We start from the raw sequence: 63,415 nt of genomic DNA, 5'->3' as shown, positions 1-63,415 counted from the left end.
TTTTTTCTATTTTTTACTAGAGCTCTTGTGACCCAATGTTTACATTTATCAATATATTTTAATGACAAACTTCAACACATGCAAAATCTGTGAATAGGCCCCTCTTAACAAGATGGACGCTGTACATTTTGTATATAGTAAGGTGACCGCTTCTGTACATTTTGTACACAGTAAGGTGACTGCTTCTGGGTTTTTAACGTGACTCGAGTTAGACAATCGTAGTGTTAATGTAAAGGTACATTTCGGGCTTTGATTTTCATTAAGTGCTTGTAAATTCAAATTGGCGTAATAGATTTAATACGTATATCTACAACTTCGGAAAAGCCTCCTCCAGTCCGTATGTACATGTACGTGTTACGCTGACCCAATTTTTGAACAAATAGCAGTTTCATTCAAATATTAACGCTTAATGTGGAATGTGAAAATATTTTTTCAACATCTAGCGCTTCCGGATGAAGCTTATTATTTGATAATCTACATGGCTTACGTACATACGGTTGAAGTATGTCACTGGTTGAGATTGCAGACGCAGCCGGAGAGACAGTTCATCTCGCTCAGACTAATGACAGTCGAACCTGCACCTTTGAAAGAGAACCTTCGGAGCAAGGGCGGCTCATGAGGAACATACCTAATTTTGAGTACAGACCGGGCGATATCTTCATACTAGCACCCGTTCCATCACTGTCGGTTTCATTTAGTTCATATCAGCGCATATGTCAAGTAAAAATATTGTAACTTATAACTAACAAATCTTCGAAACTCCTCAATTTCCTTCTGGACACATGCTGTACACATACAGATTTATACCTAGATATTAAAAGTACAGTAGATATATGTGCATGTCATTGAAAAATTGTAAACGCTTTTTATGAACAAGACTGAACTAAAATATGAGTTATAAAGCTTTAACAGGGTTTCATTATAAATATAACAAACACTGCCCAGCGCCCTGGCAGCAAAATTTTATAGACAAGAACCAGCCGAGACCTTATGAGATTAAATTGTCTTTCATACAGATTTAACTAATACTGTGACTTCTAGAATGTTAATAAAGTTAAATTAATGTTAATCTACCCTGCTTTTTATGGCAATCTTTTGGACCCAAACATTTTCAAAATTGGAAAAGGTATCTTTAGAACAAAATTGTCTCGGAGATTGAACTAAAATACGGCTAAAATCAACAATAGTAAGACCGGTGTGACACAATGAGGCCATGATGGAACTGCACGATAAAACCCGTCGCGAGTTGTAGTCGTACGTAACATACGGACGAATATAGCTTGGGAGCGGTGTCTACATATTGACAATCATAATTGAACACGAAAGACCTAAACGATCAGATAGGTAGGGCAGTGTACCTTATAATTACATGTATATCCATTTAATTAATCAAAGGATACATGTTTCCGTATGATGCCAGATGTCCAGTACATGCATCTCGGCCTATGTTATAATGCTTACCCCAAGACATGACAGATCACTAGTGTTATGAGGTAGGATAGGTTTTTGTTATGTTATTTTATAAGTCTTTTGAAATTATTAATAACTTGAGATTGTAAATTATAAAAATTCCTGTACGTCAGTTATCAGATAGGGTAAGCGCATGTTGTTAGGATAACTGTTATTATAAACACTAGTAGATCACTAAACATGTTTATTTCATTATGATCTTTTAATGTTTTGGGGTTTAAAGATTTTTTTAAAATGTTTTTTGTTTTAGTTAGTTCTTCTCATGATCGTTCAGGCCATGCAGTATAAAATTTTCCTATAAAACTAATGTGATTTTTCACATCATCAAATGTAAAAAATCTAATTATTGCGGGTGAGGTATGTCGCATAGCAAGATTGATTATAAAGTTATCAAAGTAAATATAATAATATATAAATATATATCAATTTCTTTGTAAAACAAAGCATATCCGAAGTTATCAGTTAACAGATCTGTACCATCGCATCAAAACATACGTTAATAATGCCAAAGATTCGTTTAAAGTCTAGTTATATTTAATTGTAACGCTTAACAAAAGATATTAGCAACGTCCAGTGCATATGTTCGTACACTATATAATGATTTTAATTGGGGCATCGTATGCAAAAGCTATTGAAACATATCTCAACAAAAGGAATCATAATCGCTTTAATTTTGTGGCAGAAGAAAAACACGATGTGAAATGGCCTTTAGACACCAATAAATGGATGCGCAATGGACAGATTCGCTATAAAAACCTCCGGTGACGTTTTGAAGTCCTACATGTTTAGCAATGGTGGCGGCTATAATGCTTTTACTTGCGCATATGACTATTGATAAAAAAAAAATGAATATCGACTGTAACTTTTGAAAAACCGGCAGTCCCTGAGCTTTGCGATCATCATGGTATTGAATACCGAGGCCGTTAGGATCCGGGAGGTTGTATTTCCCATTTGTGGCATTGCTTTAATCAAAGTGCATACTTGTTTTTTTCATGAGGTGTATCTTAGGTAAAACAAATAAATACGAATAAATTAATACATCTGTAAACACAAATAACCTTTATTTTCTAAAAGTATTGAATAACTTATTACACGAATATACCCAATACGTTTTACTGTCATTGAGTTTCATACGGGAATTTATATTACGTGTTCTTGCACTTCTCCGCATAAGAGTAAAAATATCTGAAACCAAAAACACTTGATCCTTTCGCAAAATTATCTACATACTGCAGTTCAGTCACTAAGTTTCTTAACATAATATGTTTGTATTCATCGTGTTACCGTATCGTATCTTGTCTAAATAGTTGCTCGTCGTGTATGTTCAAATAGTGGCTCATCCAGTATGTCCATTACATGCAGAGTTTCTTAGTTGTAAACACGCCTACGCATTCACTCGCATTTCTTTAATTGAAATGTCAGCAAGGCAAGTGAACGGACAATACTAGCCAGAAGTGTTATGTATATGTTAACGAAAGATATTCGCTTTTTCCACGGCATAATTGTAAGTCTACCAATATTAATTATAGTTAACAAAAACAAATATGTTTAATTTACCTAATTATAGGCCTAGTTATATTTGGTAATGCTATAATAAACATACCGATTTCTTTATTACGTAGTTGCAAGCCGTCAGCAATAATAAAGCATTATTGTTATTAGAAACCTGACATTTATGTTGAAACACAATCAAATTAATGTAATCTTTGAATCTTCCTCTTCTCTTTTCGATTTTCTCGAACCAAAATAAAAGTACAACAAATGTCTGGGTCCAATAGAAACCATACGTAGCTCAGCATCGTTATGAAACGAATACAATTGTCATTGGCATATATTTATGAAAATCATGCGTCGATCTTCGTCATACGCATTTAGTTTAAACCTCCTTATTCGAGCTCGATTGCATAGAAAACCTCAAGCTTATTTCAAACACTCACATATTTTTTTTATATTTCAACCATATCATGTTGAAATAATTGAATCAAATGTATCCTGGTAAAAATTGTGTAATAAAATGAAATTAACAATTATGCTCGTTACTTTAACAACATCCATAACAAGACAAACATTTTACTAATTCCTTCTTGTTTTGTCGAGTCTACAACAAACAAATAATCATCGATAAAGTTAAGTTTCTAACAAATCAATAATAACGTTAAATATCATATAAATTTACATAAAACAACGTCAATAAGGTGTTAACAACTTGCTCCAGAAAGTTATGGCACAGTCCTTCATTTCTTCATTTCGGTTTTGGAAGAGTAAGGTCAAGTGAAGCTTGAGTCTTTTTTCTTTCTAAGTACTTCTTCAGCAAAGGCGCTATTTGCTTGGGCTTAATAGCCATTTCATGCGAAGCACTTTCAGAATATTTTCGCGGATTACTAATATAACTTTGCGTCTCTTCACCAGATAAGCTTATGGGCGTATGTCGCGTCTTCTTTTCATCGGGCATTTCAACACTAGCCGTCGACGTGTTTGAAAACGACTGATTAGGCCTTTTGCTTATAGCGGAATCAATAGGCGGCAACACTGACATCTTCCTCCCCGGGAAGCTTGCGAAACTAGATGTTAGCGAACCAATCAGACTGTTCGTGGACTTGGTAGTGTAAATCGTCAACAAGTCATCATCGTAGGTTCGTTTGAAGATGTCAGGAAGTTCAGTTTGCAGAATACGACGCCGCTCCTCCAGGCGGTTTCGAGTTCGAATCTTTTCTCGCGTCATCTCCTTGCGCTCTGTTCTGATGTGATTTTTAACGCCGCTCATGAGGATTCTGATTCAGATATGAGACCATTTACTTACTATATTTACAGAAATATATTTTAACCTTTAACATGTGAGGACGAACAGTATAAAAACGACAGTAAAATAACTTCAAAAGATGACAGTGCTGATTTTAAAGAAAATTCTGTTGGAGAGCATGATGACGAACATGATAATGATGATGATCATGGTGAAGATGATGATCATCATGATGATGATCATCATCATGATGATGAGATTAATATTATAGCAGTAATTGCAGTAGCGGTATTAGTTGATGTGATAGCAGCTAGTGCTGGTAGTAGTATTGGTAGTGGTATTGGTTATGATATTGATAACTAAGAAGTATTGGAAGTAGTAGTAGTAGTAGTAGTAGTAGTAGTAGTAGTAGTAGTAGTAGTAGAAGTAGTAGAAGTAGTAGAAGAAGTAGTAGTAGTAGTAGAAGTAGTAGAAGTAGTAGAAGAAGTAGTAGAAGTAGTAGAAGGAGTAGAAGTAGTAGAAGTAGTAGAAGTAGTAGTAGTAGTAGTAGTAGTAGTAGTAGTAGTAGTAGTAGTAGTAGTAGTAGTAGTAGTAGAAGTAGTAGTAGTAGTAGTAGTAGTAGTAGTAGTAGTAGTAGTAGTAGTAGTAGTAGTAGTAGTAGTAGTAGCAGTAGTAGTAGTAGTAGTAGTAGTAGAAGTAGTAGTAGAAGTAGTAGTAAGAAGTAGTAGTAGTAATAGTAGTAGTAGTAGAAGTAGTAGAAGTACTCGTAGACGTTTTCGTTGTGTGTTTTTTTTATTTTAATGGTAGAAGTGGTAATGGTAGTAGTGGTAGAAATGGAAGTAGTTTTGGGGTAATTAATGGTGTACGTTGTAGTGTTTACGGTAGTGATACTAGTAACAGTAGCAGTTTTAGAAATTAAAATGCAACTGAGCATAAGCTGTATGCTGCTGGAAGGTTACCCGTAGTTGATGTATCCTTTCTTGTATTTATCGAGCCGGCTGGCCACATTGATCAGCACTTTCTCTGGAAGAGGGACCCCTAACTTCTACAAAGAGATTGGGATTTTGAATTATTATCAATTGTGTCATGTGATCATTATCAATGACAACTGCTCACTCTCTGAGTAAACTGCTCGCTCTCTGTATGTCGATCTTATAAAAATGTAATTAATTAAAAGAGTCTTCACGTTAAGATTGGATTACAACCAATAGCAGTAGGCCTTGTGAAAACCTTCCAGCACGCCAATCAGATCCTTTCATTTATTGTCTTGAAAGTTAAGGTGAAAGTAGCTGGGACAGATAAAAAAAAACATGCTATTACCGAGTAGATTACCGAGTAGATTTACTATTTTAGCCACGACGTTCGATTGTTTATATAAACAAAATACAGTCAATAGATTTTATTGTGCTTTCATGTGCTATTGATGACAAAAATAAACCCTGGTCAACTCAGAAATTGATCGACATTGTTAAATCGTGAAAATAAAATGTTAAGTTTTGGAGCAAAGTTACACATCAAACTGTTTGTAAATTGTTGGATTTTTTAAAAATTAGTTATCTTAGATAAAGCATGTTCATGTGTAATCATACAATATATGCAATGAATCATTTCGCTCTGTAGTCATTTTTACTGAGGGTATACGGGAACTTATAATGCAGATTTTTGCTGTTTAAGGAACCGGATTACTCGGTAATCGCAATGGTATGCATGTCATGGTACACTTAAAAAAAAGCAATGTACCAATATATTTTTAAAATATCAGGGAAGTCAAGCGAAAGCAAAGCATTTGTTTGCAAATCATGTACATTTTTTATTTTCAAAATCGCAATCCGCTGTTACGGCGAGGCACGCAGAGACAAGTCATGTTGTTAATAGTGGTCCATAATACATTTGGTGTCTATGTCGTAGATGTTCATGCTAATTACAGAATAAAAAAAAACTGCATTGCCCTAGCTGTTATGTGCTTCAAATCAAGCTGTTTCAAAAAAAAAGGTTCATCAATAAGTGACGCTTGCGGTTATAAACTGTAATATCGTTGTTCATGTGCACCTAGCTATTAACTCTGCGTTCTCGTGGTATCCTTTCCTTCAGACTCAATGTGAAGCTGCGATCGAGAAGAAGAAGAACAAGGTCAGGAAACACTTCTAGGATCTCTTTAGGATCCAATAATCACATTTATCAATATAAAGCATTTAATGACAAACTTCAAAATATGCCAAAATCTGTGAAAAGGCCCCTTTAAGAAACGTTTCTCTTTAAACGAAAAATAAAAACTGCACAGGCTAAACTAGGGTGATGCTCTAGGCTTATGCATTAAAGCGGGACCGCACGATTTTGTCAAATATTTATGAATTTATATAAAATGTGTAAAAAGTTTATTATTCATATATTTCAATATAAATTAAAATAAAACTTAAGAAGAACATGTGTCGAAAAATGCGAAAAAAAGCCAGACAATTAATTATGATATCGAAATTAACTGTACAGTCGAATTCGCCAGCATGTATATCATGCATGTACGATGTGAATCTAAATTGAGTGTTACGGATCAGTTTAATTTCCTACACCGATTTCTCATACGACACACGAGCACTTACTCCGATCCTAATAAAAAGACGAATGCTTCGGTTATTGTAGGAAAATATGTACGAAACATTTTCGTAACAATCGGCTCGAGGCGCTTATTTGTCTTTGTTGCATTTATTAAAATGTATAATTTTAATTTTTCTTGTCCCGCTTTAAGCCCAGTTTTCCAAGAGCGCGTCTCATATCAATTTTGAAATTTGCATTTGCGTTTGCGTTGCAGAATGCAAATCAGAAGCAAGTTCGCTTTCTATATTTCCTTCTCAAACGACATATTGATGAAACCCGGATAAGTGTCTTTCCAGTCTGTTCAATGAGGGAAACGGTTAATTAAAAGGTTTAGATTAAAAATTATTTCAGGAAAAGATATCTGTTGCAGATTTCATTAATTACATGAAGAATCGTATAAGGCGATTAAACAGGATCATAAGGCCAATAGTTTAATTGTATACGGCCATCAGATCATGTTTGCGAATGATTGGTTGTTTTTAGCCGACTATATGAAAACAACGCAAATAATAAAGCGTCTGTTACCGATATATATTGAAAATGACATGTCGATTATTTAACACAATATTATTTATCTATTACACTAAAATCGATTTCGTTCTTCAGAAAAATACACCGATCACCACATTGGTCCAGATAGTTGAGATTTTCAAAGAAAACTTGCAGACATTTTTTAAACTGCCATGAATGCTTTCTTGTATACAAGTTATAGTAATTAGTAAGTAAAAACACTTGGGTTTATAAGGTTAAGATTTAAATAAATGTCTTTCAATGTTTTCTTGAAGCAGAGGTAGGGAGAGAACGGTCGTGGAAAGGATTTCACGGATAATACCAACACAAGTTATGTGGTCGGGTAGGGGATTAAAAATTGTAGAACTGTGTTGAAGTATATGGCTTTACTATTAAATCCACATAAATACTATAAAAACGAATATTTCGTTAAATATTTCGCTAAAATAAAGATAAACCGAAAACAAATGGGTTCATTACAGCAAATGCCAGTGTTCTTTGTGTGACAATATATTCAATGTAAATTTCTCGCGATGTTATCCGAACATTTACGAGCGAACGCGAGATTGGCTTCGGGCAGCTCATGACAGCTAAGTCGTGCACCCGACGCTCCCCGAAGCCAATCTCACATTGGATCGTAAATGTTCGGAGGGTGATGTAAATGATGGAAAATTCACATGAATTATATTGTGACACAAAAAATAAAAACGAGCATTTTCGATAGAAGAACAAAAAGAACGTGTATCGAGTTAAAAATGGAAAAAACTAACTCTTTTTTTGTAAATTGTATACAAACAGTTAACATTGACTAATTAATGCGTTGACCTAAACGTTTCGTAGACATTGAACGATTACAATAAATCGTGATATGCCAGTTTCACAAACCATGTTAACGTAATGGATTTGTATTTGAAACTATCAGAAAGGTTAAGGGTACATGAGCTTCGTTTTAGATTCGATGTATATTGAACAAATAGTTTTATACAATATGTCCATTTAACAAATGCTGTATGCCATAGCAGTATTTCAGGGACCTATACAAACAGGTCCCTGAGTATTTGCAACGTTTATAAGTATAAAATGACATGATTTATTGTTACAAATCACACGTATTCCTAAAAGTTTGATACACTTTTCGAAATCATTTTGACTTTTATTTAGACTTCAAGTTGAAAAAGCAGTTAATACATATACCAATAATTTTGTCGAGTCAATAATCCGTTACTTACTTTCAAACCTCGAATGAACTCCCTCCTAGTCACGTGACCGTCGTTGTCAAGGTCGAACATCCGAAACAGATCGATTATCCGGATACCAACAGCTGCTAGGTAACGGACTACCAAGGTGATCGGGTCTTCCGGTTTTTCTGAAGAAAGAATAACACAATCAGAAGCGCATTGATGTTTACATTTTAATTTTCAAAATCATTAAAACGATATATGTCGTGTTGTGCATTACTTGTTTGTTTTTATTAAGTAGAACGTCACTCTTGAACAAGGAACAAAACATGATATATATTGTTAATGACAACGTGCATACGTGTAATGTTCTGTGATTTTAAAAGTTTTTAAAATATCCTAAATATGTTTATCCGAATGAAAAACTACAAATGTTCACCCAAGAACCAAACATTCACGCATACATGTCACAAAAGTGATTATTTTCAGCAACACTATTCCAGTAATATTCAAGCACCACGATTAGCATTTTACACACATTAATATCTTTCAGTATTTGGTAAATTTTCTTAAATTTAACCGATTGCATTTAGCCTCTTTATAAACGATGATATAATATACTAATAATAAGGTCGTATTGTCTATTTGAACAGTGTTTTTGAAAGTGCTATAAACGTTTAGATGATTTGCATGCATATAAAGCTCAAATTCGGGCAACATATTTCTGTATGGTTCAAAGTTCGATGTAAACACGTGTTCACATCTTTTCACAACAAGGCTTACATCAGAAGAAATTTTAAAAAACACAAGCACACGTGTTGAAAAAACAGTTTTTTGTCAAGGAGGTAGTGGATATAACATTATAGTACCCTATAAACTAATGCACTCATAAGTTTGTTGTTAAAGCATGTTTCACAGAACTATTTTGAAACCGATAATCGTTGTGTTTGGCGTGGCTGATTGACTAACGCTTCACGAATACTAACAAAGCAGACCACAACATATACGTTAATATATGTATATAGTTGACACCTCTTCGTATTCCGACCACATCGCGCGTGTCCAAGATACCCCCGTGGATCATCGAGAACTGGCGGCATTTCCGTATCTCCGTGGCTACCGTTAGAACAGCGCCGTTAACAGGAATATTCTGAAACGAACGGCAATCAAAGCACATTACCTAGCACAGAGTTATATTCTAAACCGAACGGCAACAGGCACTTGCGCAACGCTTTTGCGCAGATGGGGATGTTGGGCATAAGCCAATAATGCATATGAGCCGTGCTCGGTGAAAAGGGAGTTTAGTTAATGTGCGTAAAGTGTCGTCCCAGTCAAGCCTATGCAGGCCGCACATGCTAATCAGGGACAACACTTTCCGCCTTAACTGGATTTTCTGCTAAGAAGATACTTTCTACTTTAAACAGAAAATATCATAAATGCGAAAAGTGTCGTCCCTGATTAGCACGTGCGGACCGCACAGGCTAATCTGGGATGACACTTTACGCACATGCATTTAACCCCCTTTTCACAGAGCCAGATTCATATATATGATGTAGGAGGTACGAGCTTAAACACAAATTGCCACCGCTGGTATCTGCCACACTGAGATGGATATGCTCACTTATTTATCTGTACACATTCGTGCATCATAATTATTAGATGAAATTATTCAGCTAAGAACCGGTGCTAGCTTAACAGATTTTCAGATAATATTTATAGTATAAATGATTCAATATTTTAATAGCAACTTCTTCTGGTTAAAAATTACCATGCAATGGTGCAATATTCTTTTTTGATCACGGTAATATTTTACCATTCTTTTATTAGTTTTTCGTTTAAAAAGAGCCAAATAAAATGTATTTTTAATGGTGTTTCTGTGTTATTCCAATGCAAGTATGGCCGACAAACAAACTACATCCATTTATTTCAAAGAACGATTCTTTTGTAAGTTGAGGTCAATGGTTTCGATAATTTGTAGAACGTCTGATACATAATTGTGATACATGATTATACGTCAGCGAAGATCTGACGAGGGTCTTGTTTATATCAGAACTGTATACTACAATTAAAAGTAAACATCTGAAGTAGATCTTAAGCAAAGCTTTACATGTTGTTCTTATGAAACATTAAATACACAGCGGTACATTGGTCTCCGATGATCCCATTTAAAGCTTGTATACAGCTATATGTTTTGCATTTGAACATCGTGTGAATTCCTTACGCATAGCTATATATTGAGTCTTTGAACATGTGTAGAACACCTGAAGCATGGCTTTACCTTACTTCCAGTCTGAAGATTTGCCAAAAAACATGACGTAGCTATACTTAAGTCTGAGCCAGTATCGGAATATCTTACAAATACCTACAGATATATAGTGTACAGTTTGAACATTGTCGAACAACTCCTAAATCGATAAAATTTAATATTTGAATATTTTCAGAAAACTTGGTGCATACATATCAATCTTTATATTAACATCTTTAAAGATCTTACGGATAGCTGTATATTTTATTTAATTGAACATCTTTTGAACATCGCACAATTAATATCTATACTTTTTGTCTTTAACCAATTTTTGTAGGCATACTGCATACGTGTTGTCTTTAAACATTTGTGGAACACTGATGCATAGCTTTACTGTTTTCTGTGAAAATCTGAGGAAACCATGGTGAATTACTAGAGATTTTCAAGTGAACACCTGATGAGATAAAACATTTAATAGCATTGAATAACTTTCCATACCTCGACGGGGTGCGATGCCTGGTTTTTAATGTGATGAAGTAAAACGTTATTCACAAATTGGTGACGTTTTATTTTTTATTTTTAATGTTAGAAAATATTGGTAGATTTAAGAGTTTACTGGATTAAGTTCGGAAATATGCAATATTATAATTCACTCCCGCTGAACTACGTTACAATGGGAGGTGCGTCTGTACGACAACGCGATACGGCCTCATAACTACAACGGTTACGGTTTCTTTACACAGTTTGTTGACGATACGGGATTTTGTTAAAATAAATGGTAAATTACGGTAAGTTTGAATAGTTTTTGTATGTGTAAGCCAATGTTTATTTAAATACGGATACTGTGCATCTCTTTCATAGCTTGCCATGTAATTTATTGCTATATTATCGATAAAATGGAAGTTTTAAAGACCTGTATAGACAACTCATAAAATAATTGGAATATAATTCAAAGTCTGACATTAAACAGAAGAAAATGCAAACACACGTATAAGCAAGAAAGAATATTGAATCAATCTTATCAAGATCTGTCTCAAAATTAACTGCATGTAAGTGTAACGAGAGAAATTTTGATGAATTAAAATGTTACGGCGTCTTACAGAGAGTGTTACAGTGCATTTACTACAACATTTTTAAGGTTACGGTATAGTATCGACATTCAATTTAGTTTAATGCTATTAACAAATGTTCAAAGTCTTGTAAAATATTGTAGTACTGATTTATTTTAAAACAAAACATAAACAAATATGAATGAATTTGCGATTCTAAGATTAATTCAGTCTTTATTTAAATATTTTTACTATTATTTTATCTAAAAATAATTGAACCAAATCTTAAAAAAAATGTATTACTGATTGACTATAAAAATGCCATAAAGATATACAAATAAATATTACCCAAATGAAGTCTTGGTTTTAAATGACCTTAATATGTTATTGAATTCCTCACTTAAGATGTGTGAAATATTTTCTACATTCCTGTTAAATTATTTACAGTAATTGAGGTAATTAATAACTGAATAATTATGTTAATGATTTACTCAATTTACTCAATTGAAGGAATGCACTTTTTACAAATTGTGCATGAAAGAAAATAAACCCATGATATTTTTTATTCTTTTATTTTATTTATATTTATACATATATACATTTACATATTTTACAACATGCACCATATAACAGTGAAGAAACATTTCAATAATATAAGTCAGTCACATAACAATATTATAAATTTAATATAATATTTGCATGTCATAAACATTTACATAATTTGTAATACATACATTTAGCACAATACAAGCACATTTTAAACATAAAAGTACATGCAGAAAATTATCACATTATTCACTGTCACACATATATAATTAAGTTCAATATCATTTAACAGTTCATTCGTCGTCGTCAAACATATGGCGCATCGCAGTTGAGGGTCCCAGGGCGTTGATGTGACTGATGATGAGCATGGCCTTGAAGGATCTTTGCTGTGCATACTGCAGGAAGATTGCCGAAACGCACAGCCAGGCTATACACCATTGTTTATCAGAACATCCGACCCGAAAAGTGGCATTTATCGTCGATGTAAGCACTTCGTTGCTGTTGAAGTCAATCACGACCTCAATGCTCTCGTCCAAAATGCTTGAATCGAGGAAGGAAATCTCCATGCTTGTAATTTTGCCTTCCTGCAGGCGCTGTAACGCTGTAAAGAAGACACCGTAACATGCCTTAGTCGTAAGAGAAGATACCGTAACATGTACACAGGAGTTGACATGCTACAACTATTTTGCAAAATCTGATTGAAATCACCAATAATAGTATACACATGGGCATCACATGTTTGTAAAAGAGTGAACTTGATACAAATCATTGACAATAATCATCGTGACAGATACTGCAAGCCTGAAACAACGAATTAATTGGAGTTTCTATGTTTTGAACTTTAACTTCTTTCTTTTATTATGATTTCACGCTAGAAAATGCCTCGATAGCTTAGGCAGCGAGTTAAGAAACATTACTAAATGGAAATAAATGCCATATCCCTTTTTACGTGTAAGTTTAAACAAAGACTTTACCTTGTCAACGCGTGTGTATGCCTATAAATGTCAATATAAAGAAGTGACACGTCAAGACGCCGTAACCGTTGTAGTTATGACGCCGTATCGTGTTGTCGTTCAGGCGCACCTCTCATTGTAACGTAGTTCAGCGGGAGTGTAATTATTCAGTCTGTAACTTTGTATTACAATGGGTCAATTAAAAGTTAATTACATTTTTTTTATTACAATACGTTTTGTGGATTGTTCTAAGGCGTTTTTTATCATTATTTTACTTCCTACTTGCAAACAATAGCCATGCAAAGTAAGGATACAATAATTTGACTGACACGTGATTATGTTATCATGAGTCTTCATCAGGGTATTAACCCTTTGCATGCTGGGAAATTTGTCGTCTGCTAAAATGTCTTCTGCTGAATTGCTAAAATTAGCATTTTCTTCGATTTTTTTTTTCAAAGAATACTATCAGAATAGCAAACAGTTTGGATCCTGATGAGACGCCACGTCTGGATCCAAACTGTTTGCAAAGGCCTTCAAAATTCGGTTCCAGCACTGAAAGAGTTAATTATCAAATTAGCCACACAAATTGCACCGATGCTCAAGAAAACATGTTATGGAAATGACTTTTTATTTATTTTGTAACATTTTTAGATTCAATGATAACAAAAAATTATTATTAACTGGTCCATTCTGCTGCGTGGCTGTCTCTAAAAGCGATGCCTAGTCATTCTCGATAGTTTTTCCTAACTAGTGTACAAGTTAAAAAATCATTCGAGTGAGACTAGCCATATAGGATAAGCAATGGTGTGTGTTTTAAACTTGCACGCATTTATTTTGATAAAAAAATTCATAAGCGGCGAATATTTGCCCTATATATATTTCCAATTGGTGTATCGTTGCCCACCTCCAAGCCAACGTGCAGCACGCAACTCCTTCTGGATGACACTGCCTTCAGCAACTCGTAGCATCCCTCCATGTTGATGGGATTGCTGCCAATCTAGGGCGGAGAAACAAATTCATACAATGTTCCAAAGTCATGATCTTAGGTAGGATTTCAATGCGTGAACGAGGTGTATACTATTATAGTGACTCGTTCACAGTTTCGCACAATTACAGTTAAACAAATTGTTAAAGGTAAAAGACAGAATGTATGTGATATCAAATAAGAAAAAAATATTTAAAAAAATAGTTTAGCTTATTGATCACCACTAATTTAAACTGAACCAATAATAAAGCGGATGTATTGCTTTTCATCGATTATTCAGCAAAAACATGTATTACATATATAGATAGCGTTTAAAATACCATGCAAATTCGAAGGCATGTATTTTGTAGCGGTAGCTTGTTACCTTGTGCTTCTATGGGTCCCGAATTAGAACCCCATGGAGGGTACATTTTTACTTTATTTTAGCTTTTATATTGTTATTATAACTTTTTAAATCATTTCAAATATATCAAAGAAAGGAAATGTATTGAACAACTTTAAATGAAAACATCTGTGAACAATTCGCTTAAAAATGTGATTTAATGTCTAATTAAGTTGCACAATAAATTGAAGCACTTCTTAAAGCGCAGTCAATCAAATTTCATTTTGTAGTCGTTGAATAAAGAAAGCGGAATCGATAAATTGAAACGGACATAATCGGTTAAATTTTCAGCGATTTTCGAATTTTTAACCAGACGATGAGTATACAAAAATAGGCAACTGATTTCATAAAATAAGAAAAATACACAACTTTAAACCCCTCTAATTCGAACAAAGTTTTTTCTAACCACAAGTATTGGCAAAACGCCTAGCATTCACATACATCATCTGTATCATCGGCTAGCATTCACATACATCATCTGTATCATCGGCTAGCATTCACATACATCATATGTATCATCGGCCAAAATAGACTCATAGTAATGAATTATCATAAAATGACAAATAGAGCACATTTTATCTTGTTACGCATGATATGTTAACTTCAAAATTGTTGACCAGAAGCTTGACCACTATGAAAATCTGAAGATGAACACGCTCTCTCAACACTAAACACGCTCTCTCAACACTGTCCCGCTCTGAAGCAAAGTGAAATTGACTATACGAATTCAGAATAAAACCAGAACAGGTTGTATGCTGTTTGCTGTTCGTCAGTTTTTAAGGGTTTGATATGAACCCTTAAAGCTTGAATCTAGTAAAAGAATTGCTACATTATATGTGGGACTGCAAACGTGTTAAAATGCCTTTCTTAGAGGTTTTATTCTAAAAAAAATACCACCTTAATCATGTGCAGAGCGGTGTTCTTCTTGAGTCCCTTAGCTACGAAGGTGACGCCCTCCCAATTGATGCGGTTGTTGGAGACATCCAGGAAACGCAGGTGACCGTTTTCCTGGAGTGTTTCCTCCAGCTGAAGGCTGCCCTCGAACCCCAGACCGTTCATGGCGAGGTTTAAGTACACCAAGGAGCTGTTGATCTGTCAAGTTCAGAAAAGTAGTGCGAAGCAATAGTCGCAAAAAGGTCAGTTTTTGTTGCAAGTTTATTTACATTTTTAGCTGATTTGTCTTTTGAAAACGTTTTTTAGAGCGAAAAATGATAGTTTTCGACTGTTGACGCATGCCTTTGGATTAAGTATGTTAAGTCAGAAATTGGCTTGAGGGGACTACTTTTTTAGTTTTCAGGCAACGAGCCAGTTAAATCGACGAGTCAATGCGCTTTGATCCTGGCGAAATGAGGTTTTCTCTTATCTATTATAAGAAAGTACAACACGAACAAACCTTTATTTATGATCTTAAGATAAACAAGTACCTCCCTATTAGTTTTAGTGTTGGTGTTAACGTTAGTGTTGTTTGTTTGTGTAGTTGTTGTTTTTTACAAAGGTATTTCTTTTGCTCAAGAAAGGAGCTAAAAAGGCATTCTCGACGTTTTAATTAAAAAGCATAAAAGGCAGTAAGATGTACAATACACGTACTGATGTAATCTACAGTAAGCTCCAAATTGTTCGAAGTCGCGGGGACCGATAGGAGACTACGAGTCATCAGAATTTTGAATCAAACGATTTCTACTATAATGCGTGTACTTAATTACCAAAACTTTGATATTTTAATTGGACGGTGATTCGAGCATTGGATTGGACAAAGGACTGACCATTTAATTGAGAACACTTTACTTATTCAAAATGAAAGGGAAAATTAGAGTGATAACGGTGGCTTACCTTTAGCCCTTTCAGAAGTCCCACGGCGCCAGCTAAGCGGATGTGGTTCCAGCTGGCATCCAGCGACTCCAGCGTCGTTGTGGATCCTGCGTGAAAGTTTAAGTGAGATAACAAAGTTAAAACTGAATGCGCTTACGTTCCCGGAGTGTTTCGGGAAAGCAGTATAGAGTAAGATTAAGTTTTATCGGAGCTAAATAAAATAATATTCTATGCAAACTAATTAAAAACAAGAGCTGTGTTCGTGAAACACAATGCCCTCTACTGCGCCGCTTTGAAGCCATATATTTTACCTTTGACCTTGAAGGATGACCTTGAACTTTCACCACTCAAAATGTGCAGCTTCATGAGATACGCATGCATGCCAAATATCGAGTTGCTATCTTTAATATTGCAAAATTTGACCCTTGACCTTGAAGGATGACCTTGACCTTTCACCACTCAAAATGTGCAGCTCCATAAGATAATTGATCATATAAAATATATTTTTTTCTATGATCACTCGTGAATTTAAATCGATAATACACCGAATCCAACAAATATCCTTTCTGTATTAAATAGAGAATAATAGGTAAGTGTTGATTATAGATCAGGTTTATCATGCGAGGCTTAGAAAACAAAAAGCACGAGCCTTGGCGAGTGCTTTTTCGTTTTCGTGCCGAGCATGATAAACCTGATCTATAATCAACACTAACCTATTATTCTATTTATCCCATTATTTATCCCATGAATATTTTTATTCCGTAAACTTTTTATTTAAACAAAATTAGTTTTCATGAGTGTTTGTCGTACTTTGATAATGGCTGTAGTGTAACCAACGTCAGTGTATTACTCCGCGTTCCAAACATAACCGCTGATCAAATAATCATTTTTTAAACCAGAATATCGTTCTGTAACAAAGAGTCGAGCGTTATTAATTACAATTTTAATCATATTGAATTGCAAGTCTTAAAGTTGTATAATATCAATATGACATTAAGTTGTTATATACAAGGAACTACATTCTTTTACAACGTAGCCTAACACCACACACAATTCACTTTCGATATCAAACTATCAAGTCGATCACAAGGTGCACAAAATTTGCTTATTTGTATATGTGGTTATTTCGTGACGAAATAACAAAGATTACTTGGATTTAAGCTAATTATATACATTAACATTTTGAATGTGGAAAGTGGTACCAAAGAATTGTGAGGCAAAGTTGTTCGAACTAGAGAAAGACATTTGCTGGTGAAGTGACTGGGTGGGGCGAACATCAAGATCAACTTGTTGAAGTTGTTCGACGGTAGACAGTGGTTGTCAAGGCTGCATTTCGGCCATAGTTTCAGTGCATGAAGGTGAACAAGAGGAATCTGTTGGATTGTTACATTTACTGGACTGATCAAGAACACTTTTGCTGCTGTTCAACAGATATGTTGCAATAATTGGTTATGGACTGGACATTTGTGTGCCATATTATGGCCATGGTTTCAGTGGGTTGAATGTTTGCATTTCGATGTTTTTGGACCAGGAATTTGCGAACTGAGTGGTTCGTTATTCTCTTGTGCTTTGGAAAGCCGGCGTCTTTTGCCCTGGCCTTCAGCATCTGACCTAGCTTGTTGACACCCAATTGTTGACGCAAGAACCACTGGGATGCTGTGTCATTTGTGCGTATTGCCAGGTAGAAATAGTGCTAACTTGAAGAAAAATCAGATGGACGCATATCCGAGTACAGCTTGTAAATTAACGCAGGATTTCTTGGTCCAGACGATTGTTTTCTACGGTCAAAGGGGAGCAACTCGAACTGACTTCTTCAAAGGGGAGCAACAACAACAGAACCTATTTGCAACATAGTGTTAAATTTACCTAATACTAGAGGTTTTAATGACAATAAATGACAACAAACACGTTTTTTACTACTTTTCTTTGTTTTAAGGTCATTAAGATTGATAAACATTTGAGATTGTTTTTATTATTGATGCACTTGGCAAATACAGGTGACGAGGTGCGTGGGAAAAAGTAGTCCCGGTTCGGCAGTTGATGACGTCATTTCGTGCCGTTGATTATAGCCTTGCCGTTGATTATAGATGAAATTTAATAAACACGGCTTTAATCAACCGAATTCGCTGTATAAGTGGGATAAACAAAATTGAGCATTACGTTATTTCACTCCTGGAGCGTAAGTCATGTTTTAAATCACCTATCACAGTGTGCTGTTTTATGGCTGTACTCGCCAATACTAGTGCCAATCTAGTTATCTTAACTCGTCAATAACAGAATCCACCTTTATATTTTAACACACCTATAGCAGCCCCTAACTCCATACCCAACTCATCTACCGAATGGACCAGCTATTGACTGAACTCATCTATAACTGACCCTAGCTTTATAGATGAACTCGTCAATAGCAGTGTATAGCTTTACAGTTGATCTGAACTAGCTCTATACCTGACGTGACCTTTAGCATAGCCTCGTTTTGAAGATAAGCTCACATATAGACAATCACAGCTTTATAGCTGAACTCACCAATAGCTGTGTCTAGCTATTCAGTTAAATTTACCAATTGCTATACGAAGCTCTGTAGCTGAAATTTTCAAAAGCAGTTTCCAGCTTAACTCGTCAAAAGCAGCGCATTAATACAAAGCTTAACTTACCAATAGCAGTGCCCAGCTTTTTGCCGCCCTCCACCGAGATTTCATTGTGACTGATGTTCAGCCAGCGAACTGTGTTATTCAGCTTCGAAAAAAATCATTAACAAGTTACGTTTGTGAAAATAGTTTTAATGACAATCCCTAATTAAAAAGTCTAGTCCTAACTTAAGATCGGTATTTACTATTGTTGATTTAAATTAGTCTAAGTGCAAAACAGTCATTACATAACATTGCTTCGCTATACTACAATATCTCGCTTTTGCATCGGGGGAATTTTACTTGATACTTGGACACAAGAAAACCGCGTCTAATTGTAGTCTCTCAAGTTGCGAATTCTAAGAGTATGTTTGGATTACAAATTAAAACGATGTAAAGCATATAATGTAAGATGATTGCGCCTGTAAACAGATATATTAATTGTTCTAGAATGGGGACCAGTCTGCCTGATTAATATACCATTATTAACCGATTTATGCCTAGCGTCTAGAAAAAATACCTTGGCAAACAGCGTAGACCCAGATGAGACGCCGCATGATGCGGCGTCTCATCTGGGTCTTCGCTGTTTGCTTAAAGGATTTTATGTAAGAAATATTCTAAATATAGAAATAAATATACTAGACATCCCTCATTTTTGAAATAAATTGATCCAATTGAGATGGATGGGAGAGTCCACGAGGCATAAATGGGTTATGTTCAGACCTAATTAGTAACGACCCTACCAATCAAAGGTGTATATATGATAGAAACACCATCCTCGACAAACGTTATTACCTTACAGAAAATTCAGATATATTTTATGGATGCAAATACATTGTTCCCAATACAATTGATTTGTCTTGGGAGCCAATGTTTCTACTGATTGGTGTACACTCTCAAAGACTACGCAGCATATATTAGGTTTCTTCATGTTAATTTACTTCGTACGTTTTGAACAGTTCTGATATTCAACGTTAAAAATATTGTTATCTTTAAGGAATATTATCATCAGTTTAATCATTGGTTACTAATGATGTTATACGCAATCGTATAGGCTCAATTTAAACGCTAAAATATCATGAAGACAACACGCTTTTTACACTTTTAATAAGGATCGTTTGGCATTATGTTTAGCTTTTTTACCTCGATTAATAAATGAAAATTTCATTTTATAAAGTATTCGCTATATCCTGAAAACATACAATATGAGTTGATTACACCTTTTTATTGTAATCGACTTTATTGACAAAAAATATCATGCCTTGTTTTCGGTTTATCCGTAATTAATCAGTACACTACACTGTTTGTTTTAATAAATAAGTCTATTAATTTAAATAATGGTATTCCAAAAACTACAATATAAGTCTAAATTATGCGGTTTTTAAAAGCTTTTTGTTCCATAGCTTATGCGTACAAACTATATCTTGTATATCGGTGTGTATGGCAAAATTTTCGAAAATTCTAATTTGGCAATCGTCAGGCAGACTTAAAAGAACAATTTTACATCCCAATTCCTACCTGTAGGCCGGTAGCCACGTGTTCGATCTCTCTTTCACCGAGCCGGGTACCTGAAAACGGTTACAGAAGAGTTTAACTCTATTACAACGTCTAGACATGGCACTATATGTAAAAAATGTTTTAAGCGTTGTTGAAAATACGTTTGAATTCATTCAAGAAAAAAATACATGAAAGAAATGCATGAGTACAACAAGAGGGCCATGATGGCCCTGCATCGCTCCACTGTTTTTTCTTTGCGAAAAAAACGTGTAATGCGCATGGGTTGAAATGTACTCAAGCAAATTGTGACTTTCTCTTTCTATCCCTCGTCCCACTGGGCGCTTAAAGTTGGAAGGATGAGCATTTTTATATATGGAAAAAGTTACTACCGTGTTAACTAAACAGACAAAAAAGCCTGGGAACTGTTGCACAGGTCCTTTGCTTATAACGTAGGTACATTTATCTCTCCAAAATATATTGTCGTTCTTTCTATTTCACATATTTTAGATGCTGAAGATCAAATCTACGCATTTGATTTGAAACAGGTTCACAAGACCCATAGGAATCAAAATTCTTTAACCCTTTACCAAACAACACAATTTGGACTTTCCCAATTTGAAAGAGGTTGCAGACGTCAATTGAATTAAATGGAATATGAAGGAAATGATCAGGTAGGGTAGAAATAATTGTGATAAAAGGAGAAATTGCTCATCAACCCACACATCCCTAAGACCAACAAGCCTGAGAATAGTATGATAATCTAAAGATTATTTCTTTATATTTATAAATGTATTTAATTAAGTAATACATTTGACTTCTAAGATCAATTCATAACTAATATTAAGAAAATTATAAAATGGTCAGAAATATATATGCATTGTTGAGCAATTGACAATCATTTCAACAATTCATGATCAGTCACGATTCACAAATGGAACAATGAATCATTAGTTATTAAAAAGCAGCATATACGATAGTTAAGACATTGCACTTCATTAATTTCAACACCTTCTTTTCGATACAAAGTTTGAGTTTACCGTGCAGTATCATATATTGACTTTCCTTGAAATAATTATGTTCATGGAAGCTGTGTTTTTAAAATCAATAATATATTATTTAACTGGTTTTAACACTATACAAAAGACATGAAATTAACATGTCATCCAAAATATTATCATCCGGATATATGGTCACTTTCGACATATTTAAATAAAACCCGACTTTTTTCAGTTTATAAGAAAAACATTCATAACACATGTTCTTACTTCAATGCCTTTGTAAGCAGTCACCATCTAACCTAAAATGGCACTAAATGACAGGGTTTTATCTCATGTTTACAAGATGTTGATGTTGTTGTTGGTCACAGCCAAACAGCCGCAGTAATCTCCACTGGTAAACGTCATATGTTCAGTTTTGTGACCCCCGGGGCCGGGTCAAATTTGAGCCAAAGGGGGAATAATTTGAACAAATTTGGTAGAGGACTATAAGATATCACTACATACCAAATTTAGTAGCCCTAAGCTCCATAATAAAGAACAAGAAGATTTTTAAAGTTTGCACAAAAAAGGCCTTATTTAAGCATATGTTCATTTTTGTGACCCCTGGGACAAGGTCAAATTTGCTCCTAGGGGCATAATTTGAACAAACTAAGTAGAGAACTATTAGATGTCACTACCTACCGAATTTGGTAGAAATAGGCCCAATGGTTATGGAAAAGAAGATTTTTATAGTTTGCACAAAATGGGCCCGATATAAGCATATGTTCAATTTTGTGACCCCTGGGGAACGGTCAAATTTGATCCCAGGGGCTTAATTTGAACAAACTTGGTAGAGGACTATAAGATGTCAGTACATACAAAATTTGGTAGCCCTATGCCATACGGTTATGGACAAGAAGATTTTTAAAGTTTGCACAAAATAGGCCTTATATAAGCAAATTTTTGATTTTTTGACCCCCCCCCCCCCCCCCAGGGCAGAGTCAAATTTGACCCCAGGGGCATAATTTGAACAAACTTGGTAGAGGACTATTAGATGCCACTACATACCAAAGTTGGTAGCCCTAGGCCCAATGGTAATGGACGAGAAGATTTTTAAAGTTTTCACAAAATAGGCCTTATATAAGCAAATTTTCAATTTTTTGACCCCCCGGGGCAGGGTCAAATTTGACCCCAGGGGCATAATTTGAACAAACTTGGTAGAGGACTATAGGATGTCACTACATACCAAATTTGGTAGCCCTTGGCCCAATGGTTATGGACAAGAAGATTTTTTAAGTTTTCACAAAATAGGCCTTATATAAGCAAATTTTTGATTTTTTGACCCCCGGGGCAGGGTCAAATTTGACCCCAGGGGCATAATTTGAACAAACTTGATATAGGACTATAAGATGTCACTACATACAAAATTTGGTAGCCCTAGGCCCAATGGTTATGGACAAGAAGATTTTTAAAGTTTGCACAAAATAGGCCTTATATAAGCAAATTTTCAATTTTTTAAACCCCCGGGGCAGGGTCAAATTTGATCCCAGGGGCATAATTTGAACAAACTTGGTAGAGGACTATAAGATGTCACTATATAGCAAATTTGGTAGCCCTAGACCAATTGGTTATTGACAAGAAGATTTTTAAAGTTTACACAAAATAGGCCTTATATAAGCAAATTTTCAATTTTTTAACCCCCCGGGGCAGGGTCAAATGTAACCCCAGGGGCATAATTTGAAAAAACTTGGTAGAGGACTATAAGATGTCACTACATGGCAAATTTGGTAGCCCTAGACCCAATGGTAATGGACAAGAAGATTTTTAAAGTTTGCAGAAAATAGGCCTTACATAAGCAAATTTTCAATTTTTTAACCCCCCGGGGCAGGGTCAAATTTGACACCAGGGGCATAATTTGAACAAACTTGGTAGAGGACAATAAGATGTCACTACATACCAAATTTGGTAGCCCTATGCCATACGGTTATGGACAAGAAGATTTTTAAAGTTTGCACAAAATAGGCCTTATATAAGCAAATTTTCAATGTTTTGACCCCCCGGGGCAGGGTCAAATTTAACCCCAGGGGCATAATTTGAACAAACTTGGTACAGGACTATAAGATGTCACTACATAGCAAATTTTAAATATTACAAATACATGTTCGGAATGATTTAGGAATTTAGTGTCGATATGTGTCTTGTTCTGAGAAAACTGGGCTTAATGTATGTGCGTAAATTGTCGTCCCAGTCCGCACAGGCTAATCAGGGACGACACTTTCCGCTGTTATGGTATTTTTAGTTTCAAAGAAGTCCCTCCTTACCGAAAATCCAGTAAAGGCGGAAAGTGTCGTCCTTGATTAGCATGTGCGTACTGCACAGGCTAATCTGTGATGACACTTTACGCACTTGCATTAAGCTCAGTTTTCTCAGAACAAGGCTCATATCATTTTCAACGCTGGCGCCCCCTACCGGCGAGATTGAGATGAGTGAGGCACGTGGTGTCCCGGAGAAGATCTTGCAGGGCCAGGCAAGACACAGAATCCAGAGAGTTCTCACTCAGGCTCTGAAATAGCATATCATCTCAGTAGTTGTAGTAGTTGTAGAAGTATGTTTAGTATCGTAGTATTCAAGTTTATTTTTTGATACATCGACAGAGAGAGAAAATCAGTTGAAGTACTCAGTATGTTTTGGATTTTTTAGATATCGCGCCTTACTGAAATTTACTTGAAAGTTACTGCCCATGTATAAGTAATGAAACAGCATGAACATACATGCGAAAAGTCAGAGAGTCATTAATTAATATTTAAGTAGACTATTTATTCTTATCTAAAAAAATATACAAAGGACATATATATTATCACAGATGCCAACAAAATATGTTTTTCTTCAAATTGACTTATCGCCTCTTTATTCATATAGATATGAGCCTCGCTCTGGGAAAACGGGGCTTAATGCATGTGCATAAAGTGTCGTCTCAGACCGCACAGGCTAACCTGGAACGACACTTTACACACATGCATTAACCCTTTGTATGCTGGGAAATTTGTCGTCTGCTAAAATGTCGTCTGCAGAATTTCTAAAATTAGCATTTTCTTCGATTTTTTTTCAAAGAATACTATCAGAAAAACAAACAGTTTGGATCCTGATGAGACGCCACGTTATGTGGCGTCTCATCTGGATCCAAACTGTTTGCAAAGGCCTTCAAAATTCGGTTCCAGCACTGAAAGAATTAAGCCAATTTTCCCAAAGCGCGACTCATATTTATCTGTAGCGTCCAATATATTACCCTGATCCCACTTCTGAACTAGTTAAGCGTATTACCCCTTTTTTTCATAGAGCTTCGATTCGACAACAAGAAAATAACTCGGTTAAGTGGTTGCCGTGAATCGTGTACCATATAGGGGAAGTAACTACTGCGGTGGTATGGAATTTTCGCAGAACTTTCGCAGCGGTTATTTACTCCTTGTGTTTTTTTGAATAATACTGTTAATCGTTGCAAGGAGGAATCGTTTTTAACCTATGTTTGCCTAGTGGACTCTCCCATCCTTCTAAATTGGATCAATTTATTTCCAAAATTATGGATGTCTAGTATATTTATGTCTATATTTAGAATATGTTTTACTGAAATTCCTTTAAGCAAACAGCGCAGACCCAGATGAGACGCCGCATAATGCGGCGAGTCATCTGGGTCTACGCTATTTGCCAAGGCCTTTTTCTGGACGCTAGGCATAAATGGGTTTAAATCTAGAATTTTAACAAGATTTAATATTTTCACGAGAGATGCAGTAAATTGCAAAATTTAAGTAACTGCTAGTTTCCTATAAACAACAGGACAGCACAAAATGCAATCTTTACATAAATATATATGTTCAATATCTATTTATAAACCGTATGTGATATACATTCATTTTCTCAGTTTTACAGCAGAAAACAAAAACGTGCCTTTTAACTCAAAAGCACTTCTAATGCAACACATACATGTTTCACAATATCTCGATTTTCGAGAAACGGATTGCTTCAACATTTGGAAAACCAATAAATTATAGAAAAATATTACCTATAATTTTATTTTGAATTTATATACAATTTGATGAATTATATCTGAACGAGCAATGAAAATTCATAAATTCTAAGTCTCAAGAAGAGTACATCTAAACATATTTATTTCCATTAAAATCCAAAACATTCATTTCAATCGAACATGCATTCAAACAGGTATGTATTAGTACAAATACCTGATTAAAATAAGCATCCAATCCTGGTTGCTCAGTATCATATATGTAAAAGCGTTGCCAACTCATTTCGCTGTAGACAGATTTACACATTTATTTCATCAAGAACCCAAAATATCAGGTTAATACCAATGACTGCTCCTACATTCTCGAATACGGGTCAATTCCAGTAGTTTCCGTACGGTCCGAAGTTTAAATGGTCGTGTCTTGACACACGTGCTCGAGTCGTTATAAACATGTTTAACTTTTGTCATATTTGGATGGGTTGATTTTGGTAGCAGAGAAAACGCTCGTTATCTGAGATGAGATACTTGTGAGATATATGAGTTTCAACTACAATATTCATCATCATCACTCGTGTTTCATATTCGACCCTTGATATATACTGTGTAAATGTGCTATCTGTACAAATATCTCTTACCAAACTGGTGATGTTCTCGCTATTTCTCGTCACGTGGATGACACTGACGAGACCATCACGTGACATCCCGGCGTCCTCCAGGTCTAAGCACGTGATGCACGTGTTGTGCTTCAAGCAGAGAAATAGAGGTTAAAGGCATACTTATACAGTAGAATTGCAATAACTCGAGCTGGCGATTTCTCGAAAACCGGCGATTACTCGAGCATTAAAGAAAGTCCCTAGCATTTTCCTTTAATTTCTATATAAAAATACCCGCGATAACTCAAACATGTGCTTTTCGATAACTCGAGGTCGTGTGCCGATCCCTGAAAGGCATTTCACACCTAATTAACTGGCAATTATTCGAGGACGCTTTCTCGTCTGGTCGGTGCTAAAAATATTCGAGTTGTGAAAACAGCGCAATCAAGCAGACAAAAGACGCTCGTTTAGGTGTGAAGTTGGTTGCAGTTTAAAACACTGCACATTGTCATCCTTTGAGAAGCAGATCAAAGCTACACAGTTTTAATGATAATTAAATAATTACCAGCAATCGATAATTATCGCGAAACGTCTTCCGCCATCAGTTCCGGGAAGCTAATGGGTTGCGACAATCTTTAATCCTTGACTTTGCGCAACACAAGTCTGACTAATGTTCATAAAATGCAAAGTGTGTAGTGATTATGTTGTTTTTAGTGTTTTTTTTTCATGCGCATGTACGTACATGGTGTGCTTTTTAAAAATAATTATGCTACATGTACAGTGAATATTGATGAGTTATTTTTGATTTTATATATGTATTGTGTGTATGTTGAAATAATCAAATGAATTTACGATCATCTTAATTGTTTTGTTTATTATACTGTAACCTTAAGCGATTTTTACAAAGCCTTTTCTTTCTCTAGCACCGTCTTAAATGTAAATAAAGCTTTTGCGGTCAGAATTTAGCATTATCAACCGAGACAGTTAAAACAAATAATACCATGGATTACTCGAAACCTGCGATTACTCGAGAATCGATGTCGGTCCCGTGCTTCCTCGAGTTATCGCAGTTTTACTGTACTACATGTTTGGCGTGATTCGGCTTTTAAGTATTCGGATGGCTAAACAAACACGCGGAAACAATCGTGTAAAAAATGTAAATCAATGTTTTATTTAGTGTGTTATGGTGTGTTAACTAACATATGGTGTTCTATACCAAGGATGTGTTAAGGTAATACTGTACTGATTTTTAGCAACGCTATTCAGTGTGTGTTTATATAGATGTCGTTTACCTTACGCGTCGCATCCAATTCATACACGTTAAATAATCATTCACATTATTATTTATTTTATTTTATTAATTTTAAGAATTTAAAAAAAAAATATATATTGTTATAACTGTTCTTGATATTGATATCATTCAACACACCTCTTTATGTTCAATATTATTTACTACATTAAATGACTCTTAAAATACGGAACTCTTTGAAAACTTCCCTTATAATAGATTATACATTAAATTACCCATAATGCACACGCGAGTGCCTTGCAATGCTCGTCGTTGAGACCCACGTGTTGCAGACACAGACACCTCCCCTGAAGTTGCTCCATGAGTTTGCGCACTGGCACCAGACCGGATATCCGGCACATGTCCTCGTAAGTGATGAGGCCGATTCCGGCATCCGCTTCCTTTCGCGATTTCTGCCGCTCTGTATCCTGTTGAGCAATGGCCTCTTCTGTAAAAAAAAATAACGTTCGAGTCCGCTTGTTTTCAAAACATTGCGATGGATAGGAAAGGCACTTGGAAAAGTTTAAGGTCAAATACAGTTTTACTCGTCTGATAGCTTAACGACTTCTTTCACACACACGCATAGAAAAGATAGACGCGATCTCGTACAATGATCGGAATAACTATTCCGATATTGTCTTAATTGCATAAGAACAAAGTGTAAGGTACAATAGTCTGAGGAAATATGTGTCTTGTTCTGATAAAACTGGGCTTAATTCATGTGCGTAAAGTGCCGTCCCAGATTAGCCTGTGCAGTCCGCACAGGCTAATCAGGGACGACACTTTCCGCCTAAACTTGATTTTCGGTAAGGAGGGACTTCCTTGAAACTAAAAATACCATTAAAACGGAAAGTGTCGTCCCTGATTAGCCTGTGCGGACTGCACAGGCTAATCTGGGACGACACTTTACGCACATGAATTAAGCCCAGTTTTATCAGAACAAGACACATATATGAAAAAACAACCGAAGTCACATAATGGACGGCAACACGTTGAAAATAAGTCTGACGTACACAGTTAGGTACATCGAATTAAAATATCTGTCTCATCATTTGATGATAAGTGGTGATGAAAATGATTTCATTGCCCTATAGTTTTTAACAAAATAATCTTGGATCACAATTTGCTTACAGATAGTTAAAAGCAATTATTGATTCAGGTTTTTTTGTGTTCTATGGAATAGAAAAGTACATCTTTAAAGGGTGCAATTTAAAGTAACGTTAAGAAATCACATATTACATTATTCTAGAAACTCAAACCTTAATGGTAGCCGTGTAAGTAATTATTATTAAATATGTGCAGTTTACCGTCTTGTTCCAGGTCCGTGTCATAATCTGAGCTCCCGTCTGAATCCGAAACCGGAAGTTCATTTACTTCCGTTAAGGCATGCCCCTTCACGTCGCCGTTACTCAGACTGTTAACGCATGACCTTATACGCATTTTTTTAACTACGCGACATATCTTATAAATACCAGAAGAACGATCATTTTGTGTAATGTCTTAATTTTTATAAACACTCACAAGTAATAACTTTATTCCATGAAAGTGTACATAATTGATTTTTTTATGCCTACAACCTACAACAATTTCCGGAGATTGACTTATTTTGATCTTACAATTTTGCCTATCCCTACTGTTAACTTACATTTCTATGTTAAAATCCATTTTCATAAACCTTTACAAAACACAACATTTTGCATTTGTTTAAATAAGTACGTTTATCATTAAATTTATTTGTTATGTACACGTTGTTTAAGTAGAACCAGAACCGTTCTGTGCATTCTACCGTTTACTTTTCCTGGAATAACTTTCAAAGTCGAAAGTTATTGTGTTACTGATGTAAACCCTTAGACATTTAACAGGCTTTGTCTGTAATCATTAATATTGCATGGTCACCGTGGGCAGATAATAAGCCGAAACAGATTTATAGCGTAACATGGTGAATAATTTACTGTCAGTTTCTAGAGGGCTGCCACTTTAATAATTCACGGCATCGCGTGACTTGCTTTTCAAAATTTACTTTCGGTGTTGGGTGTACAAAGAAATGCTTTTCAACAACTATTCAAAAGTAGGTTTTTCGTGACACGTAATATAATGAAAGTTCAGTAATTTAAAATAGAAATAAGATATATTGCCATTAAATATATTACTTTGTCGTTCATTTTTCTTTTTTTGCATCAGCACATTCGATTCTAAATGTAAAAGCCATGTACGAAAAATGCTAGTCAATAAAAAGAATTGTTCTTTACCAAAAGCATTGAAACTGTCATATTAATTATAGAATACATGTATTAGGTATTGTTCATTTTTTGCACGTACCGTAGCAATATGTTAAAGCTATAAAACGTGATTATACAAAATTGAAACAAGAGATGTGTTTGTCAGAAATACAATGCCCCCTACTGCGCCGCTTTGATACACAGGTGGTTAGCGTGTGGCTATGATATTAATTAGTGAAAACATCATTTTGAATGATAAATAATCATATTATAACGAAAAATTAACTTTTCTGAAAAAAAAAAATTTCACTATCAAATATATATATAACAAGGTATGCAACTCAAAATCACCCCATAACGGGGTGCATCGCTTTGAACAGCCATATCTTCATCAATTGTGCAGCGATTTTCACGATCTCGGTCTTATTCAACGCAGAAATGAATTTCCTTTCTGGAAATGTATATGTCTTGCAATATTTTTACAAATGCTGGGTCAACTTTTAAGAAATAACACGATACACAACACGCATGACCCAGTTGACAGTGATCATGTATTCTTTATGAATGAAATCTCCAGTTGTAAAGACACACCTCCGCATTGGACCAATGAAATCACTCGTATGTTTAAAATGTCAGTTAGTTGAAATGTATGTAAACAAAGGTTTCAAACGGCGCTGGACAGTTAGTCTTGATGCAGAATGTAACGACAAGAACGGTAATAATGTTTTTTCATACGTTTTATTGAATTATGGTATCGAACTACATGAACTTTGTAGGGAAGTTGCCCTTTACTCCGTGAAGATTTCAGTCTTAAAGACAGCATGATCACTGTCAACTGGGTCATGCGTGTTGTGTATCGTGTTATTTCTTAAAAGTTGACCCAGCATTTGTAAAAATATTGCAAGACATATACATTTCCAGAAAGGAAATTCATTTCTGCGTTGAATAAGACCGAGATCGTGAAAATCGCTGCAAAATTGATGAAGATATGGCTGTTCAAAGCGATGCACCCCGTTTTGGGCTGATTTTGAGTTGCATACCTTGTTATATATATATTTGATAGTGAAATATTTTTTTTCAGAAAAGTTAATTTTTCGTTATAATATGATTATTTATCATTCAAAATGATGTTTTCACTAATTAATATCATAGCCACACGCTAACCACCTGTGCTTTGATACATGTTTTTTACCTTTGACCTTGAAGGATGACCGTGACCTTCACCTTTCACCACTCAAAATGTGCAGCTTCATAAGATACACATGCATGCCAAATATCAAGTTGCTATGTGAAGGGACATAGAAGTTATGAGCATTTTTCGAAACCTTAACGCGAAACCTAAACGCAAAGTGTGACGGAAGGACGGACGGACGGTCCGATCACTATATGCCCTCCTTCGGGGGCATAAAAATGCATAATATTAATTGTAACTTACCGTAAATATCGTGTATGCATTTACTGTTTTTAACATTGAAGCAATATTTTCTTTAACTTTTTTTTCATGACTCTTACACGATTTTCGAATTTTTTGAAATTGTCTAATGCGTTTTCATTTAGACACCTAAAAACGATGTGGGGACGCTTAAACTATGAACATGTGTGGTATAGACTTAACACAGTCGAACTATATCATGTACGAAACAAGGCAGGTGCGCATAATTGCAAAGATTCTTGTTCAAACTCTCTGAATGTTATTTATTTGTAATGTGGTTGCTTTTTACATAACTTTTCACACTACAATAGTTAAGACAACAAAGCGAAACTTATTATTGTTACCAAGGAAAAATTGGAAACAATGTAAATTTTACAGTTTCGCCACAATAGGAAAAATGTGTAATCTGTATACAACATCGCTAACATGTAAACACAACGAATAATGCGTACCAGATGCAAACATTTCATGATTGACTTATATTATCAAGTTTGAAAAATTGAAAGCATGTTCATTGTTAGTGTTGATAACAGCAGCACATGTAATTAAATATTGAAAAGAAACCCAAAGTTACGCATTCTCAGCGTTTTCTTGGTTTATTCATTGCATACGTAATCAGTTATTTGCGTGATTCTTACTTCACGTCGATTTTATTTGGACAATGTCCCACAAGGGAATCGTAGCTGTGATACGATTCTCACCCTAAGTCACATCATAATAGTGTATCAACACCGTTCAACGCTGGCTATCGCCCTTGTTGTGAGATAACATACGGACACTATCAAGGAATTTCGATAAAAAACGAAATGATTTAACATGAACAAAAACTTCGACACCAGTTGTGGACGAATTCTTGTGGATGTGGCAATGGTAATCTCTTCTATCTTGCAATTGCGCTCTTGAGAAAACATCTGATAACTTAAAGCACCTTCAGCTTCCACTTTTGTTAAGGTATTTAAAGGCCTCTTAGTTTTCCATTTATTTCTAGGCAGTTTTCAAGCACTATCTTCGCGAATGCACAGCTTTGAAATGAAAATTTTATGGATTGGCCATATCAACAAAACAAAATAAACCATCACGTGTATTGTTCCACCATTAATGTTTTAATGTTAATAAACAGCAACCCATACCCCTACCACACAGACTCACCGATATATATTAGTCTACCATAAACAATTGTATCATATAATGATGTACCTCACTATTTTTAATATAAATGTCGGAGAATGAAATAATATATTTGTCATGTGAGCAGATGTTCCTCTCATAAGCCAGACTTCTATAATTCTGGAATGTATCCTGGGATGATCTAAAGCGATAACGTGACGTTAGAAACGCTCGGCGTATCTTACGGTGCCAATGTCGTCGACGTATGTGTCTAGTAAACTACGTCCAAAAACATCGTGGTTTCCTGCGAGATTCCTAAACAGAAAACATAATTATGAGGTGCAAATTTACTTGAATATAATTTCTTTCAATAGAATATTATTATCAAGACTATTGCCAAGCAATACATGTCCCCTTCCGGCTCCACCGTTGTCAGATTTTTTTTATATTTGTTGCCATTGCAACCAGAATTCTTGACGTAGGAACAAAATGAAAAGACGTGCATAATCTCCATATTGCCATCTGAACACGTTTTAATTTTCATACAAAAATACGATGAACGTTAAAGTTATCGCAGGATCAGAAAGTGTGACAGACAGACAGACAGACAGACAGACAGACAGACAGACAGATAGACAGACAGACTCACAGACAGACGCACAGACAGACGCACAGAGCGCAAACCATGACGCACAGAGCGGAAACCATAAGTCCCCTCCGGTGAAACCGGTAGGGAACAATAAATGTGTGCGCATTTGAAAGAGTAAATCTAAAAAAGGCTCTTTGAAAAAGGGTCATGCCCCTCTTTATATTAAAACCACTTTCTCGCTATAAACATGTGTTATTTGTAAAATAGATTTGCCCCTCTAAGTTACAAGCAATTATGATACAAATTGTCAAATTTTATGATACAACGTAAATGAAACTTTTAGATAGGAAACCATTTTTTTACATTGAAAATGAAAGTAAAATTCCATAAATATAATGGGTTAAAACACAAATGAGCCGCGCTCTTTGAAAATGTGGTTACTGCATGTGCATAAAGTATTGTCCCAGATTAGCCTGGGCAGTCCGCACACGCGTATCAGGGAAGACACTTTCCGCCTAAACTGGATTTTTGCTAAGAGACTCTTTAAACGTAAATTATATCATAAAAGCGGACAGTGTCGATCCTGATTAGGCTGTGCGTACTGCACAGGCTTATCTTGGACGACACTTTACGCACATGCGTTAAACCCTCTTTTCACAGAGCCCGACACAAATACATTATAACAAAGATTTTGGTGTTACTCCTAACCTGACCTACATACAATTCCCACATATACTTTTATGACGTGTGGTAAAAGCTTCTTTAACATTAAGAAACCAATAGATGTTTGTGAAACATTTATCGCCCCATCCACTACAAAAATGTGTGTAACTTAAAATAATTAAAATGATGTCAATGGCTTCAGTTATAAATTAGACAGCAATAAAAATCGATGTATGGTTCAATGAACTGACTGTAACAGAGTTTTGTCAATAGTCGATATAAAAGCATTACGGTTTAATTCTTGAGCGTTTTTTTTTACTGCTGCAAGTACCTCAATCATCCAATATATATTGAAATCATTGTCCAATGTTCAAATGCTGTTTCATCCCAATTGAACATCTTCAAATGGGATGCTTCTGATGGAAACCAATCGATAGTCTTCAAAATGGATATTTCTGATGGACACCAACATATAGTCTTTAAAATGGATGTTTCAGATGGATACGAATTATACTTAAAATGAGTATTGCTCATTTAATGTCATGTTACGAGCCCTTGCGACATTGACCTTTGACCTGTGACCTTATAATCAATATGAGTCTTCCTTAACCCAACGCAACCACCATACCAATTCCATGGTTTTCGGTCGAAGCGTTTTTAAGATAATCATATGGAAAAGGGTGGGCTACGGATCAACCGAATTACCTTACTTCAAATGCAAATGAGGATTCTTTGTGGCGTCTTTGTACAGGTGCGCGGGACATGCGTAGCTGTTGCCACGGTTTTGTGGGAGGGGGCGAGGCGGGGCGCGCCTGAGGAACGCTTCCAGGGTGGGACCTGTCCGTCCCAGGGGATCCTCGGGTACCATGAACTGGTCCCGTACAAACGCGTACATGAGCAGTCTGAAAGCGGTACAGAAATTATAAACATCGTGAAACTTCTGCTGATAAAAACATTATTAAAGTACGTGGGACTATATTTTTGGCAAGCAACACTTTCAAAACACTGTGACAAGACATATAAGATATAAACCATTTAGAAGTAACTCAACTTCTGAAAAAGTGAATCAAAATGCTCATGAACGTTTAGTCATATAGTGGTAAATAAACAGGTGAAAGCATTGTTTGTATTATCTTAATTCTTAGAATTACGTATACACACGCAGTCCGAAATTCGGTGAACAACAGGGAAGCAACACTTATATTTAACAAGGACGTTTGAATGAATTAATATGTGAATATGTGTTGCATTAACTAAATACATACAGATAAGGGCTCTCTAAAAAGAGGTGTAACCAAAAATGGCATTGATTAATGAGGTTCAGCCATAGTGATGAATATACCGTTGACAAATAGTCGTTGCATTACCATAATTCTAAGGAACACGTGTACATGAGCAATTTGAAAGTGGGGTGAAAATAAATGGAACCAAACGTTTTTTGAACAAAGATGTTACGTAAAACACGGTAGTGGTGAATTCAAAAGTGAATAATACTGTTGAATTGCTTTTAATTAAATAGGTCTGTGGATAATGAACAGTAAAAAAGTGGATATAGCGCTAGAGAAAAAAGACCTGTGTGGCTCAATGATGTTAAATTTAAAGTTGTATAATTATATTAAGCTGTATACGTTCATGTACAAGAAGATTCTTGAATGGGATGAAGAGTGTAAAATAGCATCTTTTACTGTTATGTTGGATTCTTAGGGGTGAATTTGAAAGCTAAAGGAGACTGAATGTAGAATATTTTAATTTAATATATTAAATACTCTGTACAAAAACTACTAGATTACCGACTAAGAACCGGTATTATAAAAAGTTATCATCTAGTTATTACTTGTTGTCATTTCCAGTCATCCACAGGAATGTGTTCGTTGGCAAAAATGCAGCCAACTGAGCCGACCTTACGGACGCCGGCGAACATACCTTTCCTCTATGACCTTTCTCCATGACCTCTTCTCCTTCTGCAAGTCCCTGTACTGGTCATTGCTCACAATCACGCCCTCCTCACGTTCCGCAAGCTCCACAATGAACCTGGGAAAACATAGTTTAAATAGGACTGTATGAAAGGGTTTATACCTTGACAAATTGAATCCATTTCATTTTGCATGTCGAAGCACGCAAACCCCGTCGATTTGAAGTTTATTTGCAGTCCCGTAAATGCAACCTTCACCTCACTGTGAAATCCCAGCATAAAACCTCCAATTACCTGTCATCATAGCAGGCGACGAGCTTGTTGCCAATCTTGCGCGAGGGCGTATACACGAGTAGCCCCTCCTTTTCCAGTGCGTCCAACTCATACCGATGAGTGACGGAGGCGCTCCCGACCGGCCGGCACTTCCGCCAGTGCGGCAGGAAGACGGTGATCAGGCGGTGACCGCGCCGCTTAAAGAACTCCACGCAGAGGCGAATGCCACGACAAGAGAACACGTCCGAGTTACCGCTGTGGCTGCAAGGAGATACAAAACAAGGAAGGTTTAAAAGAATATTCACGAAATGTAACAACTATACAAAGTAAGAAAAATAAGAATAAAATGCAGAATCCTTAGAGCAGAAAAGACAAATCGCATCAGAATACATATTTAAAATATCCGACCGTGAATATAACGAAGAGATATTTTGTTAGTTAATATTTGAGTCAAACGTGTCTGATAGTAAGTAATGCAATTCGACCGCGCTTGCTGAGTAACTTGCTGAAGTATTGGATTATCAAAATAGACTGCAACAAGATATGAAATTAACGGAGTTAAAATGAATAAACTAAACAATGCAAGCTAAGAGGATTCTCGGACTGTTATATTTAAACCGCGGTGGTAATGCATTACACAAGAATTTGAAAGCAGCGATTTTCCTCCTTCTTTATAAAGTACCGGTAAACGGTACTTTCCCAATCGAGCGAAAATTCCCAAATTCCCAATCGGCATCTGACAAATCCCAATCGGCGTCCGATTTTTTTCTCAAAACAATCGAAAGTTTCGTAACAAAACCCAACTTTCGGCGAGTGAACAAAGAAAATCGTATAGTTGTGTGTAACCACGCACTCGATTAATTTCGGGTTTTATTATTCAGCGCGTTCAATCAATAGAGTCGGTACTGTTTCCGGTTCTTTTGTCAGGCAGCCAGCGAACTGTTTTACGTCGGTTTGTAACCTTATCGTAGTTTGAAATGAGTCATAATAGCAAATATTATGCAAAAAAACTAAAAAAGAGTCATCAGGCATGTGGATACCGTTTACTGACGCAGTTTGGTTTCAAGATTTCAAACAATCTTTGCAAGACCAATCGGAACCGTCTATCACAGGACACATTGACAGCATTAATGATGCTGTGCAGAGAGGGATGCCAGCAACTGAGTGATGATCAAACATCAAAGATTGTTGAAATTTTCAAAAAAATGAAAGAGAAAGACATTGCTTTATAAGAGATTAAAACAACTAGTAATTGATTTTGTGTGTTCTTTATAATACTTTGTTATTTATAATATATAATAAGACCCAATCTTCACGACGCGATTTTCCCAATTTTGAGGTTTTCACGACTCAATTTTTCCCAATTGGACCGGTACGGGTACTTTTCCCAATTTGACAAGGAAAATCGCTGGAAAGACATATGCCTTTTAGCTTTGAATGAATGCAATACGCTTGAAATATTTTTGCTGTTGGGTATGGCGCTTCGTAACAAACAGGGAACTATACAAACAACGCGTTAGCTTGTTCTTCGGTTCATTTGAGTTTCGTATCCCTTTGTTTGTATAGGTCCCTGTCACAAATAATTTTCGTTATCAACATATGTTTTAATAAGGTATCAGAGAAAGGGTTATCTGATTTTAACTGTTCCCCAACCACGCATTTTTTTTTAGCCGCCCCCTGGTAAAACCGGAATAATTACACGTAGTGTTGTTCCAGCTAAGCTTGTGCAGCATTTTCGTGTAGATGAGACTTAATTGAAACCAAAAAATTCAATAACAAGAGATGTGTTTGTCAGAAACACAATGCCCCCTATTGCGCCGCTTTGAAGCCATAAATTTGAAGCCATAAATTTGACCTTTGACCTTGAACGATGACCGTGACCTTGACCTTTAGCCACTCAAAATGTGCAGCTCCATGAGATACACATGCATGCCAAATATCAAGTTGCTATCTTCAATATTTAAAAAGTTATGACCAAACTTTAACGAAGGTTAAAGTTTTAGGAACGAAAAATACAATGATATTTGACCTTTGACCTTGAAGGATGACCTTGACTTTTCACCACTCAAAATGTGCAGCTCCATGAGATACACATTTGCCAAATATGAAGTTGCTATCTTCAATATTGCAAAAGTTATAAAACTTTATCCAAGGTTAAAGTTTTGTGACACACACATACAATGACTGACAGACTGACAGGCCAAAAACAATATACACCCGATCTTTCAATCGGGGGCATAAAAAAGGAAGTTGTTGAACCAGATTTGCCTGTGCTGACTTGGATGACACTTTACGCACATTAATGAAGTCTGTTTATCTCACAGCACGGCTCATTTGTAAATGTAAAATACTGACCACATAGCCACATTGCTGCCGTCGATGACGATGTAGCGCAAGGAGCTGCCTTTTGATGCCGCGGCAGGCGGGGGCTGAGGGGGCAGCAGAAGGGTAGCCGCCGGAGCTTTCGGCTCTTCGTGTAGCTGGTTCGAGTTTCCATTTAGACTGTCTTGTGAGCCCGTAACGAGCGGGTCCTTCGTTGGCAGCAGACGAGATATAAACTGAACTTCCGGTTCGATGTTTCCTTCATGGGAGCCTCCGGCTAAACTGTCTTTCGATGTCGCGCTATGTATGGTTCTTAAGCGTTCCACACGAGACTCTACCTGATCTTTTAAGTTAATAGCCTTCTGGCTAAATCTGTCAGGTCTCTCTGACCGATCTAAACTCACTGATCGAGAATCATTTCTTACGGATATTATTATCGGCGATTTCTTAGTAACTATAGAAGCACGATTGTCTGTCGTCTGCGATCCGAATTTAAAGTTCTCTAATTTCATTTCAAAATTAATCTTCTGTTCCGCATAGCTGTTTGGTGTGAGGTCCCACCTGCTTAACCTAACAGTTTGCGAAATATTTTCCTTCTCATTTAAAGATCGCTTTGCGACTATGAGTGGTGGCTGCTCCTCACACGACTCTGGTTTCAAATCCCGCCTGCTACGCAGGAGTCCTTTCTCCTTACTTATATCAGACGGATCCTCTGCATTGTCTTTATCCATTGCTGGCTTGGGCTTGCGCTTCTTTTTATTCTTCTTGGTCTTCTTGCTCTTTTTCTTTCCGGGGTCCGCTTCTGCCGATTCACGTTCAACAATTCCGGAATCGCTCGCGACCGACACGGAACTCCGAATTCTGCGACGCTTGTTTCGCTTCTTGGTTCTCTGCATGTGATCTCTGTGCGTCATAATCTCAACCGCAGCTGAGCTGTCTACCGATAACTTTCTTTTACTTGTTTCATGTCTCACTTTATCGGCGCCTTTCTTATGTCCATCCAGATGATCGTTTTTAGGTTTAAAGTCACTAGATGTGTTAGCAATAGCTCGTTCTGTTTCTGACATACCTTCGCCGAACTTTGCCGTTTCCTTCGACGATACAGAAGCGCACTCTGAAAAAATCAAAGGCCTTACAGCGGCGCTTGGTCTAGCATTGGTGGCTTTAGGATTGCCATAGGAAGGTGTCCTCATTCTTTTGAGTTCGTTTGTCACAACTTCAACGCCCTGGTCAATATCCGGACTTTCACTATCGTCTTCACTAAAAAATAACGATGTCTTAGACACTGGTACCCTCGGTGTTTCAATAATAATGACATCATCATCGATGTTATCACCAGCAAAGTCATCTTCAAGAACAGTCTCATCCAAACATACCCATTCCTTGATATTTTCCTCTTCGCTATCATCGTCGATCAAAATGTATTCTGTCTTCTCATCTTGATCTTCTGATATAATTATGCAGCTGGCTATCGCCCTCTTCACTGCATCGGACGCTTTACCATAATAGCCACACTTGTGGTTCGTTTTCGTGAGCGTCTGCTCCAATGCCGTCGAAAGCCTCCGGGACGCGGCCTTTGATTTTGGGGTTTGGGGCTCATTTCGGGTAGCGATTTCTTCTAACAGAGTAATAGCAACGGTCAGATACAGCCTAGGTCCCCTCAAGGAAAACGCATCTCCTTGCCCGTGTTCAAGGACGCATCCAGTTTGCGCTTCGATACGTTCTAATGCCTCTAGGTCGCAGTCCCGGGGATACACAGTCTTCTCGACAAATTCGCCTTCTCTTGCAAGAGCCTGGATATAACTCTGAAAAGTGCACAACGAATACTTATTACAAATGTACTTGCATAACTAGAGCTTCGTCACACAAAACAGCACACCCTGACTGATTTGTGTTGATGGGCTTGGTACAGGATTAAACAAGTTTTATTAATTCGGCTTAAAGCGGGTATATACGATTTTTTATATGTGTTTAATTGTAATATATTGATAAAATATGTTACAATAACACAAAATAGGCAAGAAAAATTATACATTAAAGCCGAATTTCATAAAATGCAGCAAAGACAAATAAGCGCCCCGAGCCGATTGTGACGTACATATTTTCCTACAATAACCGAAGCATTCGTCTTTGTATTAGGATCGGAGTTAGTGTTCGTGTGTCGTATGAATAGATATCGTTGCAGGAATTCATATAAACCGTTAAGCTAAGTTTAGATTCACATCGTACATGTATGGTATACATGCTGGCGAATTCGGTTGTACAGCCGTTTTCAATTTAAGAATTAAATATCTGGCTTATTTCGCATTTTTCGACACATGTTCTTCTTAACTTTTATTTTAATTTATATTGAAATATATATGTAATAAGTTTTTTTTTACACATTTTATATTAATTCATAAATATTTGACAAAATCGTATATATCCGCTTTAATAAAGTACTTTTAGTTAAGGAACGAAGTAGCTTTACTTTTCTGATTTTCTGTAATCATATTTTTGCCTCACAAAAACTGAAATAAAGGATAGATATCACGTGACGTGTCGAGTTGATGCACTTTTGTTAGTTCAACGATATTTTGGCTTTTTGTCTGCACATTGATTACACCACGTGCCCATATGTTGACGAAGTTCCATAAACCATTTTAAAGTCGGCCCAGCAAGTTATAATGATTGGGCGATAAAAGACAACCGATCCGACTAAAAGCGACCATGATGGTTTTAACGTAAACCACACAGACGGTGAGACCGTTACCAATTTCAAAGCAGTCGAAATATCATCTTTAGAAAATTTATCTAAGCAAGTTTCAATTAAATTGTACCAAAATTGTGTCTTATCAACGGCACAAAAGGTTTCACTAATACCAAAATGTATTTTATTGAAATGATAATTCAGTATGAAGAATGACTTCCAAGTCTGTTTTAAGTTTAAAACATGTCATACACCATAGCAAATGTGACACGGTCAGCTATGTCAGAGATGAAAGGTCTATTAAAGAGATGACGGGTCAATATCATACAACAAAGAAAATGTGACACGGTCAGCTATGTCCGAGATGAACGGTCTATTAAAGAGATGACGGGTCAATATCATACAACACAGAAAATGTGACACGGTCAGCTATGTCAGAGATGAAAGGTCAATGTCATACACTATATAAAATATGTCACATGATCGACTATGTCACATATGACAGGTCAATCTCATACAGCATAGAAAATGTGACACATGGTAAGCCATATCAAATGACAATTAAATATCATACGACATCAAAATGTGAATTAACTTATGACCAGCTATGTCACACATGACAGGTAAATGTGATACACCACCGAAAATGTGCCACATTGTCAGCTACGTTACAGATGACACGTCAATCTCAAACGTATGAGACACGTATGATGGGTTAATGTAATACAACATAAAAAATGTAACCTATGGTAAGCTTTTAGTGATTTTTTTTGCCCAAAATGCACAGCCTCTTACAGACTATTTCCCAATTCCAAAAAGTTAAAAAAAAACACTTTCCCAATGGCAATAAATAACTTTTTTTTTCAAAACATCTAGCCAAACTGTCCCCAAAAATATGCTACAACTTTCAAGTAAACTCAAAAATCACTTTATTGTGTTGATTATACAGCAAGTTAAATCCCTAGAACTTTTGAATATAATTTCAGAAAGCAGTTAAAAGCACATAAACCCTCAAAATCAACGAAAATTTCGTACAATATTTCGAAAAAATAAAGTAAACACATGACAAAAAATATCGTTAAAATATATATACGGCGTTGATTGTGGTCGGTGTTGATAAACTATAAAAGTTATATCTTTGAGATCAAAGAAAGCGAATGCCTTTTTCTGCGCAATTCTTAGCTACATCACACGCAAATCACCAGTTTCACAATACTAGCACTGTTGCTATTTTTAGATATCACGTGACGCATCGAATTTCAGAACGAGGCTGAACGTGTAACTTTCTTTAGTGGAGAATATCGACGATTAAGCATTAGGAAGTTTCATGAGCACTGACACTGGTTACAATAGCGTCAAACATATACCTACTGGCATGTGTTAAGTAAATACATTTATAAACAATTATAATTTAAACATTCTAACATCTAAATAATGATTTAACGACATAGGATTTATACCATTAGTGTATCTTTATAAATTTTATTTCATCTTTATAACAAGAAATGTGTTTGTCAGAAACACAATGCCCCCTATTGCGCCGCTTTGATTTTTTTGGTGACCTTTGACCTTGAAGGATGACCTTGACCTTTCACCACTCAAAATGTGCAGCTTCGTGAGATACACATGCATGCCAAATATCAAGTTGCTATGTTCAATATTTCAAAAGTTATCTCAAAACTTTAACCAAGGTTAAAGTTTTGGGACACACACAATGAATTACAGACAGACAGACAGGCCAAAACAATATGCCCCCGATCTTTCGATCCATCCGGGGTCAAAAAAATACGAGTTACCCATGACCATCAAAGTAAAGGTGGTCTGAAGACTCAGCATCGACAATTAAAAAAATCAAAGATAAACAAAAGCTGTCTCATTCAATACATAGCATGATATAACTTTAATTATCAAATATATTGGTGTGTTGATGTGTGGTATGTTTCATGAACGATCGAACGTGTAAGAGGTATGTTGAATAACTAAAAGACAAAGCACTATAGAAGGCGAAGTGCATGACTCTAGTTAAATGTTATGTTAATTTTGTTTTTAATTGACACGGTGTCTATACCACGTGACTTTATAAGATCTGTGTTGGGAGAATAAAGCGCGATCCAGTTAACATTTTTAATGATGTCTTTTTAAATAGTTCACCATTTTAAAGCCACACACCTTATTTGGAATAGTAAATTTAAGTATAATTAAGAAGCATATTTTATCTATGCCAATTAGAATATATATGGAAGAAATCCGTCATTTTTTCGCTTTAAAACTTACAAATAATCGCGTTTGTCGAAATGGACGTATACGTCTACAAAGCCTTCTTTCGGCTTTAAAAGCGGTACCATTTAAAAAATAATAAATTACTTGCTAACTAGGCTATATATTTAATTTTATTTATGCCAAATATAATATTGTAACCAGGGGCAAGTTATGAAAGTATATTTAATATGTTTTATGATGCTCATTAGTTTATATTTCATGTATGTTGGTAATTAAGTAAGTTGTCTTTCATTATATTGGTGTGGTAATACCAGAGACCCTGAGATATCATCAAAGAGAATTCAGGGACACCTATAGAGAAGTAGTTCCACCAGGTTAAGGGGTAGACGGTTACACATGTGTGAAATAGTAGGGGGTAATAGTTATGTAAAAGGTTGTGAGTGACAGTTGGATGGGTGAAAGATATGAATGTGACCAATGACTGAAAGATGCATATTAAGATAATTAGATTTGATTGGAAGAAAGGAATTAGGGCTGTGTCAGAATGCTAAGAGAAGGGAGTTAGGGATTGAGATTATAGTCAGTGAGGGTTTAGGAAGGTTAAGAACTGGATGCGTGAAAACGAGTAGCAATTAATAGATTTTTAGTAATGTGGACACATACAAGATTAGTTGAGTACATTGGAAATAAAATATAAAAAAAGAACTTTGATTTAATTGTTATTACACCACTTCAACAATAGCATAAATGGCGTCCTGTGACATAATGGTGGAGAATACGGGTAGTATTTCGACTGTTAAGTGGGTAGAATTTCGTATAATTATTTCATGGTCTGAGCAGCCAAATCAAGAGACGTGTGTTGATGAAGGAGCCCAAATCAATGGAAGAGCTTATTAACATTGCGAAGATGGCGGAGGGTGCGCATTCTGGAGATCAACGCGAGACAAGCCAGGGACACCAAATCAAGACTCAAAATAAACTTAGTTATAGTGACAGACAATGTGACGGAAATAATTCTAGAAGTAATTTTGATTACCGGAATGATTTTAAAAATGTGAAAACATATCAATTGGGAAAGGAAAATAATTTGGTGGATATTAGGCTTGGAAAGTTTTCTACAGCTGCAATGATAGACAGTGGGGCATCTATGTCATGCATTACATATGACCTTTTTAAGAAAAGTGGGTTATGTAAGGAATTTCATTTAGAAGCATAAAGTATACCTTTTGCACAGACTGTTGATGGAACAAAAATGAAAATTATGGGCAAGGTCGTACTTCCTATGGATGTTTGCAGGTTAACATTGACACAAGAATTTCAAGTGTTCAAGAAATTGAATACTCCTATCATTTTAGGAAATGACTTCTTAACGGAGCAAAAGGCATCAATAGACTTTGGAAATGGTATACTTGAGATACAGAATGGTCTTGTTGCTACCCAGATGTTTTCTTCCCCTCGCAAGTCTAGTCTGGCTCGATTAGTAAACAGAATAAGTATTCCACCGCAATCTGTAACCGTAGTCAAGGTAGAAGTTAAAGGGCGAAATAATGGTGGTTTGTCAATGATTGAACTAATCAGAACTCTTCCCAACAAAAGTCATGTTATAGGAGCTAGGGCAGGCGTTAGGGTAGACAATAGTTGCATGCAGATCATGAATCCAACAGATGAGTGGGTTCATTTAAATAGAAATGAGCCCGTAGCTAGGGTTGAAAGTATACCTCCTGACCATATTATGAGAGAAGTGGATGAAAAGTGGGATAGCAGTAAGACAGAAGACAGAAATTGCTAGGTCGATAGGTATGGACGTGACGAATGCAAATTTAAGTGAAGATCAAAAGGTCAAATTAATGGTGTTTTTGGGTAAGAACCGAGATGTTTTTGCCACTGACACATCAGAACTTGGGCACACTACAATGTTTCCCCACAGAGTTGACACGGGTGATGCACAACCTGTCCGTAGACGTCCATATAGGTAAACGCCTGAGCAAAGACTTAAAATTGAGCAAATGACAGACGAGTATGAAAGGCAAGGGATCATTAGTAAGTCCACTACCTTATGGCAAAGTCCAGTTGTCCTTGTTAAGAAAAAGCAAGTTGATGATTACAGATTTGCTGTTGACTTTAGGGGAGAGAATAAGGTTACACGTCCTTTAAGCTTTCCAATCACCCACTTTCAGGATGTTGTTGATTCATTAGGTCAGTCAAAACCTAGTTTGTTCTCTGTGCTGGACATGGCACAAGTTTTTTTTCCAAATTGGCATGGACCCAGAGACCAAAAACAGAACTGGATTTGTAACGCACCAAGGTGTGTACGAATTCAATCGTTTGCCATTTGGATTGATGAACAGTAGTTCTGCTTTTAGCATGGTGATGAATGAGGATGACGGGGTATAAACTACAAGTATGCACTTGTTTATGTCGACGACTGTTTGATTTACAGTCATGACTTTAGCGAGCACTTACGACACCTGTCCGAGGTTTTCAACAGATTTCGTCAAGCAAATTTGCGTCTGAAACCCAGCAAATGTACCTTTGCAGCAAAAGAAGTAAAATTCTTAGGACACATTTTCAATGAGCAAGGGTTAAGTGTTGATCCTGAGAAGGTATCGGCAGTCACAAATTATTCTCGTCCCAAGAATCAAACTCAAGTAAGATCGTATTTAGGTTTGGCAAATTACTACCGAAAGTTCATCAGAAATTTTGCGCATGTAGCTAAGCCTTTGAACGATCTGTTACGCAAGGATGTTGTGTTTGAGTGGACAGAATCGTGTGAGAAAGCTTTTAAAACGCTAAATCAAACCTTGACTGAAGCACCGATATTAGTGTTCCCAGATTTTGAGAAAGAATTCATCCTGTACACTGATGCTAGTCAGCAAGCAATTTCGTATATTTTGGGTCAGAAGGATGAGCAAGGTAGAGAGAGAGTGATAGCGTATGGAGGGCGTGCTTTGAGACCGGCAGAGAGAAACTGGGGAATTAGTGACCTAGAAGGGCTAGCTCTGGTAGAAGGGATTGGACAATATCATGTGTACGTAAGTAGCAGAAAGTTTACAGTAGTTACGGACCATGTAGCATTGAGTACACTAAAAGAAAACAAGATGAATGGTAGATTAGGTAGATGGGCAGTGTTTCTACAGGGTTATCAGTATGAGGTAGTTTACAAGGCAGGTAAGCTGCATTCAAATGCAGATTCATTGTCAAGAAAAGAGTACGAGTCAGAACACTCAGTTGAGACTGATATGGATGATTTACCCATTGACCCCCAAGCATGTTCAGTTAGGTCAGAACCATCAATCGTGATGGAATACACCTTAGAGTACACAGAAAATGAGACACATGTAGTTAACTCATTGTCAGGTAGGGGTGAAAAAGATAAGTTGTCTGAGATGATATATGCTATGGCAGCCTATGAACAATTAGACCCTGCTAGGCATATAAATATGTAGTTTGACTCCTGAAAAGTTAAGGGAAGCACACATGTCTGATAAGGATTTGGCTCCAATGTTTGAGTATAAGGAACAGGGAATCTTACCAGAGGACCGAAATAGGGCAAATACAATCATGCATGAGGCACAGTATTATGAGGTTGATGACGGTATTTTATATCATTCGTATCAGCCTAGGTCAAAAGGTCACAGATGGACTGACGTTATGAAGCAGTTAGCAGTTCCCTTTAAATTTAAGGATGCTGTCCTAAAATCATTTCATGATGCATTGAGTGGTGGTCACTATGGTATTGAAAAGACCTATGAAGCTATAAGAGTTAAGTTCTTTTGGCCGTCAATGTACATGGACATAGATTTATTGTCAATCTTGTGAGCCATGTCAAGAATCAAAAAGGTACATTCGTCATAAAAGGGCATTACTTCAGCCTTTACCAATAGCTGACATTCTTTCCCGAATTCATGTCGACATATTGGGCCCATTAACTCGTACAGATGATGGTTATCGTGATGTGTTGTTGGTAGTAGACTCATTTTCAAAATGGTGTGAAGCTTTACCATTAGTTACGATGGAAGCAAGAGAAGTAGCATGGAAGTTGTACGATGAGATAATATGTTTGTACGGTTGTCCTGTATTCATATTGACTGATAGGGGTACTAACTCCATGTCAAACTTGATCAAAATCAGTAAGATCAATACAAGCAGTTATCATCCTGCTACAAATGCTGCAGCTGAGCGAATGAACAGTGCCATTTTGCAAAAGTTAAGAATCTTCTGCAACAACAAGCAAACCAATTGGGCTCAGTTGTTACCCAGTATCATGCTTAGCTACCGTATCAGCCCAAATGATTCTACTGGTTACTCTCCTTACTATGTAATGTTTGGCCGTGATTGTCGGATGCCACTTGATACCGCATTGATTCCAACAGCTACGGCTGGTACAAGTCAAGAAGAGCATTTAAGGCGTATCATAGAGAATCAAACAGTATGTAGGGAGTTGGTTAAGAGAATATTGCAAAAGCCCAAGATAGGTACAAAAAAAACTTTGACAAAAATGCCAAAACGACTAATTATCAAGTACATGACAATGTTTGGTTATTCAATCCTAGAACTGAACCAGGGTTATCTCCCAAACTCACGAAAAGATGGATTGGTCCATTATACGTGTCAGAGAAGTTAGGTCAGGTCAACTACAGGCTCTGAGATTTAATAACTCACAAAGTCATTAAGAATGTAGTCCATGCAAACAGGTTAAAGCGATACTATAATCCCAATCTGAGACCTAAAAACATTCCCACAGAATTAGTAAATAGACATGTTGTTGAATTGCAGTTTGAGAGAAATGATGTGGAATGTGAACAAGATGAAGTTCCAAGTAGCTCAGAGGGCAGAAACAGTGTAGAACCTGTAGAGCATAGTGTAGATATTGAAGGGTTGGAGTTAGAGAAAATAGTAGAGGCGGCGCATTATAGAGGGCGCATAGTTTACAGGGCAAGGTACAGAGATGAGAATGGAAAAAGTAAGACAATATGGGTAGGTGGAGATGATTTACCCGAGAGTGTGAGAAAGGATTTTCACATAAAGTACACCTTCAAAGGTAGGGTCCGTAAGCGACCACATGCATAGCCATTCAGATAAGATGGTTGGATATAAAGTTGTAAATAGTTGGTTGTTTTCGTATAATGTGTTATTGAAGGGTATGATAGCAGTATTGGAGTAGTATTAGGCAACACATATAGTATAAGACATATAGTATAAATCGTCATGCTGAGATTGGTGACAAACAGAAACATAGTAGCCTTATACTGCAATAACGTATGGTAGGGTGTTAAATGGTCAAGTTGGGACGTAACCATTTAAATGTATCTGTATCATAAATTCTAAATTGCAGTCTGCATGCAGCTTTTTGATTCATTATAGGGGGTGGGAGAGGATACATGCATTTACAATTACTTATATTCCACCTTATTATTTTGAACTTTATTTTCTATGTTATGAGCATTTATGTGGGATTCGAGTAATAATAGCATATCTACAAGAAATTGAAGGATGAAGTTATAAACTGTTCAAAAAGGGATTGATCACAAGGGTATAGCATATGTGAAGCAATAATATCGATTTGCTTGATAGAACATAATATTATTACATAACTTTGATTTAATTGTTATTACACCACTTCAACAATAGCATAAATGGCGTCCTGTGACAATATATCTGGTGGTTACAAGATAGAAATCCGTCTTTTTGCGGTTTAAAACTTGAAAATAATCGCGTTTGTCGAAATGGACGTATAGGTATAGAAATCATACTTTCGGTTTTAAAATTTAAACAAGAGCACCGCCTTGCGGGTGCAGACCGCTCATCTATTTTCTTTTTAAAGGTGAAGGGACTCTCATTTTCAATCACAAAGGAGGGAGGGGTGGGGTGAAGAGGGGTGTATAGTGTGGGGGCGTGGACATTTATTACATTATCTTCCAAAAATGCGAAAAAAAAATGAAAAAAAAAATCGGGGGGTGGGGGGGGTGGGGGGATTCTTGGGTGCGATGGTTGGACGGTATTTCAAACATAAAATAATAAAAATAAATATTTGTGTTTTTTAACCGTTTCAAAAAAAAATTGAGGGGTGGGGGGATTCGGGGGGGGTGTATAGTATAGTGTGAGGGTGTGGTGGTCATTTGTTAGATGATCTTAAAAAAAATAGGGGGGAATTCGGGGGGGGGGGGGGTATTCTTGGGTGCGATGGTTGGACGGTATTTCAAACATAAAATAATAAAAATAAATAATTGTGTTTTTAACCGTTTCCAAAAAAAAACAATTTGGAGGGTGGGGTGGGGGGTATAGTATAGTGTGAGGGTGTGGTGGTCATTTGTGAGATGATCTTAAAAGAAATCGGGGGGGATTCGGGGAGGGAGGGGGGAGGGCACGGGGGATGGTTTGGGTGAAGTCTATTGTGGTATGTCAGGTAAGAGTAGTTTTGTCAAAGTATCAATCAAATCTAATCATAAATAAAGAAGTTATGGCATTTTTAGCAAAATTTAATAATTTGACCTTGAGAGTCAATGTCATTCAAAGGTCAAGGTAAAATTCAACTTGCCAGGTACAGTAACCTCATGATAGCATGAAAGTATTTGAAGTTTGAAAGCAATAGCCTTGATACTTTAGAAGTAAAGTGGATCGAAACACAACATTTAACCATATATTCAAAGTTACTAAGTCAAAAAAGGGCCATAATTCCGTAAAAATGACAACCAAAGTTATGCAACTTGTCCTTTTACTGTCCCCTTATGATAGTTTGCGAGTGTTCCATGAAAGCAATATCTATGATACTTTAGGGGTAAAGTGGACCAAAACACAAAAGTTAACAAAATTTTCAATTTTCTAAGTATAAAGGGCCCATAATTCCGTCCAAATGCCAGTCAGAGTTACATAACTTTGCCTGCACAGCCCCCTCATGATAGTTAATAAGTGTTGCAAGTATGAAAGCAATAGCTTTGATACTGTAGGAATAAAGTGGACCTAAACACAAAACTTAACCAAATTTTCAATTTTTTAAGTATAAAAAGGGCACATAATTCTGTCAAAATGCACGCCAGAGTTATCTAACTTTGCCTGCCCAGTCCCCTCATGATAGTTAGTAAGTGTAACAAGTTTGAATGCAATAGCATTGATACTTTCTGAGAAAAGTGGACCTAAACGCAAAACTTAACCGGACGCCGACGCCAAGGTGATGACAATAGCTCATAATTTAAAAAAAATAAATAGATGAGCTAAAAAATAATAAATTACTTTCTTACTAGGCTATAGATTTAATTTTATCTATACCAATTAGAATATATCAAGTGGTTACAAAGTAGAAATCCGTCCATTTTGAGCTTTCAAACTTAAAAATAATCGCGTTTGTCGAAATGGACGTAAACGTATAGAAATCCTACTTTCGGTTTTAAATTCTAAAAAAATTATAAAATTACTTGTTAAATAGGCTATAGATTTAATGACAATTTTGCACACTTTCAAATTGAATCTATATGTATTGATTAAAATGTATTTCATTTCAAGGTGTGTGTCTTTAATGGGATAAAGTGGAGAGCCCTCTCGTTCGTGAGAGTTTTCGATAGGTATCATGATCTTTTAACACAAATCAGTATTTTTTCAGTAAAGTGCAACCGCGCATTTGTAATATGAAGTCCCCACACTGATCCGACATTTTTCTAACCGTTTAAACGCGCGGTTGCACTTTACTAAAAAAAATCATTACTTGTTTAAAAAGATCATGATACCTATAGAAAACTCGTCCGAATGAGCGGGCTCTCCACTTTATCCTATTAAAAATGGTGAAATATTTAAAAAGATATCCTTAAAAATGTTAACTGGGTCGAGCTTTATTCTCCCAACACAGATCTGAAACAAGAGCTGTCACCATAGGATGACTTATGCCCCCTATAAACGCTTGATAGAAGTTATGGGCTTTTTTCGAAACCTAAACGCAGATTTCGAAACCTAAACGCGGACCCTAAGTTCAAGGTCAAGGTCATAGGGGTCAACATTTGTGTGGGTATGGAAAGGCATTGTACATATACACATGCATGCCAAATATAAAATTGCTATCTGAAGCGACATAGAAGTTATAAGCATTTTTCGAAACCTAAACGCAAAGTGTGACGGACAGACGGACGGACGGACGGACGGACAGTCCGATCACTATATGCCCTCCTTCGGAGGCATAAAAGTCACGTGGTATAGGCACCGTCATTGAATAAATTTTATTTTACAGTGATTGACAATATTGAAGAATTATATAGACAAGCATCGTCGGATACCCACGATTAATTCATTGCGTTAATCTCCAGCATTACATGGAGAGTAGCGGAATGGGTCGAACGTGGGTATCCGACGATGATAGACAAGTGAAAAAAAACGGACGTGTGCAGACTGAACTGTCTGTGCATGCATATTGATAACTCTTTATACGTGATTATAAGTGACAAATAAATAAAGTAAATCTCTAATCTTCGTATTTTTCGAAAACATTATTTAACCCCGTTGTGATCAACGATAACTAACATATAATTCCGTGCACTAACATACACACTTTAAAGGGACTGTCAACCAAGACGACGAAGAAAAGAGAAGTTGTAAAATATCGTATTTTTTTTACAATTATTAGTTTATATTGATTAAAATATCCCGACTGGTATATTACATTACTTGAAAAAAAGTTGTTAAGTTTTTATATTTTCAGTATATTTGGTAATAAATTTTACCGGGTATGTCTACCAGGTAACTACCAGTTAACTATAAATAACGCCAGTAGATTGGTCATCATCGTCACGTGGTAAACCCAGGAATGCAAATTGTGCATGCGTAGTGAATCGTATATATTTTATATATAAAATGACCAATCTACTTGCGTTATTTATAGTGTGTATATCGTTATGTCACCTATTTTCGCGATGTACTTTCGATTTCACATCGCTAAATTTTATTACCGAATATACTAAAAATATGAATTTTTTTCAAGTAATGTAATATACCAGTCGTGATATTTTAATCAATATAAACTAATGCTTGTAAAAAATACGGTATTTTAGAACTTTTCTTTTTTCGTCATTCGTGGTTGACAGTCCCTTTAAAGGACTAGGCCCTTTTTAATGACGGAATTTTCTTGTACCGGTACCCGCTTAATACTAGTCAGTTAAATATTAAGCATTACAATTAAAAAAAATAAAAATAAAACGCATTGTTATAAAGCACTTGAACAGGTATCCGGACTTTCGTTCACACGGACAATCGATCGTACGCTAGTTTTTACAAAGCAGACATTCGTTCCAACGTTATTTTGACAACCAGGACAATTGTTTTTACATTATTTTGACAGTCCGAATTTTCGTTCCTACGTAATTTTCACGACCCGGATATTCGCTTCTACATATTTTTTACATTCGGACATTGGTTCCTACAGTTATAGCAATACCTTTAATGTGAAATATATGTACATGCATATATAGTAAAGAGCCATTCATTCAAATTCAAATCCAACATGGAACTTCTAACGAACGAACGCGATCAGCCTGTGTCACTCGCACGCCAAGAAACACACGTGTAAGTCTACAATACGGTGACCATGCAGTTACAGTCTCTCCGATTTCCGCAAGGTTTCGCATGTTACATATATCAATTTAAGTCGATATATTCGAATAATTTTTAATGTTAGCATACAACTAGTAATGCTCGTGAAATATTTTATAAATCTGGATAAAAAAAATGATAAAAATATTAATAAAAGAACACTATTTCAATAATGAAACATTAAAAATACCGGTTGAAAATTGTCCAGAATGTAATATTCATTTGGATAAAATGTGATTATAATTACCATGATAGCAATAAAGTAAAAACCAGATTCAGGGTTGTTAAAATAATTTAGGAATTATTGGCCGGATTGTCAAAATAACGAACGAACGATTCTCCCTGTTGTCAAAACAACGTAGGAAAGAGGGTCCATCTGTGTCAAAATTAGCGTGGGAACGAATGTCCGACATTCACTTTTAAATTATGATTAAACTTGCCAATATATACACAGTATTTAGTTTAATTCTAACCATCTATTTGGACAAATTACTTTTATATTTCAGTATTTGGCGTCAAATTAGTCCCAGAAATGACTACGCAATACTTCTACCAGGAGAAGACATGTAGGTATCATACATTTTGTTTATTGACCAGACATTAGCTACGCGTGCTTTATGACAACTTGTTGTTATTTTGTATATGAGGGCATAGTATCTGATCAAAACGAGATAGTGGTTTTGTGCTGAATACAGTGGCAATTAAACCACAGATCTATCAATAAACAAGATTATTGATCGATAATTGATTAAACACCGCGATAAAAATGCTCAAACGAAGAGTATCAAACTATGTGCAAACAATTGAATAAAACAAGAACTTTAAATAAGAACATTTATGTAATGCATAAACACTTATAATGCGAATAATTTATTAGTGCTTATTTTGATAATGTCATTTTGTGTTGCCAATATTCTTTCGTCGCCGAATGTTTTAAAGAATGGGTGATTGAAATCAGAGGCGGCTTTCCGTGGCACTATTTGCTATGGCTACACGTTCAGCCTCGTTCTGGAATTCTGCGAGTCACGTGACTTCGCCCTCTTATCAATGTTGGCTGATTGTGAAAAGGGTCGATTACAGGGTGTTGCGCCAGATTTTTTTTAGCTTATTTAGCTTTATTAGATATTATAACATAGAACAAGGGACAAAATTGTCACAAAACCAGGTTTTCATTGTGAAAAAAAATCTGATAAAGGGAAACAACTCAAACTGAACTTTTGAAATGAACAAACAAAATTAACCCCCTTTGTAAGTTTGTTTTAAAATAAATCTATTTTTAGTCGTGGCGACCTTGACATTGGAGATATTGACGTGATGTTTTTGTGCGACACACCGTCCCATGATGGTGAACAAATGTGCCAAATGATTTTAAAATCTCATAATGAATGACATAGTTATAGCCCAGACAAGCTCATTTATGGCTATTTTTTACCTTTGAACTCAAAGTGTGACTCAAAGTGTGACCTTGACCTTGGAGATATTGACGTAATTTTTTCGCGCGACACACCGTCTAATGATGGTTAACAAATGTGCCAAATGATTTTAAAATCTCACAATGAACGACAAAGTTATGGTCCGGACAAGCTTGTTCCGCCCGCCCGCCAGCCCGCCAGCCCGCCAGCCAGCCCGCCAGCCAGCCAGCCAGCCCGTCCGCATTCGCCAATCTAATAACCAGTTTTTTCCTTCGGAAAACCTGGTTAAAAACAATGACGAATTGAAATAAATGAAAGCATACAGGCAACACATGAATCATCCGTAATCATCAGTACATATTTGAAATATTAATCACGCGTTCTTCGAACAGACCAGTTTTAGTGGTTTGCCGGACATTGCTATTTGATTCGATTGTTAATGTCTTATTGATCATGCGCTCATGCTTAATAAATCTGTCTATATGGCGGAATATGTCTAATTAAATTAACAGGAAATATTTATTCACGCGTTCTTCGAACAGACCTGTTTTAGTGGTTTGTCGGACATTGCTATTTGATTCGATTGTTAATGTCTTGTTGATCATGCGCTCATGCTTAATAAATCTGTCTATATGGTGGAATATGTCTATTTAAATTAACAGAAAATTATCCTTATCGTGTAATTGACATCTCGCCAACTTGTCAGATTCTTATCTAACTGCCGATCGACCAATCAGCGATCGATAAATCGTGCGCACCGTTTGCTAACCGACCTGTCCGCCATTTTCTAGACAAGCCGAATGCTTAGTTTTCATGTATTCAACGAGTTTCGTTTGTTTTTCGAAAAAAATGGAAATTAAATATAAAGAAACGATGCAAATAAGGTTCAGGTTTATGTAACTCGGACAGTCGGTATACAGATAGATATGTTCAAGAAAATTAATGTATACTATTTCCAACGCGGAACTGTGCTCTTGACAAGTACGAGTGTAAGCTTCAATGTGTATCATTACCAAACTTACCAAAATCCCCCTTAAAGAAAAGGTAATTTCCTTAAATACCATTTTATTCACTTCTGATATATCAACAATACACTCCCATAAACAAAACAAGACTTATACAATTTTTCAATACATTTTCACTATTTGGTAAAGAATCTGGAGAATCTACTGTCTGCATAAAACACAACACAAATCAATAATGATATAATAATTCAACAAATACATATGAACATTAATGTTATCTACATGAAAAAAAACATTTCATGCATACACACATACAATATCCACCTTTTTTGTTTTTCATCAAAAACAAACAATAACTTTAACTTTATCTTTACAGTTCGACTGTCCAAAGCTGAATGACGAAAAACCGCCAAACACAATCAATTTTCTCGTGCACACTTTCAGTGCGACACAGCGTTCATTATATTGCATTATGGGAAAATAATTGTCTTCATATTCGTAAACTCAAACGACGAAAATTATATTTATTTCAGAAACTTAAAATGTCATATAAGCAATGTATCATTAAGTATGAATTGTATCACGTGTATACGTAAACTAATAGGGAATATTGGAATTTGCGTATAAACGTGACGAAATCAACGTTATAAATAGTTTTACATGTCAGAAACGAATGAGAGCTAATTTATGTTACTATTTAATCAAGAGGGCCATTGGCCCTAAGGCGCTCACCTGAAACCCAAAGGAACTAAACTAATCTGGGAAGGTGGAGTTCAAAATAATAAAAATACTTCATGAAACATAAATATTATCATAAGGTTCACAAGAAGAAATTCGCTCGCCCCTGGAAACCATGCTCTTCAGAGCACCGGAGCCATTTTAAAAGTAAATCAAGATATTATAGGAACATATGTTCTAAGCATGTTTCATTAAGATTGAACTAAAATGTGCCTTATAGAGAGTTCACAATGTTTCACTATAGCAATAAAAAGAAATCTGCCACCCACCTCAGGGCCTTGCTTTTAAACAAACTGGAACAATTTTCAGACTCACCTTGCAATGATATTTCCAATTAAAACAACAATCAATCCTGTTTAAAACACAAATCTTTGATAATCTCACTAAAACTACCGACCTACATCCATTTAACTGTGTGCCATAACAATTTGTGTTCCACTCTTATCAGTCTGAAGGTCTTTGATGTGAGTTCCCAGCTGGGGCCTATTTCTGGGGACTAAGGGCTTTTAAGCTGCAAGCCTGTTACATCACATTAACAATTTAGACACAGTCAATAGAGAATTAATTAGTTGCTGATAAGCAGGTAGATGAATGAGATCATTGGAGAAATAAGAGTGCATTCCTGACAAGCCATACATTTATGATTGGAGGTCAAACACAATTCAAATTATATACAGTTTTTTCTCCCCTAAGTAAAAATTACTTAGAAATCAATATTTCTACTTAAAATTTTGAGAATATTTGATAAGGGTTTGCAGATGGCAAATATATGTTTGTTGCACTTCATCCCAACCAATCATCAACATAATAATCCTCTTCAGAAATAAGCACAAATAAATAATAAAAAAATTGGCAATTTAACTGTATATCTTATCGGCAGAATTAATATTCAGATGAATGCATGGAGATCATGAATATCATAATATGCATAAATTTCATTCAACGTGTATATTGGTAATTTCTTAGTAGAGTGTAAACAAGGTTACACTATAAAGCCATTTAAAGCCATGTTTTTCAACAGACCACAACCATAAAGGAACTCTGCCTAGATATCATTACAAGATATCCATTAAACCAATGTTTTGACCAAGTTTCATGATGATTGGACAATAAATGTGACTTCTAGAATGTTCACAAGCTTTTTTTTACTATATAAGTATAAGGAAAAAGACCCTCCCCCCTGGTGGCCATGTTTTTTTTACCGATCCGAACCATTTTTGAACTCATCCGTTGTATCAAGGAAACAAATGTGCTGACCAAATTTCATAAAGATTGGGCAAAAAATGTGTCTTATAGACTATTCACATGTTTTCACTATATACATATAGAGAAAACTGGCCAACCCCCTGGCGGCCACGTTTTTCAAATGATCACAACCATTTTCGAACTCGTCCGAGATATCAACATAACCAATGTTTTTTACCAATTACATGATGATTAGGCAAAAATGTGACTTCTATAGTGTTTCCAAGCTTTTTTACTATATAAATATAAGGAAAAAGACCCCGCCCCCTGGACGCCATGTTTTTTAACCGATCCAAACCATTTTCGAACTCAACAGTCGTATCCAGTAAACATATGTTCTGACCAAATTTCTTGACGATTGGACCAAAAATGTGACTTCTAGAGTGTTTACATGTTTTCACTATACACATATAGAGAAAACTGCCCCGCCCCTGGCGGCCATGTTTTTTCACCGATTTGGACCATCTTCAAACACATCCGAGATATCAATGAAACCAATCTTTATACCAAGTTTCATGATGATTGGGCAAAAATTGTGACTTCTAGAGTGTTCACAATGTTTATCTAAAGCCATATAAGGAATACTGCCCCGCCCCCTGGCGGCCATGTTTTTCAACGGACCGTAACAAATTTTTAACTCAACCAACATATCATTAAGACAAACATTTTGACAAAGTTACATGAAGATTGGGCATCAAATGTGACTTCTACAGTGTTCACGAGGTTTTTCTTTTTTTGACCTAGTGACCTAGTTTTTGACCCAGCATGACCCAGTTTCGAACTCAGTCGAGGTATCATTAGGACAAATGTTCTGACCAAGTTTCATGAAGATCACACAAGAAATGTGGCCTCTAGAGTGTTCACAAGGCAAAATGTTGACGACGCACGCACGACGGACGCACGACGGACGACGGACAAAAGGCGATCCCAAAAGCTCACCATGAGCACGTTGTGCTCGGGTGAGCTAATAAAAACGTATCGATGCCACCGTTGTGTTGTTCTGCACTTTAATTATAATGTTTGATAAATGTCCCATAAGCAATGTTTAATATTATTAATATTACTTAAATTCTTTTATACGTTATAACATGGGTGATTTCGGTACCCGCTGGGCGTCAGAAAGGGTGTTTAACTTTTAAAAGCGAAATTCGAGTTATAAAGCGCTATTCGAGTCAAATACATGTGGATAAAATGTTTCGTTAGTATTTTCGTAAATAACATGGTTAAATAGCAGTGAAGAGCTGTTAATTTATTACTAATACCACCATTACACGTATTAACAGGTTAGATTTCGGTTAGTGATCAAGCGTTTTGTAGCGTTTTTAAAGTGCCTGATGTGGGGAAATAGGGTTATTACTCCCATAAAACTAAGAATCGTGTTCTCGATCTGTTACATGCTAGCCATCCGGGAATTGTAAAGATGAAAGGACTAGCTCGGAGCTATGGTTGGTGGCCGGGCATTAACGCCGACATTGAAAGTCTGGCCAAACGTTGTAATGGTTGCTCAATGCAGCAGAAGTTACCTGAGCATGTCCAGTTGCATCCGCGGGAATGGCCAAGCTCTAGCTGGGAGCGGATACACGTAGATTTCGCGGGCCCGTATCTAGGACGAATTTTCTTAGTCATGGTTGATGCTCACTCTAAGTGGCCTGAGGTCATTGAAATGAATACAACGACCACAGAAAGAACTATTCAAGTCATGCGAACCGTATTTGCAAGATATGGTTTACCGAAGCAAATTGTTTCTGACAATGGAAGTACGTTCACATCTGAAAGCTTCCAACTGTTCATGAAAAGAAACGAAATTCTCCATATAAGGACTTCGGTTGCTAAGCCACCCACAAATGGCCTTGTGGAGCGCTTCAATGCTTCTTTAAAATCTAGCATTCGCGCAATGAACAGCGAAATGGATAACCTTAACCAGAAACTGAATTTCTTTTTGCATACATATCGTAACACGCCGCATTCTACAACCGGCGGAACACCAGCTAAAATGTTCCTAGATCGTGTTTTGCGAAGTAGGCTAGATGTGCTTAAAACTGATACTAAGCAGCACGTGAATGACCGGCAAATGAAAATGTCAGTTTCGGACTGTCAGTACGGGACAGAAATAAATTTCGCGAACTAGATTTAGGTCAGAGTGTCCTTGCCCGAGATGTAAGGCCTAACTCTAAGGAAAATGGATAAAAGGCACTATTGTTTCACGCGACGGACCACTTATGTACAAAGTGGACATCGGTAATACAGTGTGGAGAAGGCACATTGATCAGCTTCACGCTACGGACGTGCAAAACGTTTCAAATCAAAATGAAACAAACCCATTACCGTGCGAACCGCTGTCTATTACCAAGACTCCGTGTAATAGCCCATTGATGTCAGACCACACGGTACTATTTGAGAACAAAGATACAAATGAAAATGATTCTCAAAATGATTCTCTATGATCAAATGAGCAATTACTAGTAATTAAGGAGCGTCGGTATCCATTGAGAAACAGGCGGCAGCCTGAACGACTGTCTTTAATATATCAGTAGTAATTTGTAACTGATGCTGCAGTACTTTTCATCGGACATTTTGGTACTTGTGAATGCTAATGAGCTCTGAGGAATGTATAACATTGTGTGGTAGCGATATGTAATTTATATGAACAATTAATGCGTTATTTCACAGTAAATCAGATAAGAACACTGATTGAGTTGATTTTTGAACAAGAAATGTTATGTTTGAAAATGATAATTCACATTACTTTTGAAATGTATTATGAATTGATTTTTGATGAATAATTATATGATAAACATATTTAAAAGGGGAGAATTGTTATGTATACTGATAAAAAAAGATAGTTCGACTATGTATATAGATATTGACATCTGTATACATAGTCGAACTATCTTTTTTTTAAAGAAGACGTTTTGTCGGACGATTTTTATTGATTTAGTATGTGTATGTATTATAATAAACAACGGCGGCCAATTGTATAAATCTGGATAACTCTTATCCAGCGGATAACTTTTGGTTGTCTTCAATTTTATGATAAGATAACCACAAGTTATCCGCTGGTTAAGAGTTATCAAGCAGGGGTTTTTTTTACTAAGAAAGTGACACCGATATTCGGCGTCTTCCCCTACCAGAATTTTTCCCCTTAAAATACAATTTCCCCACCAAAAATATCATTTTTCACCAAAATATAATATTTTCTCTCAAAGAAATGTTTATTTTTCCTTGGGGCATTCGACAATTATCCAATTTGCACCATGTACAACGAATTCGCGCTCTCTCTCTCCAGACGAACACACAACATCTGGGAATCCCAGTTATTCTAAATATAGCTCTTAAATAACGTCATGTAAACTGGGCAACTAATCGTAATTATCATGTGACTATTTTACTGGATACCGGTCTTGCGCGAGAAGGGTGTTTCGTCAATTAATTACCGGAAACCAGTCGAATTTTCATCCGGGCTATGTGCAAGCCGAGGTATAAACGTGAAAACAGAAAAAAATGTCTCACAATTAGCGTTCTTACACAAACAAAATAAAACATTCGAACTCAAAAGATACTGAACGCATCGAGGCATTTTTTAAGTAAGAATCATCGAAAACCGTTATAACCCAGCAGGATTCTGAGGTAATCAACATCGAACATTGTGAAAGTGAAAGTAGACAATCGGCAGCTGCCGCTCCTTTCCCTTCCAATACTGTAGCAAATCAAGATCGTCAACCCATTCATCATGAAATTGAAATCACAAAATTGACATCGTCCCCCGGCCCCAGTACAAAAATATAGTTGAAAACATTTCCCATTATTAGATCTACACCTGCAACTTTATTAAGGACTTTGACTTTAATACCTGTTAAATGTGTTTAAGAACAAAAAGGACAGAGACAAGTCTCTTTTGATGAGTTATAGACATTGAAATGAACAGTTTTTATTTTTTCCCTTAATATCTCTCTTTCGCACTCTTTTTTTCCCCTTTCACCCAGCGTCCAGCGTCTTCCCCTTTCTCTAAAAAAAACCCCTGTCAAGATTTATACAATTAGCTACGGGGCACTAAAATTGAACTAAAATTGCGTCACAACGGATAGTCGATCATTGAGTCATTGCCATCGAGCGCCTGTGCTCCACTGCTGGAACGACGTCTCGTTTTGAGCTTTATACATTAACAAGTACAACGGTCAATTTCGAAAACAACTTAAAATATAAAATATAAGCGAAAAAATCACTAACTTTGTAACAGATGACATGATCCTGAAATGCGACATAGAAGTTTTGACGCAAGTCGGCTATGTGTCAGATGTCGAGTCAATGTCATATAACACGTCATTCAGAACATCAGAGAAAGTGTGACGCACGGTCAGCTGTCAAACACGACATATTCATTTTTCAAACACAATTTAAAATCTGACGCATGTTTACACATTCACAAATGCAAGATCTATTATAGATTACTATATTACTAATAATTAGTAAGCTTTTGACATAAGACACAGATAAACAGCCGCGATGATAGTTCTGCCATACAAATGCTTCATTCAGCAAGACATTTTCCTCACAAACAATACTTTAGTACTTACCTTTGCTCGGTTTCGATCAATTCTGTCCCCTGTAAGCCTGTAGGTCGCGTCCGAATCAGATTTTCCGCAGACTTCTATCTCCAGTGAAACACAGAATATTCGCTCAATCTTGCGCCTTGCATTGTCCACCACCTTGGATCTTATTGCAGATCCCCAAAACACAAGAGACATGCTGAATGTGTTTTTATTTAGTTTGAAGTTACACTTAATGTATGTGTTTACTGCTGAACACGCAAAACTGAGTATGACAAATCCTGCTGTGTAGACATATACACAATGTGTCGCGTTTAACCTATCGTCAACATGTGCGGCATATTATATGGTGTCGTGTCTATGTCATCTTCATTGTGTAATGAAGACGGATAAATACATTTGTATATGTCTGGTAATCAGCGAACCGTATGCCACAACCACCCAATAGCTCAATTAATGAGCGTCGTTCATATTATATATAATACTGTGCATGCCTCTATGCAATCTGCAACAAAACGGTTATAGTTCATTCACAGCGTTCTATTGAACGACGTTAACATTACATGTAAATTGTGTATATGAGAGCATGGAACGACAACTCTGCACGGAGATTGGTACGAGTAGAGCAAAGAGAAGGTAAACTGCACTAATTTGTTCACCATTGACTGTCACCATATTGTCTGGCAGTAGGTCTTATGCTTGCAGTTGAAAGTTTATTGAGTATTACAATGTTGTTTGAATTAGGACTAGGGCGTATCCTTAAGACTGTTTGAGCAATCAAACAATCGGATAAAGGGCATGTTTCATTATCAAACAGAATAATATCTACGTTTGCAATTCAAACAAGTTGTCATAAAATTAAAAGTACACTTTGGGGTTGAATTAACTTTTACTATTTTACATAGTGTTTTGGGGGATGGAAATGCTTTAATCATCAATGGAGAAAAACACATTTTCGGTATACATGTAAATGTATAAATTCGTTTTTAGTTAACATATGGCAAATATGTTCGAGTATACTAATTATTTAGTATATACATAGCTAATGGTGCATCAATATAAGCACGCAAAGTAAAGAAACGGGGAAAAATAAAATAAAAAAGAACAACAAGAAAAAGTAAAGAAATTAATAATATTCTTATGGAAAAAAACACATAAAGCTAACATACAAATATATATATTTCCCTTTTACTGAACCAGTTAAGTAAAAGCGATAAAGGAAGCACGATCGAGGGATACCGGGGTTGTCCGGTTTAGAGGGGTTCTACTGTACATGTATATTTGATAGTGATTTTTTTTTCCCAGAAAAGTTGATTTTTCGTTATAATTTGATAATTTATCATTCATAATGATGTTTTCACTAATTAATACCATAGCCACACGCTAACCACCTGTGACAAATATCTATGCTTGTGTGAAAATTACAAATCAATTGTATAAACAAACAACCATTAACAATTTTATCCGAACATACCCACGTTCGTGCATCATATTTAATCCCATCTTATCTCAAAATTCTGACCTGCAATCAAACGGTGTCCCAGTATGACATAATTGGGGTGTGGGTTTTCAGACCGCCACGACAAGTCGCACTTCCAATAAAACAGGTTGCCGGGATCATCGTTCTCGTTAACAGCGTCATGGCGGATCATGTCAACGATGATTTGTTAAAAGCAATTCCTTTCTTTGACGGTAATTCATGTTTCGGGACTTGCTTCAGCTCCACTCCAGCTGGTAGGCTCTGTAGCTCCACGCAGTCTATATAAAACCATACACCGCTCTGGAAAAGTAGATTGCAGCACCCATTATCGGTGTGTCGGTTCGTTTCCTTTTGCAGATGCAGTTAATGCTCTCAACGTATTGCGTTCTCAAAGCCGCTGAGCAGAACCATGTGTCCGACAGGAAGTCATCTGTAAGGCCTACACACTTAAGGTGGAAAAACATGTTGGGACCGGTCTCGTTCCCACACCGTGACATCGGCTCGTCCTCCCTCACTTTGTTGATGCCTAAGAAAGTATAATCTTTAATTAAGAATATTAAAACAATATCCACA

At 36.2% G+C, this 63,415-nt stretch overlaps 2 protein-coding genes and 1 long non-coding RNA gene across 4 annotated transcripts; all 3 read right to left on the bottom strand.

Annotated features, from left to right (window-relative positions):
- Window positions 1-3,572: 3,572 nt before the first annotated feature.
- On the bottom strand, window positions 3,573-26,578 carry LOC127856928 (leucine-rich repeat-containing protein 74A-like). Its single transcript, XM_052393135.1, has 12 exons — window positions 26,537-26,578; window positions 26,214-26,321; window positions 24,030-24,123; window positions 20,605-20,654; window positions 19,114-19,195; window positions 16,481-16,566; window positions 15,548-15,742; window positions 14,188-14,280; window positions 9,523-9,640; window positions 8,542-8,678; window positions 5,170-5,255; window positions 3,573-4,241 (listed from the first exon to the last, which is right to left on the bottom strand). Exons 2-12 carry the CDS (start codon window positions 26,277-26,279, stop codon window positions 3,713-3,715), a joined length of 1,536 nt encoding a protein of 511 aa, XP_052249095.1. The 5' UTR covers window positions 26,280-26,321; window positions 26,537-26,578; the 3' UTR covers window positions 3,573-3,712.
- LOC127856947 (uncharacterized) lies at window positions 12,555-13,443 on the bottom strand. Its single transcript, XR_008038250.1, has 2 exons — window positions 13,305-13,443; window positions 12,555-12,931 (listed from the first exon to the last, which is right to left on the bottom strand). It is a non-coding gene; the product is annotated as an uncharacterized LOC127856947 (long non-coding RNA).
- A 5,607-nt stretch (window positions 26,579-32,185) lies between the features above and the next one.
- LOC127856923 (uncharacterized) lies at window positions 32,186-61,912 on the bottom strand. Of its 2 annotated transcripts, none has more exons than XM_052393120.1 (6): window positions 61,390-61,912; window positions 38,010-39,781; window positions 35,676-35,915; window positions 35,393-35,500; window positions 34,175-34,371; window positions 32,186-32,532 (listed from the first exon to the last, which is right to left on the bottom strand). In XM_052393120.1, exons 1-5 carry the CDS (start codon window positions 61,558-61,560, stop codon window positions 34,176-34,178), a joined length of 2,487 nt encoding a protein of 828 aa, XP_052249080.1. In that variant the 5' UTR covers window positions 61,561-61,912; the 3' UTR covers window positions 32,186-32,532; window position 34,175. The 2 variants fall into 2 exon arrangements, with proteins under 2 accessions (XP_052249080.1, XP_052249079.1); XM_052393119.1 differs by having other exon boundaries at window positions 34,180-34,371; window positions 61,390-61,911.
- Between the last annotated feature and the right edge of the window lie 1,503 nt (window positions 61,913-63,415).

Source organism: Dreissena polymorpha, chromosome 14 (assembly GCF_020536995.1).
Source record: "Dreissena polymorpha isolate Duluth1 chromosome 14, UMN_Dpol_1.0, whole genome shotgun sequence".
In the NCBI taxonomy this organism is placed as follows: Eukaryota; Metazoa; Mollusca; class Bivalvia; order Myida; family Dreissenidae; genus Dreissena; species Dreissena polymorpha.
The sequence above is the reverse complement of the archived record's forward strand: the minus strand, read 5'-3'. Positions and strand labels throughout refer to the sequence as shown.

What these genes read in the sequence shown, in the direction of transcription:
- LOC127856928 (XM_052393135.1), bottom strand. Translation starts at nt 26,279, where the DNA reads ATGTCACGTGATGGTCTCGTCAGTGTCATCCACGTGACGAGAAATAGC. An exon ending in GCGAGAACATCACCAGTTTG is followed by an intron (nt 24,124 to 26,213) that starts GTAAGAGATATT and finishes ATGCTATTTCAG; the next exon opens with AGCCTGAGTGAGAACTCTCT. An exon ending in AAAGCTGGGCACTGCTATTG is followed by an intron (nt 16,567 to 19,113) that starts GTAAGTTAAGCT and finishes ACTTTCACGCAG; the next exon opens with GATCCACAACGACGCTGGAG.
- LOC127856923 (XM_052393119.1), bottom strand. Translation starts at nt 61,560, where the DNA reads ATGTCTCTTGTGTTTTGGGGATCTGCAATAAGATCCAAGGTGGTGGAC. An exon ending in GTCGCCTGCTATGATGACAG is followed by an intron (nt 35,501 to 35,675) that starts GTAATTGGAGGT and finishes ATGTTTTCCCAG; the next exon opens with GTTCATTGTGGAGCTTGCGG. An exon ending in AATCCTCATTTGCATTTGAA is followed by an intron (nt 32,533 to 34,179) that starts GTAAGGTAATTC and finishes TTTTCTGTTTAG; the next exon opens with GAATCTCGCAGGAAACCACG.